At 36.8% G+C, this 72,089-nt stretch overlaps 4 protein-coding genes and 1 pseudogene across 4 annotated transcripts; 4 read left to right on the forward strand and 1 right to left on the reverse strand.

The window, feature by feature from the left end:
- The first annotated feature begins 5,800 nt into the window (after positions 1-5,800).
- LOC113344706 (cellulose synthase A catalytic subunit 1 [UDP-forming]-like) lies at positions 5,801-11,768 on the forward strand. The gene is made up of 14 exons (XM_026588634.1): positions 5,801-6,021; positions 6,630-6,822; positions 6,948-7,099; positions 7,348-7,465; positions 7,566-7,752; positions 7,853-8,119; positions 8,191-8,536; positions 8,636-8,773; positions 8,887-9,012; positions 9,117-9,329; positions 9,416-9,680; positions 10,015-10,211; positions 10,304-10,654; positions 10,771-11,768. The coding sequence occupies exons 1-14, from the start codon at positions 5,932-5,934 to the stop codon at positions 11,359-11,361; spliced, it is 3,234 nt and encodes a 1,077-aa protein (XP_026444419.1). The 5' UTR covers positions 5,801-5,931; the 3' UTR covers positions 11,362-11,768.
- A 5,254-nt stretch (positions 11,769-17,022) lies between these two features.
- Positions 17,023-19,914, forward strand: LOC113344569 (probable LRR receptor-like serine/threonine-protein kinase At4g36180). Its single transcript, XM_026588519.1, has one exon. The coding sequence runs from the start codon at positions 17,023-17,025 to the stop codon at positions 19,912-19,914; it is 2,892 nt and encodes a 963-aa protein (XP_026444304.1).
- Positions 19,915-35,740: 15,826 nt separating this feature from the next.
- LOC113344734 (mitochondrial substrate carrier family protein B-like) lies at positions 35,741-38,891 on the forward strand. Its single transcript, XM_026588668.1, has 7 exons — positions 35,741-36,171; positions 36,383-36,559; positions 36,682-36,831; positions 37,635-37,736; positions 37,816-37,886; positions 37,995-38,062; positions 38,296-38,891. Exons 1-7 carry the CDS (start codon positions 35,896-35,898, stop codon positions 38,535-38,537), a joined length of 1,086 nt encoding a protein of 361 aa, XP_026444453.1. The 5' UTR covers positions 35,741-35,895; the 3' UTR covers positions 38,538-38,891.
- A 940-nt stretch (positions 38,892-39,831) lies between these two features.
- On the reverse strand, positions 39,832-43,412 carry LOC113344747 (protein DA1-related 2-like). Its single transcript, XM_026588682.1, has 11 exons — positions 43,153-43,412; positions 42,741-42,892; positions 42,557-42,629; positions 41,886-42,118; positions 41,710-41,793; positions 41,515-41,634; positions 41,233-41,445; positions 40,939-41,001; positions 40,734-40,849; positions 40,586-40,644; positions 39,832-40,385 (listed from the first exon to the last, which is right to left on the reverse strand). The coding sequence occupies exons 1-11, from the start codon at positions 43,208-43,210 to the stop codon at positions 40,063-40,065; spliced, it is 1,494 nt and encodes a 497-aa protein (XP_026444467.1). The 5' UTR covers positions 43,211-43,412; the 3' UTR covers positions 39,832-40,062.
- An 11,038-nt stretch (positions 43,413-54,450) lies between these two features.
- Positions 54,451-58,363, forward strand: LOC113344705 (annotated as a pseudogene).
- The last annotated feature ends 13,726 nt before the right edge of the window (positions 58,364-72,089 follow it).

Raw genomic sequence — 72,089 nt, forward strand, 5'->3', positions numbered from 1 at the left:
TTACTTACCGAGTTACCTCTGTTTTCTTAGTTATCTCTGTATTATGAGCTGTCTTTGTTTTCTGAGTTAGTTGATTATCATAGATATCTTTTAATTTATCTTATTTGCTTACTTGCCTCGGTATTACAGAGATACCTTTTTTTATTAGCATCTTCTCTTGCTAAGTATCTTTACTTACTTAGTATATGATCTTCTGAGTAGATCTTATTTCGAACATACCTTTTACTTACTTAAAAATATCAGTTTAACTAAGATATCTATGCTACTTAGTATATGATCCTCTGAGCTTCTCATATTACATAGACTATGGGAAAACTAGTAGTCACAAGAGCTTTTGGAGGTGTGATCTTTTTCAAAAAATTTGCATTACATATCGACGACCGACATCGATGGATAATAGTATATGTTGAAAAGAGCTAGCAGCTGGAAAAACCCAGTCTGTATTTTCCGCTCAAAGTCATTGACAAAATGCAAAGAACACCGACATCGATACTCTCTTATGAATAGACCATCAACCAAATAACATCAGGGATTTAATATGTAGGCTTTCAATCATATTATTCAGGAATTTAATATTTTTATGCATGTTTTTAAACACATCTGAATTTCATTGAGATAAATATGAGGATAATACTTTAAGCTTCGAATAGATATTTTGTCAAGGGTAGTGCTGGAGTGAAAATTCCAAGAGTTGGAAACTATCGAAGCTAAGGTTGGATGATAAAAACAAGATCTAATGCATATAAATGGTTTTTTAAATTTTTTTTGTTCTGGATTTGAATCAAGAATGATCGGCGTATGATCAGAACCAACTCTAGGCAGATGACTCACCTTTGTGTCTGTAAAATTTTGCGTCCATTGGAAGGATGTTAAAGCTCTGTCGATTCTTTCACCTATATTGGCATCACCTTCTCTTTTATTAAACCATGTAAATGACGCACCTTCGTACCCCGCATCTTGAAGCCCCAAGAATATACTGTCCGAAGTAAGAAAGATTTGCTACTTGAACTAGTTTTATTTTCACCTTGTTTTCAATTTGGATCTAGGATAACATTTAAGTCACCTATTAGTAACCAAAATTTGTTGACATATTGTCCGAATTTAGTTAAAGTGATTGTATGTTGAATGGATAGGTCGTAAATCGATGTTGTGTCTAGTCCAATCTTGTCAATTTCCGCATAGAGCTGGTTGGAATTTTGGTTTCGTATATGGGGTGTAACGAGTTTCTTGATATTGACGAGGCAATCAATTTGTTTAGAAATTCAGTTTTGTACAATGATCGAGACGAATTTCTTAATCTCTACGGGACAAGATTTGATTGAAAAATTTTCATAGATGGTCGATCTCCCACCGATATATGAGATGGTTTAATGTATGAATATTTAGTGAAAAAAATCAAATTCAACCCCTAAGTGAGATCTGGCCGACATTTCACTAAGCCCTCATTTTCAGCATAATTTGCGTTCAGTCCATCCATTATTTAGCTTTTAGTGCACCTTAAATTAAGCTAGGCCTTCATTATTTAGGAAAAAAAATGTTTTGAGGCATACTCATTTTTCTTTTTGAGGCATAGTGATTCATTATCCCATCTAAGGGGTTTCTAAAGGGTAGTGAAATTACCTACATATCCTTAAACGATTTGAATTACTAAACTTCCTTTACCTTTAAATACTTAAATAACCGTTAAACTTAAACATTTTGGACTCGAATTCAATCAAAGAAGTAACCAAGCAAAGGACGCACAAATCAAAGTGAATGACGTTGTAGTGCGAAATCCAACTCTCGGTTGCTCTTTGATGTATATCAGAAGTTATTTGTAACAAACTCATCTTATTTTTGACTGATTTTGTTTTGTTTGATCAATATAATAGGATTTCAAAGATGAAATTAGGGTTTACATACAGTAGAAGAAAACTTGGCTTTAACCACAATTTAAAGTTTTTTTTTTATTGGTTTTAGTTTGGTCCTACAACATTTTTTAACGACGGATATTGGATGAAGTTTAGCGGCCCTCTCTAGTTTCCACCATTTGATCTTTGTAAGGATCGTACTCGAATTTCAAAAGTACACACTACTTACGGGGAATGCTGATTTTACACCCTACTTACGAAGAAAGATGATTTGTTGTCAAGTAGGATGGCAATAAAATATTATCCAAGTCCCTGATGCACGTTGATTTCTTCTTTTTTTTTTCTTTTCTACCGAATGAACAGGCTACGATCTTTTCAGCCACATGCTCCAAGGATGCCTTTCTTTCCTTTTTTTTACGCTGTTTAGTATCCAACGGATAATTCTATTTCATAGTTGCCTTGAAAATGCTCCAAGCGCCCATAACTACCTTAAAAAAAACTCAAACAGAGTTATCGCAAACAATGTTCCAGAAATATCAAAACTCTAAGAAGGAGTTACATGAATATTCTAAACATTGGTAAATAACTGTTAAAAAAGCCGAAGAAGTGTTATAGGATGATGCAATCAAGAAGCTTGAAGTAATTTATAGGGAAAGTAAGATTATTGAATAGCTTAATTAATGAATACTTTCTCACCATTGAAATATATCTAATTAAAAACTAACGGAACAAGACTTGAAAAAGCAAGATATATGAGGGAAGCTTGAGATTCCTCTCTTGCAAAGTCAAAAGAGCAAATATTTTTGGCTCAATATTGTATTATATTTGCATAATATCTTAATGTATTTTCAGTTTGTGTACAATACTATATTAATTATGAAAATATATGAGTCTTACGCGTTAAAAATACAATCCTGGAAACATATTAAAATGATTTTTATTTTTTTAAATGTGGATAAATATTCATAAGAGGATGAAACTGGAACGATGTTTGGATGAAAAACATACATACCCTTATTGAGTAAACAACTTTGAGAAGTTAATTTAATCTTATATATGTGCATTTTTTTATCCTTAATTGAAAAAGTTGTTGATACACAATACTTCATGATATACAAATAATGATGGCATTAATATCGGTCGAGCTTTACATGTGTTCTTTCTAATATCCGGATGGTGGGTGTTTTTAATTGGGTTGATGGTGTGATAGACTTAGAGTGGATATGAAACTGAAAAAGGGTTTTTTTTTCTGAAACATAAAAATTAAAGGAATATATAGGAAAAATATTCATACGTGATAAGTAAATGTATTAGCTTTTGGATGCGCCTTTTCTTCACACTCTCATATGTTATCAATGTTAAAGATTCTTGTCGTGATACGACTAAAATATTATCTTTTTTGTGTTATAATAAAGATAATGATAATTTTGGATTTGTTATATCTTTGTTTGTTACACTGTTTTTTGTAGCAATGGGTGAATAATATATAGTTATCCAAGCTGGTTCATTATCGGAAGTCAAAAAAGTTGGTTGAGTCTTATGTCGAAGAAGCTTGGTATTACTGTTTGCATCTTCGCTAAGGGTGGTGATGGTTTGACAACCTTCGAATTGAAGCTCAAAAGAATTACATAGTAACAATAATGATATTTTTTAATGCTTTTAACAATAATTATGTTTCAAGAATTTTAACTCCAGACTCCAACCGCCCACCTCTCTCAAGATCATCAATTAACAAATTTTAGATGCAGGAATAAGAATTCGAAATTAAATCTACTAGTAAAACTAAAATCTAAACATCAGCAATCATCTACTTTGCCATGTGATGATGTGGAAAAAAAAGGATCGATGAGTAATCGAAAGTAAAACCCTAAAAAGGAAAAAAACCTACTAGCTATTATGGATATTAATGAAAGAACCCGTGGAGTTTACCAATAATTAACTCTAGTATCCTCTGTAAAATTGGAAATTATTATCCATGGTAATGATGGTAAACCTCTCTGATGTGCCTGGAAAGTTCATCCATGTTCTCCTTTTTTTGTTGTTGATTTTGCTGAATTAACGCCACAAAAACAAAAACATATTCAAAATATTGAACAATTAATATGCTACTTACAAGAATTAAATCACAACATATCTCAAATTAATACCTGTTGGAATTCTCCCCCTTTGCTAGAGGGTGCCAGACTTTGTACAATTTAGATATTAATAAATTATCGCATGCAAAATAAGAAATTTTGTCCCATTCATCAGCAGAAATTTCAGGTCCAACAGATTCGTCGCTGCTCGAAGAGCTTGAGTTCCTATTGGGGTAATCTTTCTTACTCTCATCTAAACAAGTGTATGTTTCGTTGGAAGGTTTGGAATATGCCATTGTTGTTATCTCTCCAAAAAAAAAACAACAACAACAACTAGGTATTCTCTCAATCCCAGAATTGCTTTGATCTCTTAATGATTTTGCTAGCTGTGTTCACCAACCGAATTACTTTAAACTATATATGCATAGTGTTAACTCTGCATGCATAAGTTACTTGAGAAACAAAATGAGAAAGTTTTTTTTTCAACTGAAGTCTTATTCTAACACATTTTTCTTTTTAACTGAAAGAAATAATTTGCTTAACGTCAAGTGAGAAGGTTAACTAAACAAAAGTTTTAATTAGTAATAAAAATATTTTGTAACTATCAAGACGGTCAACTGCATCCTCGAGACTCAAACTGATCTAGTTTCAAAATTTTTGGGATTCAAATGCGACACTGGTTATAAAACTGAGCCCAAGTCTAAATATTCCTATTTTTTCCCCTTTGTTCGCATCAAGTCTTCATAAAAGTAGAACCGTCTTATGAAGTACCCTAAAAATATGACAACAATATGATTCATTTCAATAACAACAGAAATCCTTATCTCAAAACCAAAATAAAGCTAAATTTTCAGATAAAATTAGACCTTCATTTTCAACCTATATTATCAAGCTAGTTGTTATGCTTAGTAGAGTCATCTAGTCTAGGTCGTCAAAAATGGACCCATGCTATAATTGCTTTTGTAAAAGTTTAAACATATATCAAGATTATAGATTTGAGTTTTCTTTATATAAGGATTTAGGTACAATAAAGTGTTCGTATGTAAAAGTATTAGTCAAAAATCTATGTTGTGCTCCAATAAATATAGTTAATTTTGGCCAAAATCTCATCGAGACTACCGAAATTCCACTGAGATGCATGGTGAAAAAATATCAAACTCAAGCCTAAAAAAATGGTATTGTTTCTTTACACGTATAACAGTTTCACATATGTAAAGCGTGCGAAATACTTAGTATGGACGAGTATAAAATTTAAAAATAAAGACTATGAAATCTTACCATGGATGATAAAATTATCTCAATGTCTTGGTCCCAACCATGACTAGCTTCTAGTGTTAACGGATGGCCACAAAGAAAAGTTTAGCAACAGCAGAAAAGCTTCCCTTTGATAGGGATGAAATCAACATACTTGGAGGGCCGGAGGGATTAAACCAACCAAACATTGCTAATTTCTTATTTGACAAAATAGTCAAATACACACATTGATGAATTTTTTCCCCAAATAGATTTTCAACGTTGCTAATTTCTTATCTAATTTAAGATATTCTTTTTTGTTTTATCTCGATATCCTTCCCGGTAAACAAATATGCATTTGAAAGTGTTATTTCGGGATAAAATATGCATCGCCACCAAATGAATTTTCTGATGGATGCCGACAAATAGCTGGTGGAAAAACCAGGTCCGAAAATGCAAAATAGAGCACCGACACTAACACCGACACTCATGAATAATAATAGACCGTCAACCAAATAATTTGAAGAGAGGAGGGTATTTTTGAAAATAGAGAGAGTTGTTAGGGGTAATTTGAAGAGATGAGATCTGATTCGAAGTGAGCACCGACAAGTGACAGCTAGCTGTTTTTATTTTACAAGGAAGAACAAAGGAGGAAGAAGAAGGAAGGAAACTCCAATCTCCATCCATTCCAGCAGTCCAGTGCAGAGAGAAATGATTAGGAAATTGTAGACTCTCTTCTGTCTTGTAATCAGAAGAAGAAGAAGAAGTGAGTTATGGCGGCAAATGCGGGAATGATTGCTGGTTCTCATAACCGGAATGAGTTCGTTGTCATTCCAAATGAAGCCGGAGCCGGAGGAGATCATGTTTGTATTCTTACATTTATTATTATTATTATTATCTTCTTGTCATTTCCGATAGATCCCTGATTCTGTTGTTACTTGGTGATGATGATGGTTGAAATTGAGATATGAAATGAATCACTGACACTAGAATTTTACTTCCAACATATTATTATTATTATTATTATTATTATTATTCAATTCACTGCCAATTACAGGTTTTTGAATTTGATTTTGCATTACTAGGGCATTTTGCCCATATCTATAATTCAATTTTAGTTTACACACTTTCAATACGTTTACTGTCTGTGTTTTCAAGTTTGCTTCAGATTCCAATGATAATTCTATTTTCCTTAGGAATACTAGACTAGACTAGACTAGAAAGTGAAAAAGCCAACAATTTTGACTAGAGTCTCCCATTTCTGACTAAAACTTAATTCTCACTATCCTTCATTTATTCATCAACAAGTATTGCGCTGTCAAATCCATCTCGAGATCTACTACTTGTTAGCTTACCTGGCTCTAGTTTTTGTAAATCTTGATTTTTAGGCTTGTACAAACAGATTACCACTTTGTTTTTGAATAGTTTCTGCATCGTCTTATTGAATCTTTCATGTATGATGTTAACGCAGGAGAAGCCAATGAAGAGTGCTGGTCAAGTGTGTCAGATCTGCGGAGACACCGTCGGGGTTAACGACAAAGGTGATGTCTTTGTGGCTTGTAATGAGTGTGCATTCCCCGTTTGTCGGCCTTGTTATGAGTACGAGAGAAGAGAGGGGAATCGCTCTTGTCCCCAGTGCAAGACTAGATACAAGAGACTCAAAGGTTTGCTGCTATTTTGACTGCTCTGATATGATTAACTATTCGCTTAATGTTTCTTGTGCATATTTGCCATCCAAACTTTTGTTTAGGTTTTTTGTCATTATCCGCCTAATAAATAAACATGTCAGGGAGTCCAAGGGTTGAGGGAGATGATGAAGAGGATGATATCGATGACCTTGAGAATGAGTTCGCAAGGAGGCGGTGGCAACAAGAAGATGTTGACCTTTCTTCATCACATGAGTCACAACTCCCTATCCCACGTCTTACTAATGGTCGCCAGGTAACTCAAAGTTGACGCTTGTATACTTTTAGGAAAGGGCTTTGTTTACTGTCTCAGGTAGTATGTATCTAAAACAATTTTTTCTTGGCTCTTAGTGCACCTATACACAGGGTTTTGTTGTTCTCTTAGTTCCTACTTATATATGATCTTTTTCTACTTGCTTTTGTGCTTCTGCAATTACATTTTGGTTATACATGTTCGAGTCGGATTAGCATTATCATTTACATATCTGAATACAAATATTTCAGGTATCTGGAGAAATGCCTGCAACACCAGATAGCCAGTCAGTGCGAACCACACAATCAGGTCCCCTGGGAGGTGAAAAGCGTGTTCATTCTCTTCCTTATCTAGACCCAAGTAGACCAGGTAATGCTGAATGTTTTGTCTTCTATTGATATTTTTTGAACTAGTTCTGCTTAGAATCAGTAATAACAACAATTTTTATTCGTCATTTGTGCCATACCAGTTCCAGTGAGAATTGTGGACCCCTCAAAGGACTTGAATTCCTATGGACTTGGAAATGTTGATTGGAAAGAAAGAGTTGAGGGATGGAAACTCAAACAGGAGAAAAGTATGACGCAAATGACCAATAGATATCCCGACGGAAAGGGGGACATGGAAGGAACTGGTTCAAATGGAGAAGCTCTACCAATGTATAAGCACTTGCTTGTCCAAGATAATTTGAACTTTGCTTATTCTCATGGTGTCTCAATTCTCAAATATTTATTGCTTTGTTTGTGTTATCTACTGCAGGGCTGGTGATCCTCGTCAACCTATGAGCCGAATTGTGCCTATATCTTCTTCTCACTTGACACCTTACCGCATTGTCATCATACTTCGGCTTATTATCCTGGGTTTCTTCTTGCAATACCGTGTTTCCCACCCTGTTAACGAGGCTTATGGGCTATGGTTAACGTCAGTTATTTGTGAGATCTGGTTTGCCTTGTCTTGGCTTCTTGATCAATTTCCAAAATGGTATCCTATCAACCGTGAGACTTATCTTGACCGACTCGCTATAAGGTTTGCTACCTCCACATTTTCGTTCCTTAGTAGCTTATAGAGTATAGTTTGTAATGCCTTCTTGTAAACAGATTTGATCGACCAGGGGAGCCTTCACAGTTAGCTCCAGTAGATATCTTTGTCAGTACGGTGGATCCTCTCAAAGAGCCTCCTCTAGTGACAGCTAATACAGTGTTATCTATTCTTGCCGTGGATTATCCCGTTGACAAAATATCTTGCTACGTTTCGGATGATGGGTCTGCAATGTTGACCTTTGAATCCCTTTCCGAGACCTCAGAGTTTGCAAGAAAGTGGGTTCCTTTCTGCAAGAAGCACAATATTGAACCTAGGGCTCCTGAATTCTACTTTCAACAGAAGATAGATTATTTGAAGGACAAGATAGTACCTTCTTTTGTAAAAGAGAGGAGAGCAATGAAGGTAATCTAATTGACCTTAGGGTAAAACCAATCATTTCGTTTAGCTGGCGATTAACTACTAATACCAATACTAATATGAAGGAATGGTTTCTTTTTTCAGAGGGAATACGAGGAATTCAAGGTTAGGATAAACGCCCTAGTGGCGAAGGCACAGAAAATGCCAGAAGAAGGTTGGACGATGCAGGATGGAACTCCCTGGCCTGGAAATAACCCTAGGGATCATCCTGGCATGATCCAGGTATCATAACTCTTCTTTATACCCTGATATCAGTACATAAGTTATCTTCAGTTTGCATGTTTCTCCTTTATTCTTCATTGAGCATTTTCCTTTGCTATTTTCTTGGAAATTAGGTGTTCTTAGGACACAGTGGAGGGCTTGATACAGATGGAAACGAGCTACCTCGACTTGTGTATGTTTCTCGTGAAAAACGGCCAGGTTTCCAACATCACAAGAAAGCCGGTGCAATGAATGCTTTGGTTCGTGGTGCTTAAATCTTTTTTCATCATAGGTCTTGTAATCCTATTAATCATATTTATGCAGGATCACTGACATGTTTGTCTCTTTGTCTCCTGTTTAACAGATTCGAGTGTCAGCTGTTCTTACCAACGGTGCCTATCTTCTGAATGTCGATTGTGATCACTACTTCAATAACAGTCAAGCTGTAAGAGAGGCCATGTGTTTCATGATGGACCCTGCATATGGAAAGAGAACCTGTTATATCCAATTCCCACAGAGATTTGACGGCATTGATCTTCACGATCGATATGCCAATCGCAACATTGTCTTCTTTGATGTATGTATCTCATATTCTTCGTTTTTCAAGTCAAAAAGATCTATCCTTTTATGTGCATCAACGCTCATTGTTTTCATTCTGTGAAGATCAATTTGAAAGCGTTGGATGGCGTCCAAGGTCCAGTTTATGTGGGAACAGGATGTTGTTTTAACAGACAAGCTCTATATGGTTATGATCCAGTCCTGAGTGAAGCTGACTTGGAGCCTAATATTATTGTAAAGAGTTGCTGTGGATCAAGAAAGAAGGGGAGAAAAGCGAACAAGAAGTACAGTGATAAAAACCGAGGAATGAAACGAACTGAATCTAATGTTCCTATTTTCAACATGGAAGACATTGACGAAGGTGTGGAAGGTAAGCTTGTCAAAAACGCATGGATGTCTTCTTCCTTTGTAATTAGTATCTATCACAGCAGTTGACTCCTTCCAAATCATAGATAGGGTCCAGTCTCCAGCACCTGAATAATTTTCTGCCAGAGCCATGTCAAATTTTCGGAGGAATTTGTTCTATTCATGAATGCAGATTCTAACATATAAAATTGCTTTTTTTTTTTTTTTCCTTTATAAGCTCTTCATTTATGGGTTTGTTATTAAGCATTCTCTTTATCTGTCCCCTTGCTGTAAATGTATTTTTAGTATGAATCCTTATGGCAAAGCTAACATGTTTTCTTTGCTGTTACTTTGTTCAGGCTACGAAGAGGAAAAGTCACTAATTATGTCTCAGAAGAGGTTAGAGAAGCGATTTGGTCAATCCCCAGTTTTTATTTCATCTACATTCATGGAGCAAGGAGGGTTACCACAGTCAACCAATCCTGCATCTCTTCTGAAGGAAGCCATTCATGTCATTAGCTGTGGGTACGAGGATAAGTCCGAATGGGGTAAAGAGGTGAGCTCAAAAGGGCTATTCAAATGACATCTTTTCTGGGATTTGTATTTTTTGACAAACTTTAACTGGGCTTCTTTCTTTTCTGCAACCAGATTGGTTGGATTTATGGGTCTGTGACAGAAGATATTCTAACAGGATTCAAAATGCATGCTAGAGGATGGATATCTGTTTATTGCATGCCTCCTCGTCCTGCATTTAAAGGATCCGCTCCGATCAATCTTTCAGATCGTCTGAATCAAGTTCTTCGATGGGCCTTGGGTTCCGTTGAAATTCTTCTGAGTAGGCATTGCCCTATTTGGTATGGTTACAGTGGAAGATTGAGGGTGTTAGAAAGACTAGCATACATAAATACCATTGTTTACCCTCTCACCTCACTTCCTCTACTTGCATACTGTATACTGCCTGCCATTTGTCTTCTTACCGGGAAATTTATCATCCCCGAGGTCAGCTAAGTTTCATCATACCCACAGTTTATGCTTTGGTTTTATCATTTCCCAGTTTCCTCTACTGTTTACTTGGATGTGTATATTTATATGGACTTCAATTAAACTATGTGCAGATAAGCAACTACGCTGGTATCTGGTTTATTCTACTCTTTCTTTCCATTGCTGTAACTGGAATCCTGGAGCTTCGGTGGAGTGGGGTCGGGATTGATGACTGGTGGAGAAATGAGCAGTTTTGGGTCATTGGTGGCACATCTGCACATCTTTTTGCCGTCTTCCAAGGTCTGTTGAAGGTTCTTGGCGGTATTGATACCAACTTCACTGTCACGTCCAAGGCAACCGATGACGAAGGGGATTTTGCAGAGCTTTACCTTTTCAAATGGACTGCACTTCTCATCCCTCCAACTACTGTCCTCATTGTGAACATGGTGGGTATAGTTGCAGGTGTTTCGTACGCGATAAACAGCGGGTACCAATCATGGGGTCCACTCTTTGGAAAGCTGTTTTTCGCCATATGGGTCATTCTCCATCTGTATCCTTTCTTGAAAGGTTTGTTAGGTCGGCAGAATCGTACCCCAACCATTGTCATTGTCTGGTCAATTCTTCTGGCTTCCATCTTCTCGTTGCTGTGGGTTCGTATTGATCCTTTCACTTCTGCTGCCACGAAAGCTGCTGAAAGAGGTCAGCAGTGCGGCATCAACTGTTAAATTTCTTGAGGAATCCATTTTTTTGTCTCCCTGTTATATTTTTTCTACTCACCCTTGTGTAAATAATAAAGGTATGTCAAAATCTGCATGTCAGGGTTAAAGTAATTTATGGTACAAATGTTTTGTATCTGAGGGAGAAATGGGGTGAGGATAGTATCGTAGGAAGTCCTGTTTTTCTTTTTATTTCTTTGTTGTGTATTTCTCTACTCCTAGTCTGATGTGGAATCCTTTAGAATTTAGGTAGGGCATCCATTGGAGTAAGAGTTTAGTTTTGTTCTTCTTCTCGTGTTTATAGTTTGTATTTGTTAAAAGTGATTATTATAAACAAAGGAAATGGGTTAGATGATGGGACTATCAAAGGATACTCGATTATTTTAATAAATCTATAATTCAAATCTATTCAGTTAACTTAATACTCCCTCCGTCACCTAGTCCAAGTTTGCACAATTTTAGTCCAAGTTTGCACAATTTTTAAGACAAACAAGTGGAAAAAGTATTTTTAATCACTTTTTACAGTTATATCCTTATAGATAATAAATAGTGAATTTTTGAAATGATTTATTTTTCAAACTACATAACAGACGTTAAAAAATATTTTAAAACACCATATAGTGAATATAAACATGACTATTAAATTATGCATATTTCTTATAATCAATTAAAAGAATAATTTTAGAAATATCTCATTGTTTAGTGATATAGATCACTTAATAGTGGGACAAAATCTAAAAGTAAATATGTCACTTATTAGTGGGACGGAGGGAGTATGTAATTGAGAATCAATTTTTTTTTCCTTGAAAGTGTTTACATAGTGCTCTGTCTGTAGTTGCAGGAAATCCCACAACTACACCCCTATAAGAATCTAGACGATAATCTAAGAAATCATGATGGAAATCACATAATCATTCATTAAGATCTTGAAATTGGGTACAAGATAATAAGAAAATCCTAACTTGCTCTCCAAATAAACTCTCTCTCTTAAATTCCTTGTCCACCACTCTAAAAAGATCTCTCCCTTTACACGGTTGATGTACCCTTTATATAGGGTATTACATAGTGGATGACAACCGATGCATAATGGGATACAACTAATAAATCCCCTATTTTCGGAAATACTGTGCGCCATTATCGCACATTCACATAGATTATTCTCGCACACGCTCTTGACTTCGCACGGTTCTTCACACTTTACTCGTGACTGTGCTGACATCATTTGATACGTCATTTTAGTTTAATCATGAGCGATTCCCTTCGCTCATATTAGATCATCATTATATCACAGAGATAGTAAGTGATATTTCACTCCTACATTTTGCCTCTTCTCATGTCGTTCTTTCTTCAGAACGAGCGATGTGAGAATCTTTCAATCTGTAATGTCGTACATGTTTATCTTTTCATATTTCACTCAACCGATATACTTCCATAATTTCAGCCTTTATTTACACGTGTCGGTTTTATACCCTATTTTTAGCCGGTTATCCCTTTTACCTATTTATTAACTGAATTCTGAGGAGAGGAATTTTTTTTTTTCTCCTGAAAAGTTTCTTTTCTCTCTACTTCTGCGAGATTTTTTCATTTTTTCTGCTACTGTCTCTTCAGAAAATCTCAATTTTGATTTTGCTGCCATTTTGTTGCTGTTATTTCCACGAATTCCAACTCGAAGTTTGTTCATTCTATCGAAATTACTCTTATATTTTCTTCTATTCTTTTGATAATCCTGATTGTTATTAACTTAATTCTCATATTGTCTGCAGCAAAAGCTCTACTTCTGGTAACATGAAGATAACCGTCTCCAACGCTAAACCTTCTTCTAACATGAAGAACAAAGAATCTCAGAAAAGGAAGTCTTCGCATAACAAAGGAGTAAGAAATATCTTATTTTATTAAACAATATTGTTGCCTCTATTTCTTATCTGCACTGTTTTCGCAGGATTCCGATCGTGAGATTGATTGTGGAAAAGGGGCTAAACCCGAGAGACTTCGCAAGCCTTTAACATCTAATCTTAGTCTTTCCATTTCTGAGTTTGATTTCGTAGACAATACCCCTCATATTTCTTCCGAAACTCAAGTTCATACCAAAATTATTCTTACTATTCAAAATCCAACCTTCTCTGTTTCCCCGAATGTTTCTATCCCTCCTAAAGAAACTGTTTTTCCAGAAGAGAAAGTTGTTGATGATCAAGGAACAAAGATTATCTCCACTTCTTCTTATACAATCTTACCTGACATGAATCAAGTTCTTTCCACTTTCCCGAGTACTCCTCTTCTTGCGAACACCGCAATTTCAAAAGATAATAATGATATTCCTGCCTCCATGAATGTCACTATCCCTTCTTCTTCTACTTCTGTTCCATCTTCATCTGCGATTGCTTCCTTTTATTTAGACCCTCTCTCCCTTGACAAGAAAGTTTTGGAAACTGTAGAACTTGCTTCTCAAGCTTTATCTGATATTATCAATGTTGCCCATTAATCCATTACTGATCCCTTTAAACTTCGCATATGCTATGCTTTAAGAAAGTTGTTGTGTGAGTCTCCTCCCAACAAGGCCACTAGGGATGAGATCTTCTCTCAGATTGACACAAGCGTTCATATCGCTCTAGATGTCATAGTAAATATCTTTTACATATATTCTCTTAATTACAACACCGCATATACCTATCCTTACCTTTTTATTCTTCAGGAATCTCATCGTCGAATGATCTTATCCAAAGGATACTTTGAATCTAACTGCTCCAAGTTAGAACTTTCCCTTCAGAACACTTCTTTGGAAAAAGAAGTTAACAAGCTGAAAGGAGAACTCCAAGATGCAGTTCTGGATTTGGATGATATTCGCAACCAAAACCAAAACCTTAAAGGTATTTTTTTCCTTCCCCTATGTACCCCATTATGTATAATTTATTTAAAGAAAGCTTCTCCTCGCTTATCCCTATCTCTTTATCTTCTTCGTACATTTATTAAGAGTTAAAACAGTAAGCGCATTTCGGAGAGATTCAATTTTCAATTTCTGGCTGAAGATACTCGCGCGAATAATGAAAAGTTGCAGATCCAGATTGATCAACTAAATAACCAACACTCATATTCGCTTGACCATATCGACAATCTAACACATGAAAATGTCAACTTAATTCATCAAAATGAAACTCTGAGTAATCAAATCTCACACTTATCGAAATTATTGTATAGTTCTGATTTAAGACTTCAAACACTGTCAGAAGGAAATCAGAATCTTTCATTGGAGAAGCGTTCTTTTCTGAAGAAAAAAGCGATATTTTCGCGTCAATATTTAATCCTTCAAAAGGCTTGTTATGACCAAGAACAAGTTCTTCGCACACTGAAAATTCAGCATGAAGCATTGAATATTCAGAATGAAAAGATTATTCAAAGCAAGATAAACTTGAAAGTGAAGGTGAATCAACTCCAACGATAATATAATCAGTTAAAAGAATCTCATGATTCCCTTAAGAAAAAGAACAACTCTCTTTTTGTTGATGAGAAGAATATCTGATCCCGTCTCAATGGTTTAGTTGGTGATGATTTTGATAGAGTTATGAAGAAGATGAAGAACAATAATTTCGCTTTAGTTGAATTTCTCCTCTCGCAGAAGGAAGGTAGTCACCTAGGGTTGTCTGCCTTAGTTTATTTGTCTCTTTTATTTGCCTTTTGAATATCTTCACCGCGAACCTAATGCTGACTTTTTTTTTTTTTAGAAACCGAGAAGTCGTATCAGTCTACTATTTCCCAACTGAGATCTGATTTGACCAAAGTTCGCAAAGATCGTGCAAATCTGGAAATCACACGTACAAACCTTGAGATTTCGCTTACTGCTTCTCGGGATCGAGCACGAAGGTGATTTTCGTATCTCTAAGATTTCATGGATATTAACACCAGAAATGTTGAAATGTTGAAAGGAATGTTGAAAGGCCTAGACAAATAAAGCTCTGATGTTGAATGGTGAGGAAACCCTCGCTTTCTATTGGCCGAAATAGACTTTTTTTGAGTTTTGTGAAACGAGCGTTTTGGTGAGAACACTTGGCAACGTATGATTGGTTTAAAGAGAATAAGAAAAATAATAAAAAAAGAAACCAAATTCAATTTGGAATTCGCGAGGATCGGAAACATATGATTGGTTTAAAAAGAATAGGAAAAGATAAAAAAAGAAAACCAAATTCAATTTGGAATTCGCGAGGACACTTGGTGGCGTAGGATTGGTTTAAAAATTACAAACTTAAACGGAAACCTAACCTACCGTGTTTGGAATTTTATGGAAGTCCAAATTCAATTTGGAAATCGTGTAACTACCGTATAAGGACTCTTTTTTCCAAATTAATATGTAAAGAGAAAAAAATCCACAAATTTTGTGCGAAAATAAAAATTAACAAAAAAATAAATAATAAATAAATATAATACACATATTCTCCACATATTTAATGTGTTTTTTCGCCACACCAAATCAAAAATACATCGCCACCGTGCATGGCAAACCCCGCGCACACCAAATCAGAAATGCATTTCCATGGGACGGGCGAAATCCTGCGCACACCAAATCAAAAATGCATCTCCAAGGGATGAGGAGAAGCCCCGCGCACACCAAATCAAAAATGCATCTCCACGGGACGGGGAAAAGCCCCGCGCACACCAAATCAAAAATGCTTCCATACGGAGTAGGACGAAGCCCCGCGCACATCAAATCAAAAATGCATCTTCACGGGATGGGACGAAGCCTCGCACATACCAAATCAAAAATGCATCTCCACTTGGACGGACTCAAATAAAAAAAATAAAATGTCGGGTTCGTTGCATGGACACAAGTATTGTTAATCTTGAGAACCTACCTTCCTCTTTAAAAGGTACCGATGACATTAGTCAAACTTATAACACGAAAAGAGGAAGTCATGATGCTCGACTAGCATTTTTGTTGGGAGATGAAAATTGCTTTGAATTTTGTGGATCACGTTTCAAAGCAAACTTGCAGTCTTCAAGTCAAGCTAACTCTAGCCTAGTCAAAAATAAAAAATCAATTTGACTCTGATAATCACATGTCTCATGCATGGGGCTAGATTCATTAATTTTTTACTTTTAGGATTGAACCTGACTTGTCAAAATATGGATTGGATTAGTTGAATAATCAGCCGACTACTTAGAAAAACTTTTCAATGAATTTGCTATCTAAAAGACTGGACTAATAATGGTGACTGATATCTGAGACCCTTATTCGTTGAACCTTCTTTGAAATTTCAAAGAGCATACCATTTCTTGTATTTGTAAAACATCGATCAAACAAAAAAAAGAAAAACAACCCAGATCCTAGATTCAGAAGAGAGATGGAAGATAGTATGTGTAACAGGTGGAGCTGGATACTTGGCATCGTGCCTCATCATGAGATTACTCTTGTCAACAGACTAGACCCAAGTTGGATTAGTCTTTCATCACATGTTCACACGAATTTCAAATCTTATCTCTAAAAGAAAATTCCACAAACAACATCGGCTGGGACACGCACTAAGATTTTCCAAGTCAAGCTCTAGTCGTCGTGAAGGAAAATTCAAACTGATTTGAGATATTTGAACAAGCTGGAGTTCTTACGATTAAAATACAGTCTGTATAAACCAAAGCCATTCTGCACATTCATTGATCCAGCAAACACTTGAGTTAGAGTTAGCTATGAATTCCTTGAGTAAAAGTAATATAATAACTGCACTCTTTCTACATTCCTTGCTCTTTTTATTAATTAACATCCCATTAGCTTGTCATGGATGCCATGAACAGGAAAGAAGAGCACTCCTTGATTTCAAATTCTCATTGGAGGACCCTGCGAATCGTTTATCTTCATGGCTAGATGACAACAAATATAGAAACTGTTGTGATTGGCACGGAGTGGGATGTTCCAGTGATTCTTCTCATGTTATCTCCATAAACCTCCGTAACACAGTCCTTGAAACTTTCTACAATGAGTATCCCATTGATGAATATCACAACGATATGCCACCACAGCCAAATACTGCATTGCGAGGTAAATTCTCTTCCTCGTTTGTCAACATTAGTCATCTCGAGTATGTTGATCTTGCCTTCAACAATTTTGAGCAATCGGAAATCCTCTTTCTATTTTCTGCTCTCACCAAACTCGTGCATCTTGATCTCTCCCACTCTAACTTCTTTGCTCCAGCTTCGACATCATTAACCAACTTATCGTCCTTAAGATACCTCGACTTATCTTGTGGTTCTATATTTAGATCAATATACTTTGTAGGTACTGGTTCTTGCTTAGAATTGTCATCTTTAAAATGGTTAAGAGGGTTGGTAAACCTAAAGGTCTTAAGATTGAGAGGCATTAATTTATATGACGCTGCGTCTTCAGAAAAGAATTTTGCTGAGTCAATTTCCTATCTTTCTAATCTTAGGAATCTTGATCTCAGATATTGTAATCTACCAAGCACAGATTTTCCCACCCATGAGTTTTACAATCTTTCTCGTCTATCTTCTCTCAGGTTGACTGGCAATTCTGATCTAAAATTCCACATACCAGTACAGCTACTCAATTTAACTTCACTTTCTATTCTTGAATTATCTGGTTGTGATTTACAAGGTTCAGTTCCATATCTTCCTCAACTGACACAGCTTGATGTGAGTCATAATTATGATCTTCGTCCTGATCTAACTAGAATGTTTCAACAAAAATGGCCTAAACTTCAAAGACTTTCTATATCAGATACTAATGCAATTGGATCAATCCCGGACTCAATTTCCAATGCGCCATTATTGGTCAGCCTTGATGCTTCGGATTGTCGGTTTGAAGGGTCTTTACCTTCTTCAATCTACAATCTTTCCCAACTGCGATCTCTGGACCTCTCTGAAAACTCAATAACAGGTTCTATCCATTCCTCAATATCCAATATAACATTCTTAAGCACGCTCGGCTTGTCTGGAAATAAGCTCCAAGGTTCCATTCCAGAATCAATATCTAATCTAAAATTCTTAAGGACGCTTGACTTGTCTGGAAATAATCTCCAAGGTTCCATTCCAGAATCAATATCTAATCTGAAAAAGTTACGCTTGTCTAGAAATAATCTCCATGGTTCCATACCCAAATCAATCTGTAAATCGAGTAATCTAATGTATTTGGACTTGTCTCGTAATGACTTAACAGGAGTTATTCCAACTTGTTTCTCCAAACTCAATTTCAGTACATTTGATCTGTCAAAAAACAAACTTCATGGTAGACTGCCTCTTCCACCGCAATCTCTTTATACCGATTTATTTTCATCCTTCGATGTATCATATAATAAAATCACTGGTGAAATCTCAACAGATTATGGAACACGACTTTCTAGTTTTACTTCCATCAATCTAGCTGGCAATGAACTTTCAAGTTCGATCCCGTTTTCGATATGTTCAAGAGATTCAGAGTCTAATCCTGAATATATAAACCTTTCAAACAACAAACTTTTCGGGGTCATACCTACTAGTATAGGGTACTCGCGGAATCTTGTATCTCTAAACCTCGCCAACAATAACCTCACGGGAAATGTTCCAAATGAGATTCAACTTCTAAAATCATTGTTATTTCTTCAACTAAATGACAACAGTCTGGATGGTACTCCTCTTAACCTCATCAGTAAGCTTCAAGAATTGCAAGTTCTCAACTTAGCAAATAACCACTTCGAAGGCAGTATACCCAGTGCATTTGGTTCGGCTATCGGATTGAGCATTCTTTCCTTAAGGTCAAATAAGTTCAATGGGTCAATCCCTGAAGAGTTCACTCGTTTGAAAAAACTCCAAATATTAGACTTATCAGGGAATAATCTAAACGGTTTAATTCCTAGGAAAATAGGAAACTTAATGATGCTAAGAAGCAGACCTAATGATGAATCTTTGGTTACTAGTACAACTTTGCTAGGCAGTTCAATTGACGTGCAATTGCAGATGGTGATCAAAGGGATCAAGTTACAGTTTCGTAAACTGTATGCATATAGTTCTGGGATTGATCTATCGTGTAACAATCTTGAAGGCAATATCCCAGAAGATATTGTTCTACTGAAAGGGCTTTCCACACTTAATTTATCACACAATCACTTATCCAGCGTTATACCACAAAGTATTGGAAGCATGAATGGTTTAGAATCCTTGGATCTCAGTTTCAACAAATTAACCGGACTTATCCCATACTCTTTAGCATCAATAAGTTCTCTTGGGAAATTGAACCTATCTTACAATAACTTGAGTGGTAAGATCCCAAGAGACCCACACTTTGATACATTGAGTGGAGAAGGTTCAGCATATCTCAACAACAGTTTGTTGTGTGGCTTCTACACAAATAATACTTGCGAGGCTGATCAGAGAACTGACGCTACTGATAGTGATTCTACAAATGAAGATGATAAAGATGATGCAAAAGATAAGTTGTTGTTGTATGCTATAGTTGCCTTGGGGTTTGCAGTTGGATTTTGGGGTCTATTCTTTGTTTTGCTTCTCAAGAAACAGAAATGGTGGTTCTCGTATTGGAGATTAGTAGATGTGGTTGCAGTGGGGGTCGCTAATTGTACGTGGAAAAATTAGATATCGTCGTGTGCTAAAATGTTAATAAATGATACTAAATCTATATCTTTCTTTTACTGTAATTTCTGCCATGACAAATATTGTGCAGTTGAGCTTAAATCCAAACACCAGATAATTAAGCAAGCACGACATTCTCATTTTTTGACTGCAAGGATACCGAGTTCATGATTCCGCTTGAGATTGTTAACAACAAGTTTAGCACCAAGAATTCTCTTCCTTTGAGTGAACTTTTGGTCAGGGCAAACAGGTTTGATTCTGTTTCGTTGCACCGTGTATTAAACGGTTTATGTAGCTATGTTCTTAATTTTTGTCATCTCCAGCCACTGGAGAAGAGGATACTGTTTGAAACCTGGCCTTATTTTTTTTTTTTTTTTAACTTGAGGATATTGATTCTGTTCATATTCATGCACTAGAAAGTGATTTTGTACATTTGTTCTTGTACTGCGTGGAAATATATGGCTCTTGGCAAAGTCCCTTTTACGTTAAATAGTGCCTTAAATCAGTACTTTTGTCATCGACTCATCTATGTTAATATCAATCTAATCATACGATTTGGATAACTATAACTATTATCATCAAACATCAGTTTCCTTTTATTGGGTGTTTTAAACTACTACTTAACCTCCTTTGATGATGATTAAACTTCTAGTAGAAATAAAATCAAAACTAAAACCCTTCATGATCCATGTTTTGGATAATGAACTTTTGGGTTGTAAGTGCGGCATGAGAATTGTTGGAGTATAATACCGCACACCTATTAGACATGCGAAATAACGACCATCAGGACAGAGCGAAGACAACCGCATACAGTTATCCAGAATGACGCAACAGATGACGTCAGTTTAGTCACGAGGAAAGTGTGAAGAGTCATACGATGTTGTAGAGAACGTGCGAAAAGAGTCATTGTAAGCGTGCGTCAATGATGCACGCCAGATCCGAAAATAAGGGCTTTATTAGCTGTCATCCACCATGTAAATCCCTATATAAGGAACAAGGGACCTTGTATTGGGAGGGATCTTTTTGGAGAATTTAGAAAAAAGAATTTTGGAGAGAGAAAGTTTGTTTGTTCTCTAAGTTAACGATTTCTTGTTATTTTGTATTCAAATTAAAGATCCAATAGATGTTCTCATGAAGGCTGTGGTTGTAGGATTTCCTGCAGCTACATTTTGGTGCTAGAAATCATCTTGGAACGATATACCCTGTTGGTGGAATTTCTTGAAAACAAATTGGAAGATCTTTATAATCTTGGAAAATTTTGGAGGATTAAGTGATCAACCTTTATTGTTTCAGAAAAACTATCCGAAATCCAAAGTCATTTCCAGTAGCAAGTACCAGGTCGACTAGAGAAAAATCTCCTATGAGTTGAACATGAGTTTTACGCAGGCCTGTCCGAGCCTCACACAACTTGTTTCAGAAAAACTGTCATCGTTGGTAAATTGTTACAGACAGAAAAGATGGTGAGAAAAGCAATTGGATTAGAACAAGCAGTAGCATTTAGAAGGAGTAAGAGAATCATTGGTAGAAGGAGTGAAATCGCAGAATCATCAAGGATGGGAGAAAGAAACAACAGAGGAAATCAAGTCCACACTCAAATTCAAAATGAACCAATACAAAATAGAATTATCGATTACGATAGAGTAAGTGTTCATACTTCACAAACAGACTCGACAGAAGAAGAAGGAGAACGAAGGACTGTAAACGAAGGAAATGAAGAGTACATGATGATTGAGGAACTTCTACAGAGACTGGTTGTGGAAAGAAGGAGAGAAGACGAAGAACGTGCGCATCTAACACGACAGAATAATGAGTTAAGAGAAGAGAATCTAAGATTACAAGAGTAAAGATCAAGAAGCACCACACATTCAAGGTCAAGGTCGAGTAGAAGAGATATTAGACAAGAACCACCTTTGGACAACGTTGTTGAGAACTTTCAGATCAATGAAGATTTATAGGATCCACACGGTGAACATCGCATGTAAGGACAACTGATTGATGATCGATATGTGCAACATGGCGAAGATTACCATATACAAGAGGGTGATAGAGATAATAGACATGAAAAACAAGGCAAGCGGTATCACGCTCTTCATGACCAAGATGATGTGAATGACTTAGAACAAGGAAGGATGATATTACAAGAAAGAGAAAAGCTACAAAATCATTACGAGCGCGAAGATGAAGCTGGGGGATACAACGACGCACAAACCAACTTGAGGCGCAAAAGGGAAAGACAGAGAAGAATAAAAGAAGTTGAAGAACGAGAATTACAAGAGGTTTTGCATCAGAACAATCATGATAATCAAGTGAAAAGACGCGAACGTTATCGCACGCTCCATAACCAGGATGAGGAAGTTGGTAGAGAACAAAAAAACATTATACCACAAGGAATAGAAATAACAAGAATTCTACAAGATCGCACAGAGGAAGATGAAAGGTATAATGACGCACAGACGCACGCAAGAGATGAAATAGACAGGCGTGGGAGAAGGAGAGATGAAGACGAAGAACAAGAACTACAAAAGGTAATACGACAGAACAGACGTGAGAATAGGGAAAGACAAGCAAGGTTGAAAAGGTCAATGCAATAAAACCCAGAGATAAATAGAAAATATTAAGAGAGTTAAAAGAGGTAAGAGAAATTATGACCAACAGAAAAGAATGAGGAATGCGTTAATTGGATGAGGCCATTGAAGAAGCAGGAAAAAAACCATTTTCAAGACAAATACAGATGATGGGAATACCTCCTGAATAAAATTTACCTGTGTTCACTAATATTTTTGATGGGACGACCTGTGTGGTACAACACATAGAAGCTTATGTGAGATCTTTATTATAGTGGGAAGATCATAATGCGGTTCTATGCAAGTATTTCCCATCTAACTTATCAGGCTAAGCTCTGAAGTGGTTTGAGGGATTACCCCCAGGAACGATAAGATCATTCAACCATCTACAGTAAATATTTTTAGGAGCGTATATCAGTAATAATGTATTACGCCCAGGAATAGATGAGGTATTTGGTGTGTGAAGAAGAACAAATGAGAGCTTGCGAAGCTTAATGAGGCAATGGAGGACCATGTGTACTAACATGGATGGTCGAGTAGATGAGAGAAACTTCATACCAGCATTCATCAATGTACTTTTTGCAACAGACTTGCTATACACATAAATATCCAGAATCAAAAATACCATATCAACTGTAGAGTTACGCGAGTATCAGGAGGAGTACATCGCTCTTGAAGAGAAACAGAATGAAATGGAATCTTATCTTGTCGTGAGTACAAGTAAAAAAGCTGGGAATGCTAGTCTTCTCCCAAAAATAACAAACATTGTTGCAAGCACGTCTCAAGGAAGACAGGAAAAGGTGATGGTTGAAGATCAACAGAAACTAGTGGCAATGGGTAGTCAGGATCAAGAAGATTTTGAAAGAGAAAGACAGTTTAATAATCATGGAGGAAATAATAAGATTCAAAGACTCGATAACCAGTCAGAAGGATATGGAGGCCAAAAGAAATATTATAATCAAGGTCAAGGAAATAATAAAATAGTATGGGAGCACATCAAAATGCCGCATCTAAATACTGCAATAGACCAAATCTGGGAAGAAATAATTCTGATGGAAGAGATACCAACACCACCAAATATGGGAAATGAGTACCCACTAGGAAGGATAAATGGACAATTTTGTGCTTACCATCGCTTCCACGGACGCACAACAAATAACTGTAGAAATGTGAAGAAAATCATATTAAGAATGATTGATCAGGAGAAGTTAAATCATTTTCTGGTTCAGCAGCCACATAATTTACCACCTCCACTACCACCAGCATGTCATTCACCAGATGCGGAGAAATGAATGAATACATATTTGATTGAAGTAGGAGAAAAGGCAAAAAATCTATATTGTAATTCCATAATACATTCATTCAAGAGTATAGAGGATCTCCATGATAACGTCTTGAGCCGAGTTTTCGCAAGAGACAGTGATGGAAGAGAAATATTGAATCTTGAAAAGATATCACCCTTGAAGGAATGGAAAAAAAAACTTATTTCTTTTACCGAAAAAGAAGTACCAGGAGGAGGAAAACTGTACGATAACCCACTACTGGTTATGCTATAAATCAATCCAAAGGAAAAAGATGATGAAGCAGAAGAGGATAATGCGGATACATGGGCTATCAATAGGATATTGATTGATCTTGGTAGTTCATTCGATATTTTATTTTATCATACATAAAAAACTATGGGCGGTAGAGATGAAGAACTTATTCCATCAACGTATAAGATTTACGGTTTCAACGGAACAACTATCAAGCCAAAATGAGATCACAATGCAAATTCCCCTAAAGAGCATATCATCTGAAATTGTATTCTGCTTTGTCGACGTATAATCTCCCTATAATGCTTTGATCGGAAGACCATGGTTACATGGTATTCTAGGAGTTGCGTCAACTTTCCATCAATGCATTAAGTTCCCGCTTCCTCAAGGTATTGGAGTAATAAGAGGATACCTAATTGAAATAAAAACCTGCCATGAGATTGATGCTGATAAATGTGAAGAACGCGCAAGCAAGAGAAGGAATTGGAAACAACAGATACGAGAAAATTAGCGAAGTGAAAGATTAATGGTTGATGTTGTCAATAAGGAAAGTGAAATAAGAAAGACTCCCACAAAGGCGATAACAACCGCACAAGAGCACATGCGAGAATTCCATGAAGGAGATCTAATATTGAGCCAGAAACCGCGCTATCAGAAAGGTGGTAAAGGAAAAGTGGAGAACATATGTGAAGGACCATACAGAATCCTAAAGGTAGTTGGAGATGGAAAGTATGAGTTGACATAAGAGAAGAATGGAGCGTCATCTAACGAGCTATGGAATCAAATGTATCTGAAAAGATATGGTCTGTGCGGAAGTCCTGGCACACCAGGAGAAATAGAACTTCTGTGAATCCATGTATTGGATAACATAAGCGAACTTAAGGAAGCACAGAAGGAGAAAGAAACAACCAAGAAATCTCAGATATAAAATTTTCTAGAAGACAATGTCAATGATTGCGAATAAGGAAAGAAAATAGCAGAATTGTATTAATCATACATATGAATGTGATAAACATCTTTTCATTATGATGATATTACACCAGAAAAAGGCAAAAATAAGACCTTATAATAAGACCTTAATAGAAGGCAACAGAAGTAAAGACTCTAATTAGGGAGGCTAGGTATCCAATTGTGGCGCGCACCCTAGTTCGCATACAACAAGAGGAAATAATAAGACCTAACATGCGTTACAATTGCGAAAATATAGTTAACATGCCTCAAGCGAAAGCTACATCGACCCTCGAGCTTGATTCATGGAGATATGGGGTGCAATAAAAGCCAATTCAGGAAAGATGCCTAATTCGAAAGATTAAGGTGATAAGATCTCTCCTAAGAAGTGCAGAAACTCGATCAAGGTTCCGAGGTACACGGTTGAGTCAAGAGTGCCTGGGGCATCTGGAGCGTACCTGGCCGCTCTTGACAAGTCTTCACTATGATTCACTCGGTCCGAATAAACCCCACTTAGGGTGCGGTTTTGTAACCATAAGCCATATCGGCAGAGGGATAAGAGGTCACGAAAACAACTGGTTGTTGCATCACTCGATGGGAGGAGCCCACCCTAACCCGGTAGGGGTAAGCCTCCTTGAATGGGAAATCAGGGGGAATGTAAGGACGACACCCTCCATTAGCGAGCTGAATTGTGTCAAAAGACGCAAATATCATGAGGCTTTTTACTCACGGGAGTATTAAGGATTATCGTATTTGCACGACAATAAAACCTGCAGAGGAAATAATACAAGATGATGATAAGGCGAGATCAATAGGTCGTTGCACGAAAGTGTAAAATAGGATCTCGCCGCACATAAACAAAATGATATACAAGGCAAAATAAGACCTTTAATTAGGAAGGCAAAATAGGACCTCATGAGAAAAACCTCACAACATTAATAATCATTATTTTGCAGGTTATACCAATGAGAGAGCAACTAATCTTATGAATATGAAATCACATATGGAAAGGATATTTCTCACAAGAAGAAATCAACAAATGCTTAGATATGAGGCATTAAAATAGAACGTCGCTGAGGCAACAAAATAAGATGTATTATGATGAGGCAATACAAGGTAATTGAAACAAACAAACACATCTTAGATCACCGCACCAGTTAAATACACACAAACATGATAACAAGTAATATTTTATGATCCAACATTTTCTTAGTTAACTCATCTGGTAGCAACTAACAGAGGAAAGTATGGGAATGCAAGCATATAAAAGGGTGTTATTCGCCCCTATATGATAGACATATGCACAGGTTATTTGTCGTCATAAGTAAATATTATTATACATGTTATTATCATCAATTTATTGTTGGAAAGAACGATTTATTTTTTATAGATGCATGTATATCACAAGAGGAATTTACATTAAGAGATCATGAATACTTAAAGAATTTGCATTGAAGGAGAAATTTAAAAAATTAGAAAATATCCGATGTACAAAGAATGGACAAAGGATTTACAATCACAACAAGATAGAAAGGAATTGCAAGAACAAAGATCTACTTGTCGCCTATGTCATCTTCATCAGTTCCGAAACCATTATCTTCTTCATCATTTTCCTCATAGTCTGTGTATTATCCTTCGCTATCAGAGATACCAGAGCATTCTTCGTTGGGAGGAACACGACAAGACTATAATGAGAAAGAGGAACGTCATTATCAGCACAAACTTTCTTAACATCCGCATCACGAACGCGAATAACATCCTTGCTATTATTGGAAACAGTGAGAACCAATTTCCTCTTAATCCTGCGATATTTGGAATCTCGAGCGGTAAGCTTCGCCTCAAGACCCTCATGTGCCGCAAGCTTCGCTTACAGATCCTTAATTTGTTCACGAAATTCCTTCTCAGCCTCTGCGAAGTAAGATCAGAAGGTTAATGTCATGTAAGAATATTTTTCGAGAAATGACAAATAACAAAGTATAATAAAAAAACCTTCTTTATTAGAAATAATGTCCTTAACCTAGGCAGTATGATCCGATTCAAGGCTAATATTTACAACTAAAGCATTCCTGGAATTATCTAAGACCCTAGCAGCCCATTCAAATTCAGTATCACTCTCTATAAGAAGTCGGGAACGGATCAAATTCCCTCGCTCAACAAGTGCGTCTTTTTCGCCTAAAGCTTGATCCCGCTCTATTTGAACTTCAAGGATGATTTCTTGAAATTTCTTCAAAGCCTTAGCACCATTGAGAGCAACCTGATCCTTTTCATTAATAAAGGTGTTAATCCTTGTTTCTAAAACCTTAATCCTTTCCTTAGATTTCAAGAAGCGACGTTTAAAGCCATTACTTGTAGACAAAGCACTCCTTTGATCATTCCTAAGAAGTTGGAACTTCGCCTTGAGCTATTCCAAGGAAATGGTTTTTATTTGGTCATCAGCAAGGTTATTTAGGGAAGCATTAAGATGCTCAAGGAGAGTGTTATTATCGACATGATGATGAAAGGAGCGAAATAAATAAGATTCCTCATCAGTAAGGCTATAAATCTCCGTAAGAAAATATAATTAATGGGGGACGAAAGATATGAATAAACAGATTGGCAGAAGAAATTAAAATTACGCACCAACTAGCTGATCGTTTCTCTTGTGACAATTGGATATTTCGTTCTTATAAGAAGAAATGTCAATTTCTAATTGATTATTCTTCTTGCGAAGATCAGATGCATCATCCTCATGAGTGGAAATTTGGGCCTTGAGTTTAATATTTTCAGCTTAAAGTCTTCGAAGTCTCCTTTGATAGTCAGATGAAACAACATAAGACATACGAGCCATCTGCGAAGACATAAAGTGAACATTAGACATAATAAAAGACATCAAAGCATCATCTAAGAAAAGATACTTGGTGAAAACAAAGGGATAACCAAAGAACCAAGTGAAAACCGGAAGCTTGGACTTAGTGCCAAGGCAACTCCGCGAAGATATTCATCCTCTAAGGTGGGAGCATCAAATATTTTTGCGACAGTTTCGCATGCGTGCGTTAATGGATCATTTCCAATTGTTGACATGTAGTTAGAAAAGATGTCGGATAACTTCTCCATTGAAGAGTCGACTGAAGGGTCTTCAGTAAGAAGGATATCATCATCGCTAGAATTAGAACTTGAAGAGGAAGGAGAAGGTGATTTTCGCTTCTTTAAAGGATTCTTGGAAGAGGATTTAGAAACAGTCTTTTTGCTGCTAACTACACCCTTACCTTTAACACCTACAGCTTCGTCAGAACCACCAACTTCTCCAGCGTCAACCTTCGCACACAGATGAAGATAAGAAACAGAGGCAACAATATTGTGAAAATATGAGAGAAGGTATTTCTTACTTCATCAGTGATCGAACGTAACGCCTCCAACGTGCTCTGTCTCCCATAAATCCCTAGATCCTTCTTCAACTTGGCGATCTGAAGACCATTAAAGATTCGTAGAGTAGAAAATAGTGCGAAAAAAAGAAAAAAACAAGCGAAATTATGAATAACATACCACAATATTTATCTCTATCCACTTGAATTCCCAAGGATTGTAAGCGGGAAAACCCTCAGGGAGAGGATTAATTGATCCGTTAGCATCAACACCAGAAATATAAGGTCCTCTTAGAATGATGGCGAAAACATTCCAGCGATCATCCTTTGAATGTCGTGTGGAATTGTTGATTTTTTCATAAAAATAATATCTTGCATGATTCTATTCTCTTTTGCAATGTCGTCCTTCCATTGAAAGCGAATGCCCCAACGAAATGACTCATTCTTCACGATAAAAATATCATAGTTATACTCTTCAGGATTTATACCAAAATCCGCATACTTCGCTTTCCTAGCCTTTTGGGGGTAGAGGAATTCTAATCCAGCCGCACGACGAGCGTATTCTACCATAATTCTAATGCAATCACCGGTCAGTTGATAGATTGCACGTAAGAATCTCGCATCAGAAAGAATCCTATAGAATAAAGGTATTTGAGGATTATAAAGAGGAATGGAAAGACCAACGAGGATTTTGTAACGATAGTAAAATATCTCTTAGTTTTGGATCCGAACTCAACCCATTTGAGTGGGAAGTTAGAACTGTACAGTGTGCGCGTACAATCCTAATATAGAGTGCGTATAGCCGTGGTGAGTGCCCCTAAATTTTAGAATGGGTGTTCTTTTCTTTACTCAATAGATAATACCTTAGTAAATTTGAGTGCATGGTTAGAAGAATATACTTGTGGAAAACTCCAGAAAATCTTGAGCATGGATTACACGTGGTTTACCAAAAGAAAATTCTCTTTAAAGACCCAAACTTAACTCTTCTTCTTATTTTTTCTTGTTTTACTGTATCCATTCCAAGCGAAGAAAAGAAAATAGTTCACCTTGAGATTTTGTCGATACATTGGGGAGCACTGGTTTCAACTGAGGTAGGGGTTCTTTCCTTTTCATTTCCTTCTCTTCAAATTTTGCAACTGATAGCTATTTGAATTCGGTGTTTAATCTAACTCAATGTTCTGTTTTTGTAAGCTTATCATTTTATTTAACAAAACGATTCACATGCAATTCTGTAAATGACATATTTGAGGTATTTGTTATCCATGGATTTAACTAATTTTTCTTTTTTTTACATCGTTCCTCCCTTTGTTGTTATGATTTTTGCACAACCAGAAATTTGGTTTGAAAGTTTGAAATCCTGTACTTTTTATATTTAACCCTTTCATGGGATCTGTGGAAAATTCTGAATTATTGTAATTGTTTATCTAACTATCCGAGTTTTGATTTCCACCATTTATGTTAAATCTCGGATCAAGTTTTGTAACCTTGCCTTCTGCATGTTTTTTAAAATGACCCATTGAGAACCATTCTAAAAATTTCATAGGTTGTAAATGGGAACTTAAAAGGAAGTTGAACCCTGATGGTTCAGTAGACAAACACAAAGCTAGGTTGGTAGCTAAAGGATTTATACAAAGAGAAGATATAAATTTCTTTGATACTAATTCTCCTGTTACAAGGTTGACTTCTATTCGTGTTTTGATTGTTGTGGCTGCTGTGCATAATCTTGTTGTTCATCAAATGGATGTTAAAACATCTTTTTTGAATGGTGAATTAGAAGAAGAAATTTACATGGAACAACCTGAAGGTTTTGTTGTTCCTGGTCAAGAACATAAACTATGTAAGTTAGATAATCCACTGTATAGTCTGAAGCAAGCTCCTAAGCAATGGCATGAAAAATTTGATAGTTTGATGATTTTGCATGGTTTCAGAATTAATGAAAGTGACAAATGCATATACTATAAGTTTGAGAACAATGCATGCATCATGATTTATTTGTATGTGGATGATTTGCTGATTTTTGGTTCAAACTTGTCTGTGGTTGAAGAAACTAAGAATATGCTTAAGTCTAACTTTGAAATAAAAGATTTGGGTGAAGCTAGTGTAATTCTGGGAATTAAGATTACTAGAACTAATGATGGTATTTCTTTAGATCAGTCTCATTATATTGAAAAGATTTTAATGAAGTACAACTATTTTGATTGTAAACATGTGAGTACTCCTTTTGATGCTAGTGCTAAACTGTTTAAGAATACTAGTGATAGCATTAGAAAATCTGAATATGCTAGTATAATTGGTAGTCTTCATTATGCAACTGATTGTACCAGACCAGACATTGCATATGCAGTGGGGATTTTATGCAGGTTTACCAGTTGTCCTAGTTTGGAACACTGGAATGCAGTTGAGATGGTAATGCGATATCTTAAAAAGACCGTTAACCTAGGATTACACTATAAGAGGTTTCCTGCAGTCCTTGAAGGATACTACGATGCTGATTGGAACTCTCTTTCATATGACTACAAGGCCACTGGTGGATATTTGTTTAATATTGTTGGTGGCCCTGTATTTTGGAAGTCAAAGAAACAGACAATTATGGCTCAATCTACGATGGATTCTGAATTGATAGCACTAGCAGCAGCTAGTGAAGAAGCAAGATGGTTGAGAAACCTGCTTTCTCAAATTCCTGTATGGGATAGACCGATACCAGCTATTATAATCCATTGTGATAGAACCGCGGCTATTGAAAAAGTACATAACCTTTTTTATAACGGTAAGAATTGACAAATGCGTCGAAAGCACAACACAGTTAGAGAGTTTCTCACAACTAGTGATGTACGTGTGGATCATGTTAGGTCGGAAGAGAACTTAGCTGATCCTTTGACGAAAGGATTAGCTAGAGAAAAGGTATTGTATACCTCTAAAGGCATGGGACTTTTTCCCACTAGAAATTGAGTCATTCTATGATGGATACCCACGTAGAAATAGGTTCAAAGGGAATAACAATTCAAAAATGATATGTAGATTGAATCATGCATCTTTCCCATGGCATGATATCCTGAAGCGGGTTAAGGTTGAGTTCTTTAACTCTTAATAATGTATATGGATCTATATAGAGTGGGGTACCAAGCTACATGAGTACCTTTGATAGACTCACCCATGTGAATGATAAAGTGTGTCCGTTTTCTATGAGAACGTGGGCAGTTCTCTAGAGCATTCATTAAAACTGGGATAAACACAAGGTCTTAATGTGTTGGCATTTAAGACTTTACTCTTATCATAGTTATGTGTGTATTAAGTAATTTGTTGTCTCCATAGAGTTCAAAGACATATGTTCACTCTATGTCAGAGTTCAGAGAATTTAATATTAAGTAAAGCTTTAACATCGAAAGATACCTTTGCTTCTGCACATGACTATACGGATCTTGCTCATTGATTTTAAAAATACAAGTGGGGGATTGTTGAGATATGTATTTTAAAATAATTCTTTTGTAATTTATATCAACAATTTGAGCTTGGCCCAGTGGTTAAGCATTTTGGGTCTCGAGGGTGAGGTCCCAAGATCAAATCCCTCCCCCTACTGATTGGGTATATATATATCATTAGTCCGGGAGCGGGTCCTTGGGGGTCTTGAGAGGTCACTTGAATTTGGAAAGTATTTTTGTTGTTTTCTGAAAATATTTTTGAAAACGTTTTCTTTCCTTAATTACGCTGCTTTTAATTGTGATAATTATGGCGTAATTTATTTGCCCGTTTTCTGACTATTGAGTGGAATTTTTATTGCAGTAATAAATTTAATTTATTCTCTATTAATTTCGTGTTTAATGTTTGGGCTATAAAAGGCAGTTTTTGAGAACAGAAAAGAACAAGTTTTTACTACTGTTTTTCTGAGAACCAAGAGACCAAAAATTGTGAGCAAGATTAGAAAGAGTGAAAGTGTTCAATCTCTCATAGTGTGCATGAGAGATTGAAGGAGAGTTTTCTCGGCTGTTTTATTCTGGGGATGTTGTGACGAAGAAAGAACTGCTTGCACAAAACTCAAGGCAGAGCCACGAAACGTCTTAAAGAGAGCGACCTGGTCGTGACTCAGCCGGTACTTTGTTTTGTGATTAACCTTTCTTTTGCAGGTCTGAAATCGGCAACTGTTCCAACGGTAGTCTAATCTGAGATATAATCCATAAAACTATGGACTTTGATGTATAGGCGGCCTCTAAAGGTCATTTCTGCATATGCTTCAATCGTGGACTTTAATTTTAGATAGGGAGTCTTCTTGATATTTGCAGAGACATATACTCGTGGGAGTGTGGAATATTATCGTAAATAATTCTAATTCCTCTATTGATTTATTTAATTTGGTCGTTTTTTTTTTTAGTATTATGGTTCGAGACTTTCAGTTTAGCTTATATTTTCAAACTAAGTTTATATATCATTTGTTGAAAATAGAATGCAATGCATACAATAAAGACATTTTCCTCTTGTGCGTTAGATAAAAATTCTTTGATGTTGTTGCGGACCTGATCTTTCTTGGACAACAACATAGGGAGAGGAAAAACTAAATCACATCCTTATTTATTTGTTTTGATAATAACAATAATAATAACTAAAAGAATATTATATTCTAGGGTTGTTAGTCCCGGATATAACCTACATGTTCTCCCTATATTGAAGAGATAAAAATATATATAAAAAAATTAAAGTATGAGCTCCAAAAATTATGGAAAAGAGCCGCGGTGCTGCACTTTTAATCAGTTCATGGAGGTGGTTAAGGACTATAGGCTCTGATAATAATTGACTGCGAATCCATAATTTTGCTGCGCTGCACAGAAGTGCTCGCCTACCGAGTTTCCTCCCGTAAAAGATCACGACAAGGGATGGGGTGGTTTATGGAAGCGTACTATGTATTGGATTACCAATGTCTGAAAACGGGACATGCATTGTTTCACGTGGGAATTTAGTCGGGACTAGGGATTCGGTAAACCTAACATTCCTCTGCATTATAATCCCCAAAAAAAATCTATCTCATGAATAATTTTTTTTTTTTTTTTGTTAATATTATTGGATAACGACTAATAATTAACTTTATTTTTACTAATAAAACATCTATCCCATTTTTCACTTGGGAATTTAATCGGGACTGGGGATTCGGTAAACCCAACACTCCTCTACATTATAAAGCCAAAATAAAATCTATCCCATTAATAATTTACTTTTTTTTATTAATATTATTGGATAACGACTAATAATTAACTTTATTTTTGTTAATAAAAAACCTATCCCATTAATAGTTTATTTTGGACAAATTCTAATATGTGATTTAATTAAAAACAAACCCGTGCGTAGCACGGATGAGAAACTAATATTACTAGTGTAGGTCCCATTTCTATGGTGAGTGGTGGACATGCCGCGTGATTCAACCTGCTGTCCACGTAACATTTTTCATATAAAAAGTGATCCAAATTTTATTATCCGCTCAAAATTAAGCACGAGTTTCAAATTAGACATATCGGACCACTTGCTACGTTGATTGCATGCAGTGTACATAAAAAGTGGAAATCGGATTGTACTCCCTCTCCTTCTGTAATTTATCTCTATCAGATTTTTTTTTTTTTTTTGATGCTAAATATGAATTTTATTAATTAGAGGAAAAAGACATGGCTGACAATAGATAAGACTCGATTATTTCAGGGGATTATTTGGCCAAGCCCTGGATAAACTATGTTGTCTGCAATACTTTGCAAGTTTATCAGCTGTTTTATTACAGTTTCTATTAACGAAAGAACAAGACCATCTAGTAAAATACTTAAGTTTATTCCTTGCGTCGAGCAAAATAGCTTCGCTTTCCCAAGATATAACTGGAGCCTCATTGTTAATGTAACTCTCAATTCCTTTGAGATAAGCTTCCACTACAACTTCAGAAATCCTTAGCTCCACGCACCAAGTCACAATATCCAAGAAAGCTAGGCATTCTGCTTGTTCAGAGCTTCTTACTCTTGCATAGCACTTTGAGAGCCCTCATCTCCAATTCCCTGCATCATCACGAAGAATGAGAGAAATTCCGGTTAGACCAGAGTTTAAATCATAAGATGCACCACAGTTAACTTTTATGAAAGGAAAAGATGGTGGTTTCCATGAGTTATCTACATGCATAGAAGGTTGATTTGACAGACTATGGCATTGCCGTCCACTATATAGTTTCCTAGATAAGTGGAAAAATTTATAGCTTTCTTTGCCACTTCTTGCGGAGCAATCTTCAATTTTTGGAACAACACATCGCATCTTGTGTTCCATAACATCCAAGTAACCACCATTGTTGTATTCATCTAGTCAGTAGGCAAGTTCTGCTGCAGGCCATTATGCATCCAGCTTTCAAAGGTTTCTGCTACAGTGTTGTAAGTACCAGAAAGAACTGAAGAGCCACCAGGATTAGCACCAAGCTGCCCTCGAGTAAGGGAAGAAGAATAGAATATGCATCATAGTTTCTTCGAATTGATTGCAGAGGGGACACTGTTTATCAGTATGGTGACCAGATCTAGATAACCTTACTTTTGTAGGCAAGATATCAATAAAGCACTTCCATAAAAAGTGTTTTATTCGCGTCCAAGTTAGAATCTTCCAGAACATCTTCCATTCTATCCCCGTATTTTGTATTATTGGTGAAATCTGAAGGTTTTCTAGACTGCTGATTTCAACGTAAAAACTCCATTATTAGTGAGATTCCAAATCAGTTTATCCTCAACAAAAAAGGGAATTCTCATTCTCATAATTAAGTTTGATGTGTGTTTCTCATTCTCATTCTCTATCAGATTACATGTTTGTGTTTTTCCTTTGTTCTTTTAAGTTGAAAACATTGAGAAAGATAATGACAATTAACAGTTGTGGAATATTAACGACATCTACAGCGCATTTGAATACACATCCAAAAGTAACCTTTTGATTTCTAGAACTCAAAAAGGAAAAAGTTAGTTTGGATGTAAATTTTCAGAACGATTTCTAAAAGCAAAAAAGTCGATTTTTTATGAAGCAAAATTCCCTTGTTTCCAACTTATGTAATTGATATACAAACGACGTACTTAGCTTTTAGTTCCTTTATTCTTTTGATCGACAAAGAATTCGATGCTGCCGAGTTTCAAACTGAAATCACCGATAACGTCATTCCAAGACTATACAACTGTAACATAACTACACATCATAATGATGCTTAGTTCAAAAACGTTTCAACACCGAACAAAACGGGTACACTCGCACACCATTAGCTCTGATTTTTTATTTTTTATAGAAAATGATTGAAAATTTTACGAGCCACTCAAAAATGAACCACCACGCACCAAGCATAGCATAGGGTGCACACAGCCACCCAAAATATGCACGAGTTTCAAATTTGTATATGCGGACGGACCACTTGCAACCACGCGGTGTATATAAAAATCGGAAAATCGGATTATACCCCTTTCCAAAAATATTCTGTTCCTAAATCCTTCTGTACTCTTCTTCTTCTTCAACAAGAACACAGAAAAATTCCACACAGAGAAAAATCCCGGAAAGAAAATCATCTAGGGTTTTTGTTTCTCCTGAGAGGAGATTTCAGGATAAACTAACAAGGGTATGCAAACAGAAGCTCGAGTTGGTGTGGTTGTTGACGGTGGATGTTCTGGCGGTGGAGGAGGAGCCAAAAGAACCTTTAGTAGTTCTGTTCATGGTGGTGCTTCTGCTTCTACCATCGATGGCGGTGCTAGGAATAAATTCCTACCCCAAAAAAAACAACAGCATCAGCAACATCAACATATCAGTACGGTGTCTCAACTGCTTGCTGGTGGAATTGCCGGAGCTGTGGGTAAAACTTGTACTGCTCCTCTTGCTCGCCTCACAATCCTCTTTCAGGTGATAATTCATAATTTCACTGATCATTCCTGTTTCTATTGAATCAAAAAACAATAATTGAACTTCAAATTAGTTGAATTTAGGGTTCAATTGCATGTTTGATTTAGGACAAGGTTTGTTCAGAGAATACAACAAAACCCTTTTCCTCCTTTTGTAAATTAACGGAGGATTGTTCAATTTCAAGATTTTGGTTGACATCTGATCTCTTTAGGTTCAAGGTATGCACATAGATGTTGCGAATTTGAACAAGGCTAGCATATGGAGGGAGGCGTCACGGATTGTACGAGAAGAAGGTTTCAGAGCTTTCTGGAAAGGGAATTTGGTTACTATTGTTCATCGTCTTCCGTATTCTTCGATTAGCTTCTATGCTTACGAACGCTACAAAAATGTTGGTATAGGAGTTCTTTGAATTAGATTCTTTTGAAATGTTAATGTTGATTGAATTTGGTTGGAATTCATGGATGTTGAGGGAATTGTTCTGTAACTGTTATTCTTCTATTGTTTTGGCAGTCACTGCAGTCAATTCCTGGATTAGAGAGGCATAGGGAAAATGTTACTTCCGATCTTTTTGTTCGGCTGGTGGGTGGAGGGCTGGCAGGGATAACAGCTGCATCCCTTACTTATCCACTAGATCTTGTGAGGACGCGGCTTGCGGCACAGGTATGAGACATGAGTTCAGGGGAATATTTGTTACCTTTCCATTATACAGCCCCGTTGTGGCCAAAGTTTGTCATGTGCTTGGTCATTTCTTAAACTTTTTTCATATTTCCTTGTTATCTACATTAGCTATCTTCCAGTGTAGAATTATCAGTTCAACTGGTGGCTTTATACACATTTTTAGGTTCACTTCTTTAGTTCTTTTCCTCAAAATTTTGATATGGTATTGAACTTTATTGGTTGCCTTGGATGGAGAATTCTTTTATTGTTCCATCATGATTCTGGCTGACCAGGAAAGAGACTCCTTGGTGTTCTTTTCTTGCAGTGCTTCTAAATTGTGGGCAACTGTTCTGCAGAATGGAGCCTAGGGAGATGCATTCTGTAACAGTAAAATATGATGTCCCCAAATGAATGTTGGCTAAGGGAAATACAATCATATGAACCTAGTTTCAAGACATGCCTTTTTGAGAGTTCAGCTGGGAACTGCAGCATTTAAGAATTTAATATAAGTTACGTCATCTGAAAGGCTTCCACTCACTGCAATATGTTTGGAAAGTTCCAAAGCCAGTGTTCCTTGATGTGCATTTTCCTTGTTCGCGTTGATTCTATTCTATGGTTTCGGCCTTTCTGTATTCCCTTCAAATTCTATTTGAGTGCTTATTGATCCCTGATTCAATGCTCATTTTTGTATAGACGTTTGAATAGTATGATAACATTATTGTTTTTCGGTTCCCTTGTGATTGACTATAGCCTGGTTGGCTTTACAGATTGGAATTTAATATTTTTTTGCTACTTTAAACTTGCAGACGCATGAAGTTTACTACAGAGGTATTTCACATACTCTTCGTACTATTTGCAAAGAAGAGGGTTGCTTTGGCTTGTATAAGGGTCTTGGAGCAACACTGCTGGTATGCCTTTTAGCCGGTCTTCAGTAATCTTTCTGTTAGTTTGATTGGAGAGTAACATCTCAAAGTTTTTGCTCCGCAGGGAGTTGGACCTAGTATAGCTATCAGTTTTGCGGTTTATGAGACGCTGAGATCTTATTGGCAATCAAAAAGGTGTGGTTCGCTGAGATCTCATTGATTTCACTATTGTTGGTCTTGATATGCTATCCGATACATGCTTTTGTTCATCTTTAAGTTAGCGTTCCATTATTTTGACATCAGGCAACGGGATTCAACTGTTTTGGTAAGCCTGGCATGTGGCAGCCTTTCAGGCATTGCATCATCAACAGGTAAATCGCTAATACTAGGATACCTCATTTAGCTTGTTTCAGAAAATACAATCCCTGTTAACATTTCAAAATCCACACTTAAATTAGATGAAACATTCAAACACTTCTACATTCTGCCAGAATTTTTGTTTGTTCTTTGTAGCATAAGTGGTCCTGTACGTTTCTATGCTGAACCCTAAAAATCATAAGTGGTTCTGTATCCCCCGCTGACAATTGCAATTGAAAATATGCAGCCACATTTCCGCTGGATCTTGTGAGGCGGCGGATGCAGTTAGAAGGGGCAGGTGGTCGATCCCGTGTCTACAAGACGGGCCTTTTTGGGACGTTTGGCCAAATATTCCGAGGTGAAGGTCTACGTGGTCTGTACAGGGGAATACTGCCAGAATACTACAAGGTTGTTCCAAGTGTAGGAATAGTCTTCATGACTTACGAGACAATGAAGATGCTTTTATCTGAGACTCAATCCAGTGACTAGAAGCAATAATCACCGACGGCACCGTCATAATCAGCATTCCTGTAACATGTCTGTTCTCTGGAATCATAAAAAGGCTCGAGTTTGTTGAAGACTTGAAGTCTTAAAAATATGTTGTTACCTTTTAGCAGACACTTTATTTTCTTGTCATGGTGGTAAATTTTGTTGTTGCTGCCGCGAAACCATTGTTTTCCGTGTATAGATAGATAGACAGGTAGGTAGGTAGGTAGATACATAAAAAGTAGATGCATAGACAGAGAACAGTTTTGAATCGAAACAAAGTTGTATCTTATATATGCTAACACTACTCGACGATTTACTTCCTATTCATTCAATCATTCTTCCCATTTGCTGTAACTTGTTTTTGTATTCTGCAACTTGCATGGTGGCTGTCATTTCCATCTTTAACTTTTGTGAGACCATTCCTTAATTTAAAGTTTTGTTTGTCTCCTCTCATTTGAATGCATGGGTTCAAATTATGCACAGGATTCAGGGTTCAGGATTCTTAACAGCAACAGATGGGGGAGCATGAGTTCTCTCCCTGTTCTGTAGCTGATCTTTCTTTGCTGAACAGAGTCGTCTACTATTACAAGAAGATAAACTCCAGCTTCATACTGTAGAATAATGTCGATGGCGATTTGACAACAATAACTCTTAGTGAGAAACAAATTTAGAGCTAATAATAATTAGTGATCATATTTAGTCCATAATGGATTCCACAACTGTAAGCACATTTCATGCCCATGTTCCCATAAATTGAAACCGATAACACTTCAAAATTGGCATGCTGTGGCAGGAGCTTTCATCGACATGTTTAACCCCCAAAAAATTTTGTATTATAAGAACTTAAATCATCCTTCTTCTACAAAAACCATTTTTCGAACTCACTCCACATTGACATCAAATTCGCTGATGAAGCTAGTTGAATTCCTACTAATCGCAGGGAACTTGGTTATGCTAATCAGCAGGGTATCGCCTACGTTTCAACATCAACCGAGGAATGATCAAGTAAAACATGGCCGGGACGCATCTTCCGCGGTGGAAGTAGTGCAACAGAGGCTGCTCCTTGAACAAACAGATGACACAGACGATGACCCGTTGGTGCAACCAGATGCTGGTGGTTATCGTTCATCTGGACATCATCACACAGATCTTAAAGCTTGGGAAAGGCAACATCCGAAGCCACCTTCATGATTATATAAGCTTCCATGGAGCATGCCGAATGCACAATACTCCAGTTTGTCGGCTAAATATCATCCATGTACTGCCATATAGGAACTAGATTGCGTACGCGTAGTTCATTGAAAGATTCAGTATTATGTTTAAGCATCAATATTTATTACATTTTAAAATCTGTATTTAAATAAATTTAGTGCACCCAGAAGGACAACCCTGTAAGAAAAAAAATATCTAGGGGATGGTAATTCAAGCAATTCCATGATTAGCTCAATCCTTATAAGGCGAATAAGTGCATAATTTTCAAAAGAGAAAAGTAAAGAAGAAGCTGATGAACACGATGACTGGTTTGTTACATGGGAAAGTTCCCCGTTAGGCGAATATGGTCTAGCGTTCTTCTAAGCCCATACCGGTTCACTGCTGCATTACCAGCTCTAAAACCTTCTCCGTAGGCCGTGGATGTGTCATGCGCAATTAGATGCATGAAGAATTCGCCTAGTTTCTTTTCAAGGTCGGATTTTCCTCCTTTTTTTGATGATGAAGAGGAGGAAGAAGCTGTAGACGTAGACGTAGATGCCATGTTTATTGAACCTGGCAAGACTTCTGACTCGAGCCACATGTAAGAGAGCACCTGACAGATGCCTTCCTCTACCTCAGGGCTCAAATTCCGGTAACCTGCACGCATGATCAGGTTAGATAAGCAGTTAAGCCACTAGTACTAAGCAAATTCTAACAAAAGAAACAAGGAGCTCGAATAATTGTGAATAGTATTGGCACAGGAGTGGTATTGCAGTGCAGGTTAAGCAATACACTGGTGCAGGATAAGCTTTAAACCTTGTTTAGTTTCCGTAACTCTCATGTGTTATGAGTAGTACCTTTTAGGCGCAACCATCCATGCATTAGTTCGTGCGCAAGAATAGAACCTGTGAGTAACCTGCAAACAGAAATTACACCAAAAGTTTATATGGTTTCACGCTTATTATCTGCGTAATAGGAAGTCTTTGCACTAAAATGTGTCTATACCTTGGTAGGCCATAAAGAACCAGAATGGCTGTAACCTCACATCTCCGTGTAAGCTTTTGTTGCTGCGTTCGCATTCCAGTAAATCTGTTGTTCCCCAGTTTTGGCCTTCTAAATATCTGTTATGTTTCAAAAACAAAACACCATGATATACAGATAAAATTCGATACTTCGCGAGTTGCAAAAGTAAAACACCATGAATACATACACTGCTGACAGTCTGCTCCTCGGAAAGACATAAACCCCTTGTCTCTGGCATATGATGATAACCCTGAAGCAAAAATGCATACGGCTTCCATTAAGAAGAAAAATATCCCATTTTTGATAGGAGAACTAGGCGCACAAGTCATGCAGGGGGGCGCCTAGCTAACAAAAACACCCAAGGCGCAAAAAATTGAGCAATCATATTTTTTTGGCAAGGCGCCTCGCCTCGCCTAGCGCCTCAAACAACGTACTATAAGGACAAGAAGGAAGAAAAATGAACATTTAGAGAACAAATTACATTCTTTTCCCCCTCTATCGCTTCATTGAGTGCGTGTCGCTCAACCAGAAGCATTGGTATCTGCTGATCAAGTTTCATATACATTCCTTCGTAGTAGTCTCTGATTGCATGGTAAAGCGATTGGCAGTCACCGGTATCCATTATAGCAGACTCCATACATTCTAGGCATAGATTTCGTCCGTCTCCCAAAGAAATGTATCTCGTATTCCATGACTTCAGCAGAAAACATACGACATTAGAAAACAGATTAGGCAAATGCAGCGTCATATTAGTAGATTGTACCTCTAACCGTTCACAACTGCAGCAACGAGCAGTGCAATCGTGTTCATGTGAAGGACAATATTTTTGTTTCCAATATGGGTGAGATCTGTACTCGATTAAACCAGCTCCATTTGTTGGGATCTGGAAAGACGGACCAAGTTCAGAAACAATGAACTCTTCAACTCAACAATATGCAAATTCCTTATATTTTCTTACAAATTGATGGCAGACTTCACACTTTGGATGGTGCAACTCTTTGAAACAGGACTTGTGGTATGGGTTCCTCCCTGACAAAGAAAACTTGATTCAACAAAAATGAACCGTGAGAATGAATAGAAGAAAACTGAAATGAGAGCGGGCAGCAAGAACATAATGAGCGAACGACATCTCACCTCATTCTCGGTTATTGGCTGACTACAAGCGCGGCAACAGAAACACTCAGGGTGCCAAAAGGCACCCATGCATCCTAAATAATTAGAAGACCCAATTTCGCGGTTGCAACCACCACAAAATCTATATCCTCCCGGGAAATATTGAGGCTGAGCACGTGGATATGAAGACTTATTTAAACTCTCCTGAAGTTGTCTAGCGAGCTCCCCGTCATGGTCAGTAGACCTTCTGTATCCTGGAGAATGTCCCAAGTGAATAATGCAGTTCCATTACCACACAGTGAAAGTAAAAAATTGATGTTACTTTTTTTTATTTTAGTCTCTCCCTTCCTTTTTAATAGGCCGGTTTCTATAAATAAATATTTCAAAAAAATAAGCTGGTTTCATAATTGGGAAAGTTCAAATGTTACTTTGGACCACTTTTCTCTTAATTTCTTTTGATGATAAGTTTCATGCGAACCATTTCACTTTACTTCTTTTGTTAGCAAGTGTCATGGGGACCATTTCACTTCACTTCTTTTACTAACAAGTGTCATGAGGACCACTTTTAATGATTAATTTTTTTAATTTCCTTAAATTTTTCTAAAAACAAAACCGACCTCATTATCAGGTCTAGAACAAGCTAGATCTGATAATTTTACTAACAAGTAGAAATCTAAGATTAGGCAGCTTACCATTTGGTTTCTTTAAATTTTCATTAAGAGAAAGTGCAGTCCCATCCTCGTTATCAGGTCTAGAACGGTCATCCTGGTAGCAACATGATCATAAAGGATGCAATTAGCATTTCCCATTTAACAAATGTGAACCTCTTAGAATGACAATGAGTCAATACAGCTGAAGTATGAAGCTAGCTATTACCATGGATCTGCTTGGCGCACGCAAGACCGCCCTGTTTTCCTCCCCGAGCCTCCGATTAGTTACCCCATGACGACTGGAACCACCATTGAAAACCTTACCGAGCCATTTCATGAACCGGGATTTTCTTTCTGCATAGGATGGAACAAGCTGCCCTGCGCATTATGGTCAATGGTCGTTGACCAAAGTCAATGTAAAGAAATTATGGTCTTTACCAACATGGCCTCAAAACTTTAACTTCAAATGATTAATCACTAAATCTTCCAGAATCCCGAAGGTAGAACAAACAGTGGAACATGAGAAACAATTTGATGAATTGATCAAAAGAAAGCAAGTACACCAGACAGCGTTACGTTATGCTCGCTTAAGGCTAATCGAAATTCAAATAAAAGAGGAAATGAGTTGAGAGGGTTACCAGAACCATAGATGCAAGGCTGAGAGATATGGTGAACAGCCCCAGAAGAAGAAGACATATGTGTGTGCTAGCTTCTCCAAACCAGTAAATGGCGATGAAGACAACGATGATACGGTGGCGCCGGGAAGGAAATTCGATGACTTGCATAAACAGGGAAAAAATGAAGAAGAAGAAGAAGAAGAAGAAGAAGAAGAAGAAGAAGAAGAAGAAGAAGAAGAAGAAGAAGAAGAAGAAGAAAAGATGAGGGGTATATTGTCCGGTGATAATATGATAATGATGGTGAAGAAAGAAGGCATCTTAAAAAGTGCAAATTTAGAGGAGAAAGAAAAGTAAGTTGAGAATCTGTGACAATGAAGAATCGATTAAGAAGAAGAAGAAGTAAATTAATTAATTAAAAAAAAAAGAAAAAAGACAAAGTGGCGAAGAGATTCTTGTCTTGTGGAAATATATATGGGCCGGTGCAGAGATGAGGCTGACAAAATCATATGTAAAGTTTGTATGATCGTCTATAAAGTTGGTTTTGAGCAGAATCTGCTGATTTGTAAATACATAGTCATGACGCAAAAACACCAATGGAAAGACTGATTAGTACAGATGCTGCGGGATGTGCACGCATGCTTTTTTTTTAGCTCTTCTGCTTCTTCTTCTCCACTTTAACCGATTTTGATGTTGATTTCCTCTTCTTTTTCCTTATATTTTTACTTTTTTCTCACTTTTTTTCTAGGGAGAGGGAGGAAATTAAGAGATTTGTTTGCAAAGTCAAATATATCCGGTGCCTCAGTACTTTCTTTACCTTGTGATGTAATCCTGTGGAGAAAATTTGTTGTCTCGTGAACCAAGTTCAAAATATGTACAATGCGGCAACCAAACTTAACAATGTCAAATTTGGCACAAATATAGCGAAATGTTATAAAGTAAAATGGGGAAATGTTATAAACTAAAATGAGACATAAAAAGTAGAGAGAAAAGAAGAAGAGAATTCTCATTTAGTTGTGTATATTACAAAGAGATTGCCTCTCTATTTTTAAGCTACTCAATAGCTATAGCTAGGTATCGAATATCATTAAGGATGGAGGTTAATGGCATGCACTCGTGCTTTCACTTAGTGTATACAAGTCGCAAAATTATGGTGAGGAGGATGTGTTAGATATTTTCAATATTGTTTACCGCTATCCGGGGGTCCGGGAGGGGCTGCTGTGTTCGACCTGTTGGAGATGAAACGACACCAAGAGATTCCTAACAACACGTCTCTTCCCATAGGGTTTTCTTCACCAAGAGAAACCATAAATGGATGTTCGTTGAAAGCGTCTGTTGGAGATGAAACGACACCTCCAAAAGGCATGAATTCCTCTTTAAATAGCGAAGGCTTTCTCCCATATTAATCAATCAAAATCTCTTTCTCTCTAAGCATCTTCAGAATAAATTACAGTGTGTTCTTGGCTGGATCAAGGGAGTACAACCTTTGAATCCAACAACGTTGTTAGGGCTTCATTGTATCCTGACAACAATATTTCGCTGACCGATTGTACTCGCCAATTTATCGGGAAGGGTCGAAAATATTGACTTTCTGTCAACCATTTTGAAGGAAATCATGAATTTCTTGTTGCTTGCTTCAGAAATCTTGTATTTGTTCTCAATCTTAGTCCATAATTCCTTTGAAAAAGAAGAATGTTTCTCTTTATGAATTATGGTTTAATAGAAAACCAAATTTGAGAAGACTTAAAGTTTGGGGTTGTTTAGCATATGTTAGGAAGCCTGATCCTAAAAGACCCAAGTTAGGAAATAGGGCGTAAAAATGTGCTTTTGTAGGTTATTCACTTAACAGTATTACTTACAGGTTTTTAATCCTTAACACTTTTGAGATTAACTTGAATAGGAATAGTTCCCAAATGCAACCCATAGAAAACCCATTGTTACCTAGTCTAGTATCTGTAGAGACTAATAACAATGATGAACATTCTGCTCCTACTCAAGACATAGAAGATACTTCTGAAATTGTAGAAGATATCGAACCTAGAAAAAGTAAGAGAGCAAGAAAAGCAACAAGCTTTGGTCCATATTGGGTTCAATATCTTGTAGAAGGCAGTAAGAATGAAATTCTTAGTGTTACTAAATATGTTATGCATGTTGATGATGACCCTAAAACTTATGATGAGGCTATGCGTTCCAGATATGCTAGTTTTTGGAAAGAGTCTATCAATGATGAAAAGAATTCACTTTTGACTAACGGTACTTGGATATATTCAGATTTACCTCCAGGCGTAAAGCCTATTGGATGTAAATGGATATTCAAACGAAAGTTGAATGCCGATGGTTCCATTGATAAGTTTAAAGCCAGATTAGTTGCTAAGGGTTATAAGCAAATACATGGAATTGATTACTTTGATACATATGCTCCCGTTGCTCGCATCTCTTCAATTCGTTGTTTAATTGCACTTGCCTCCGTTCATAAGTTAATTATTCATGAAATGGATGTCAAAACTGCTTTTCTAAATGGTGATTTAGAAGAATAAATATATATGGAATAACCTGAAGGTTTCATATTTCCAGGCCAAGAAAAGAAGGTTTGCAAGTTGGTTAAATCTCTCTATGGCTTGAAGCAAGCTCCCATGCAATGGCATGCGAAGTTTGACAAAGTAGCTTTGACATATGGTTTTGTTGTTAATGATGCGGATAAATGTATCTATAATAAGCATGATAGTTCTAGATGTGTAATTCTATGCTTGTATGTTGATGATATGCTTATTTTTGGATCTGACATATCTCGTATTGAAGAAACAAAGAAGTTTCTTGGTTCTAACTTTGACATGAAGGATTTAGGAAAGGCTGATGTGATCTTAGGAATAAAAATTCTAAGAAAGGGGAATGAGTTGGTTTTAACCCAATCTCATTATATTGAGAAATTTCTCAAGAAGTATGGTCATTTTGATGACATCCCAGCCGTCACTCCTATGGATCCAAATGTAAAGTTAATGAAGAATATTGGACGTGCTCATAAGCAACTTGAGTATTCCAGTGTTATTGGAAGTCTTATGTATGCTATGCATTGCACAAGTGATGTGATTTTTTTTAGTTGTTGTAAAAGTGGTAAAACGAAGTTCGATTCTCAGACTTGCGAAGAATTTTTTAGACTTATAATAATAAAAATAGAAAATAAATATACAAAAAGTTATCACGATATTGAGACGTACTGAGACTCAGGATTCCACCAAATTCCATTCATGTGACTCAAATAATAATTCCAATCAATTATAGCTCAAATACTAAAAATATAGACTCTTATTCTTTGCTAAAAATAGGTTTTTGAAAAGCAATAGTTGTAAATCAAAAGTATGATGTATCAAAAATACGTAGACCAAGCATACATCATCAAACGAAATCATACCCATTCAATAAAAACCATAAATCAATTGAAAATTAATGCAAATAGTCATAAAAAGAATTAATAAAATTACCACATGTGTGAAATAAGGCTTCCTCCGTCATCCCAGAGTTGGGATTTAACTCTTCATATTAATCACTTGCTCAAAATACATGTTTGTTGCTCAAAAGTTGATTAAAAGAATGAAAAGTGTAAAGCAGCTAATTTGCAACAGTCTATAAGTGTTACAGATTTTTGTTACAAAGAAGAATAGTGTAAACAGCTTCTGTGAGACCCTTCTCTGACGCTCCTTTTCGACAGTTAAACAACGACAGTTCCCTATGGGTGGTTGTTCTTCAGCTCCACCGGAAACAGCAGCAGCAGAAAACGAATTGAGAAATCTCTGTTTTCTTCTTTTCTATCCCTCCTTTGCTCCCCTAACTCTCGAAACCACTTCTATATGACCCAAGCAATCTATTTATACTAAAATACCGATTAAATCTCTCCCAAATCTTCCAAAATATCTTCCTTTCTCTTCACGGCAAAGTTGCGGCAATTTCTTTTTTTTTAGGATTTCTATGCGTTTTTTAGAAGTCCCATTCGTTCCAAACTATTTAATAGGTATATACCTATCTTAGGGAATCTATATCAGCCCTTGAATCGCACTCAATTTCCAAAAATATCTCCCTAGGTTACCCGTAAGTCTATGGACTCTGTTTTGAATTATCTCGAGTTCTAGACACATTCATCCCATGAAATCACCCATGATAGCATTGTATATCCATATCACGTCTAACCCATGAGAACCAGTGATTGAATCTCATTAAAACTCGTCCAAATCCATCCCACAAAAACTGCAGTGCAAATAGTTATTTTCCCGCCAGAAAATTTCTTTTGAACGAAGAAGAAAAGGGTAGCCCCCAACCAGTTCTGATGTCCCTTTAGCATCTGCCTGAAAATGGGTGCTGTGGATAAATTTTTGGGTGCTGAGGATGAATTTGGGATATACATAGCCTGGGTGCTCCATAGCAATTTCTGGGGTCCGTTTAGCAACTGTCCTCCGGGGTGTCCCGAGTAACTTTTCGAGCCGATTTTTCCAAAAATGTTTATTTCTCCAAAAACACCTACAGAGACACAAAAACCCATAATAAATACAAAATCGAGTGCGAACAATATATAGTATTGAGATCAAATTAGACATAAAAATGTGTCTATCAACAAGACCGGACATAGCCCAAGCCATGGGAGTGCTATGTCGTTTCTCAAGTAACCCAGGAGTTGAACACTGGAGAGCAGTTTCAAGAGTGTTGACTTACTTGAAGGGAACCATTGATTATGGTGTGCATTATCAAGGCTATCACGCTGTATTAGAATGATACATTGATGCTAATTGGATTAATGTAGAATCAAAATCCAAGTCGACTAGTGGATGGATATTTACATTAGGAGGTGCTGCTGTGTCTTGGAGTTCCAAGAAGCAAACCTGTATTTCTGATTCAACAATGTTGTCAGAATTGATAACATTTACGGATGCATGTAAGGAGGCAAAATGACTTAGAAACTTATTTGAGGAGATCCCATTTTGGAAGAAGCCAACTCTAGCAGTCTAGATAAATTGTGATAATCATGCTACGATTTATAATGTCTGTAACAAGACTTATAATGGGAAGTCAAGACATGCAAATCATAGACATCACATTGTGACACAACTACTCAAGAGAGGAGTAGTTTCGGTTAACTTTATTGAATCAAAGAAGAACTTGGCAGACCCATTCACAAAGAGTCTACCAAAAGCAATGTTTTCAATAAAATGTGTGGAAATGGAACTAAGGTATGCGAAGGAAAGTTAGTCTCCCATAGCAGAAACCTAACCTATGTTTTGAAAAATATAAACAAGGTTCAATGTGGTACCAACAAGTTATGGAAGAGATTATGGAGCACTAATATAAAACTTCTCATTTCAAATTAGTGCAAAAATTCTGCAAGAAAATAGGATGGATGAAAATCCTTAATAAGTATGTAGATGTTCACAGGTGTATCGCATAAGCACCTTAGAGACTTACCTATATGAGTATGGAAATCAGGCCTTTTCCTGAGAGAAAAATACCGCTCTCTGAGTGACTCATGGATTCAGGATAAGCACAGGGCCATTAATGTATTGGCTACATAACACACTATCTCAGAAATTAGTATGTGTGGAGATTTCGGTTTTATCACATGAGGTACTTGGTTCAAGACTAGTTTCACCACTGAACCCCGATAAGGCTTTGAATTTCTTACACTAAGTGAAGGTTCAAATCCAATAGATACCTATCATTTATGTATATATTTCTACGAAGATGCTTATTTCCCAACTAAGCGTGAACTACGCTGACTTGATCCCACTCGGGTACGTAGGAAGTCACTTTGGTGATGCACCCACTCTGATTTAAAAAATTTTACTTTGTTTTTTGTGTTTTTTCAATTTTGAAAATAGGGGGAGATTGTTAGATATTTTTAATATTGTTTGCCGCTATTCGGGGGGTCCGGGAGGGCGTAGCCCCTCCCGGATGTGTTCGACCTGTTGGAGATGAAACGACACCAAGAGATTCCTAATGACACGTCTCTTCCCATGGGGTTTTTTTCACCAAGAGAAACCATTAACGGATTCCCGTTGAAAGCGTCTATTGGAGATGAAACGACACCTCTAAAAGGCATGAATTCCTCTTTAAATATCGAAGGCTTTCTCCCATATTAATCAATCAAAATCTCTTTCTCTCTAAGCATCTTCAGAATCAATTACAGTGTGTTCTTGGTTGGGTCAAGGGAGTACAACCTTTGAATCCAACAACGTTGTTAGGGATTCATTTTATCCTGATAGCAATATTTCGCTGACCGATTGTACTCGCCAATTTATTGGGAATGCTCGAAATAATTGCTGAAAACAATCGCAAGGCCTTGAATCTCCAGTGATACAACATTATTTTGTCCTTTGTTTTCATCCTCTATTACCCTGATTTTCCAACATGATGGAATACCAAGAATTTGATGGTGATGTAAGGGTATTGTACATTTATTTATAACACGAAAATGTTATTTGCCTACCTATTCTCCACCTCCCTAATTCACCTCCCTACCATTAAAGCCTATGGGAGGTAAATATCACTGCACTAAACATAGTGATGAATAAATAATAATAATAATAATAATGCTACCGATAGTACAGGTAAATCCAGATATTAACTATACTAGGCCGAATTCCCAGGCCCTGTACTCGTATGTGGATTGTTGACTTCCACGCATTTCTGTCTGAAGATAGTTCTTTTGTACACATTCTATTCTTTTAAGTACCAATTGTTTTTTCTGATGTTAGTCTTGGTCGTCCTCTGTCTCTTTTCGTGTTTACGACACGACCAATGATTTCAGTACGCACTGGTGCCTCCAGGGGCCAGCGTTGAAGATGCTTAAACCATCTGAGACAGTATTGAATAAGCTTTTCCTCCACTTGATCGGTGCCACTCCAATCTATCAGGTATATCATGATTACTAGTTCAGTCCTATGTTATATGGCCATAACTCTGTCGTATCATACGTATGCTACACTTATTTTCTTGGTGTGTTGTTTTTTAACAACCTAGCATTCAACAATATACAACACTGTTGATCATCGTCCTATAAAACTTATCTTTGAAGTAACAGAAAATTTTCGGGACCTAGTCAAGTTTTGAATATTCTCAGATTAAAGTCGTTACGTAAGTGGAATACAGTAACTTCGTATAGTTGAGACCAAGTAAACACTCCTTCATTACTCATTTTCTTTAGTATCCCTATGCCCACAACCAATTTGGCCTACGCATGTGATTCTAAAGGTGGAATACACTATATCTTGAGTTTCTTCACCTCTTGTACAACTTCTTTGGACTGTAGCGGGAAATAACAAAGCGCAAACCAATTTTTAGATCAAACATAAAGTTGAGTAAAATATTTTCCGTTGAATCAACATAATTTTTTTTTATCAAATATCAAACCAAGTCAAAGATTATTGAAATAATCAATATCAGCGAACAAGTTACCTCTATTAAGTGATATGGGATAAGAATACAATAAATTACTAATAATCAATAGTTTATTAAGATTTATTCTAATAAATTGGTTTAGTAGTTTAGTTATTGTAAGGCATTAAATAAAAATTATAGTTATAATATAATTTTCTTATGCATAATTACTTTCAAGTAGATAGCTTGTATTGTTTGAAGATGGGATAGAGATTTTCGACGAAGGAGCGAATATTTGAAGATATTGAAAACATTAATTTAATTTGAGATGGGTGTCCTATGATTTAGTGTTTTAAAGGAGTGGAGATTTGCATATAATAGTGGATTTAGTATTGGTCTCCACTCTACAAATATATACTTGGAGACATTTGAAGTGATAGGGCGCACGTTTTGTCACGTCAAGGACTTGGAGACCCTCGGGTTAATCCTGTTGAACAAAGAAAAGGGCAGTGAGCAAGAGGACAAATTGCAAGGCGTGCAATGATGATAAAGAAGAGAATTGATTGATGGATTGTGTCATGTGTTGTAGAAGAACATAATCATAAACTTGTTTCTCCAATAAATAGGCACAATCTTTGATCTTTGAGAATCCTAAGTAATAGCCAAAACAATTCATCGCGAACTATCGATTAACACGAGTCAAAACAAATTAGATGATAAACTTGTATATAATAATAACTAATTAGGAAAAAAACGGAAAAACAAACACCAAGCGCCGAAATTCCATCATTTTTCTTTTAATGATCATCTTACCTTTTAATGGTGTTTACTCTTTCGTAGTCCGTATATCGTCTTCTCACAATTATGATTTTCTGTGGAGATGAAAAGATGAAAGAAGAAAGAAAAGATGAAAGAAGAAAGAAAAGGAAAAACATAATACAACTACCGAGGAGAAGTTGAGAAACAACTTCCCAGAAAGGTCAGAAGCTTGAAAATTTTGCTCCAAAAAGAAGTAACTTATTAACTTCCGGAAATTGTTTTATAAAGATACATCCAAACAGACTTTCGACTTGTTAACTTAAATAAGCAAACAAGTCACTTCTATTTGCCTATCCAAACAATCTATAAACCATAAAACAAAATTAATCGAACAGGTTGTCGGGAATATACTTAGTACAATTATATGCAATTAAAAAAAAACTACCACGAAATTCGCATACATATAATTAAATTTATTGAATCTTTGCAAATCCTTAATTTGAAATCGGTTTAAATTTTTTGAAAATATGGCTATGTGATGTGATCTACTTCAACCTGTTTATAATCTTTCGTTCTACATACCAACACGTGGTATTGTCCTCAAATATCGCGATTTATAAGCTAGCGCCAGTCGCTGGGTATGCTAAGATCTATATTGTATGTTTCCTTTTTATAAAATAAAAACCGGAAACAACTATGTAAAACGTATATATAATTTTCATTTGATCCTCAAAATGGTATATTATATCAACGTGTATTATATGTAGGATAAAAGTAAACAACGTCTACAACACAGTAATAATCAATCCTTGACTTAGCATCCACCCAAAAGAAGTTAGTCATTTGACCTCGTGAATCAACCTGAATTGAGATGGATTTTCTATTTTTTGGCTCTCAAAATAGTCTAGTACAATTTAAGCATCCCCAATGTATTATCTCCAACTGTCGTTTTGTATTTAAATAATTTCTTTCATCCTCCGGAAGAGATCCCAACGTTCGTAACTCTATCAATCTCAAGTATAATCTAGCTAGCCCAATTTGAAAAGATGTTGAAATTAGCTTTGTACTAGTCTCTTTGTATAAGATTTGGTAGAGATTGATGCATTTTATTGTCCCGTATATGTGCCTTGAGGTATGTCTTACATTAGCTTATCACAGTTTGACCATTTTTCTTTGCTAATTGTGGTGTTGGTTGTTTTACTTTGCTTTTCGCATCACTGACACTACCATAAGGTCATAGTGTATACGGGAAGTTTATCTAAGATGGTTGTGTATATAATTTGGAAATTTAAAACGATTTGTTGAAATGTTGTATGCATGTCCTGTATTAGGAAGTGTTGATGATTTTTTTCTCAAGATAATGGCTTCAAATTTAAGCCAAGCTTCATTACCATTGTCTGGAGATGCTAATGAAGTTCATGCCAAGTGGTCTCAAGCACATGAGCCATATTTGCATAGAGCTGATGTTACGTAAGTCCCAAGCTCCCTTACCTTTGTCTGAAGATGCTAATGAAGTTCCTTCAATGTGGTCTCAAGTACAAGATTCATGTTATATGGATGCGATGTCAGATAAGGTCCAAGCTCCATTGCCCTTTGTTTGAAGTTCCAGCGTATTGGTCTCAAGTACACGACATGATTATACCTGCTGAAGGGCAAAGCTTCGAGATGGGAACATCACCGTCTGCCTTTTGTTTTTTTTTTTTTTATATAACAAAAGAGAACCAGAATTACATTACAGTATTGCCCTCCCTCAAATCCCGCAATGGGCAGGGAGAAGCCAAACTGGTGGGACTGACCAGACCATGTGGGTAGGATTAGTCTTACCCCAGTGAGCTAGGTCATGCGCAGCCCTGTTGCCAGTTCGGTTAACAAATCTGAAAACTATTGATTGAAAAATATGGCATCACCGTCTGCTTATGTAAAATATTTTTGTAAATTTTTGTAGCCTTAATTATCAGATTTCGTGAACATCGTGCTCAGTAGTTATACATGGATCTTGATCCTTTTTTTCCACAACAAGATGCATGTTTTTGACAAAATTAACAATTTTCAATACTAATAAATATATAAATATTACCATAACAATGATATTTTGACTTCTCATTTTGTTAATTTGCCAAACTTGCTTATTGACTTTTCAACTTATAAGCTAGGTAGTTGCCGAACTAACTTTTTTACTTTTCAACTTCTCAGAAGTAACTTTTAGAAGTTCAGAAGCAGAAGGTATCCAAACGCGCTATTAATTTTATGCCTGTTGTACATTTTGTGGCTTAAAATATCGATATATATATTAGAACATTTGAAAAAACCTAATTAAAATAATTTAATGAAATATTAGACTTCAACTCATTGTAATAGTTCGGCTGATAACTTTTCAGTCGAGCCTCCGTTTTTTGAAAATACTTTTCAGCCAAACCAAGGTATATTTTAAAAAAAAAACTGAAGTTCGACTGAAAAGTTGTCAGCCGAACTTCACCATGAAATTGACGAATTTAGGTTCGGATAATTCGAACAAAATTTAGCAAAGTCGCATTAGCCGAACATAGTGTTTTATTAAATCATACACTAGGTTCGGCTGAAAATTGATACTCAAAGATCAGCCGAATTGATCTGAATACCCTAATTTCATCGTTGAAATCATATTCTATCGATCAAACAAAATAAAATCAATCAAAAACAAGATTGGTTTGTTACACATACATTCTAAAATACATTTAAGAGCAATTGAAATTTGGATTTCGCACTCCAATATCGCTCACTCCGATTAGTGTTTGCTTGATCAATTTCTTAATTGAATTGGAGTCCAAGATATTTAAGTTTAAAATTTATTTTAATTTTTGAGGATAAATGCATTATAGTAAATTAAATTGTTTAAGGATATACAAGTAATTGCACAACCTTTAAATATAATGAATGCCTCAAAAAAAAAAAGTTGAGTATGCCTCAAAACAGGTTTGTTATACAGACTCAGCCGCTAATAAGGCGGACCATGTGGTCTTACTTGTCTACTCCCGGGTTGCCCAGTCCATGAACAGGCCCAACAGTCCAGACAAGAAAACCCGACCGAGGATGAGGTCACAGCTGGCTCAATCTAGTTGGCGGCAGCACCGCCCTATGTCATTATTTCCTTTTTAAAAACATTTATAAATAATTATTTTCATTTATTATAAAAAGTACTCCTTCGCCTCGTAACCTCCTCACTGAGTTCACTCTATCTCTTCTCTTTTCCCAGTAAGTTCCTCCGCGCGTCGAAGCCAAGGTTGGTGGTTGACGCCGCAGATCGATCAGGACCACCACCCAATTGATATACAAAAGCAAAAGCAAAGACAGTTCTAAAGCCTACAAAACAGATTAAAAGTTTCCTTTTAGGGATTCCAATCCAGACTGGAATTGATATCATCTTATTCTATTCCAAATCAAAGGGTTAGGGTTTCAGCTACTTAACCTCCGAATCAGAATCAGAATCAGAATCAACAAACAGTTGAAGAAGAAAGAAAGGAATAATCAATGGCTTCTAGTAATAATAGTGGTCAAGTGGGAATCGATAGTGGTGTACTTGATGATATCATAAGTCGGTTACTCGAAGTCAGATCGTCTAAACCAGGTAAACAAGTTCAGTTATCCGAGTCTGAGATTCGTCAGCTCTGTATTGCTTCCAGAGAGATTTTCCTTCAACAACCTAATCTACTCGAACTCGAAGCTCCCATCAAGATCTGCGGTCAGTACATATTCCACAATTGAAAATCTCTCGTTTTTTTTCTTTTCAAATTCATTGTATTATTAGTGAAATTGATTAATGTTGATGATGATTCAGGTGACATTCATGGACAATACGGTGATCTATTGAGGTTATTCGAGTACGGCGGCTTACCGCCGCAATCCAATTACTTGTTCCTAGGGGATTATGTGGACCGTGGGAGGCAGAGTTTGGAAACGATATGTTTATTTCTTGCTTACAAAATTAAATACCCTGAGAACTTCTTTTTACTGAGAGGAAATCATGAATGTTCTTCGATTAATATTGTGTATGCATGGTGGTATTTCGCCTGATTTGAATAATTTGGATCAGATTAGGAACTTGCCTAGGCCGACAGATGTTCCCGATACTGGGTTGTTGTGTGATTTGTTGTGGTCTGATCCTGGTAGAGATGTTAAAGGGTAGGGGATGAATGATAGGGGTGTTTCGTATACGTTTGGTCCTGATAAGTGTGCGGAGTTTTTGACTAAACAGGATTTGGACCTTGTCTGTCGTGCCCATCAGGTTCGTATTTTTGCAGTTTTGCTTTACGGGTTCTATTTTTTCACTTGTTATGTGTGAGTTGCTGCTTATTGAGACGGCATTACGGTGCAGGTTGTGGAGGATGGTTATGAGTTCTTTGCCGACAGGCAGCTTGTTACGATATTCTCTGCACCCAACTACTGCGGGGAATTTGACAATGCTGGTGCCATGATGAGTGCTGATGAAAACTTAATGTGCTCGTTTCAAATTCTCAAGCCTGCAGAAAGAAGGACAAGGCCCATGATGTCTACGAGTATATTATGACCGCAGCAGTTGATGCTTCATAAAGTTGCAGTGGTATGTCATATGATTCTTGAGATGTGTTATCTTGGTAATGTAGACTATTAATGCTGATCCTTTTATTGATTACTTAATTGGTAAGGTGGACAAATAGGTTGTAATTGTTTAATCTTCTAAGGCATATTATCTTGCTATAACACAATCCATACATCAGTTAGTCAAGACAATTTCTACAAGTATCGCGGAACAGGACATTCAATTTGTTTATGCTTTATACATTGTTGTTATCTAATGAAGGAAACATTATCTTCCATGATGGACAAAACCATTTATGTTGGATTGTCTTTCAGCTCATATCCGTATATACTTAGAATGCTTGATTTTTTAGTCTTACTTGAAAAATTAGACATCTACAGAGTATCTGATCCATTGTTACTAGGATACGGCTTCACTTGTTCTTTTTTCATGTGTTTGGTATTCTTGAGATGATGAGATTTTTGATAATCGTGTCTACCATCTACTTTTCTTGTTTTTAACTTTCTTGGCGGAGCATACAATTGTTAAATAAACAGAATTACCAGCAGTGGCGGAGCTAGGATTGGCCGTTGGAGTCAATTGCCTCTTCTCCACGACCTATGCTAGCTCTGCCATTGCTTGTGATTTTGTCGAATTCACACCTGTGCATTTGGTAGATTGCTATAACTCAATCTATACATCAGTTAGTCAGGACAATTCATGCAAGTATCGAGGAACCGGTTTATCAATTTTCTGTTTTATATTATATACATTGTTGTGGTCTAACGAAGGAGATATTATCTTCCATGATGGGCAATATCATTTTTGTCGGACTGTCTTTCATCTTGTATCTGTATTTGCTTAGTATGCAAGAATTTTAGTTTTACTTGAAAAATTAGACATCTGTAGAATAATCGATACATTGTTAATACAATACTGCTTTACTTGTTCCTTTTCATGTGTTTGGTATTCTTAAGATGATGACATTTTTGATAATTGTGTCGACAGTCTACTTTGCATGTTTTTAACTCTTGTGCGGGATCATACAAGTGTTAATTAAACAGAATTGCCAGCAGTGGCGGAGCTAGGATTGGCCATTAGAGGCAATTGCCTCTTTTCCGTGACCAGTTCTAGCTCTGCTATTGCTTGTGATTTTGTAGAATTCACATTTATGGTAGATATTCACTTATTCTGTTTAATAGAAATGGATGTTACTTGTTTTGTTACAGACAGGCTTTAGGTCATTAGAAATCACAGCAGATATAATTCACTATATTGCAAAGACATAGAAATGAAAGTGTTGATTGTTTTCGTATTGAAATTCTTGGTTATAAAACTGTGATTGACATTCGAGACTTGCGTTTTTGCTTCCTGTAAGACTGAGGATGAATTAGTAAACCAGCACTCTAATGAAGAATATGATCCATAACATTCATGTTCCCGAAACTGTCTTATATTGTTGCTTATGGTGAGTTTTCTGGGAAAATCCCACAATTCAGTGTGACTGTCAGGATTTAGTAAGTAGTGAACATAGTACCGTAGGAGGGGTAGACTCGATTTCATTACAAATAGGCTGGTCTTCCAGCATTAAGTGTTCATTAGAAGGAATTACCGACAGTGGCGGGTCTACTGTAGGCTATTGGGGGGGGTGGGGTGGGGGTGGAATTGCACCTCTCTAATAGCCCACCTAGGTCCGTCGCTGTTGGTAATGTCGTCTAATCAACCCTTAACAATTGGTTGGATATTTCGCATTATTAAGTTATTATGAGCAGCGGCACTGAAAAGGGTAAAATGTTCCTTAGTGTTGGTGCTAGCACTCGAACCTGGCGCCCACACGAGGCCCTAATCGCTGAGATAGTACTGTGCATTTTCCGAACTTCTGCAGTAGGATTTGATCTTTTTTGACTTACGAGTAATGAACAAATTGTAGTTTTTTCTTTCTTAACCGAACTACCTTCTGTTTCATGTTTAAAAACCCGTGTCCTTCAGCTGAGTTTATGAATCTCATTCTCTCTCTGTGTTTTGTCGTAGTCTTATTCGTTGCAGCCATGGGAAAGAATCCACTGAAAATAAGCTATTTCAGGGAGAGATGATAGTGGTGCTTCTTCTGGTGTTCACCATCTTATGGATTTCATTTATTATGGGACATGTATATTTGCAGCTGGTCAACAGTGTGGGGGCAAGTTTCATTTTGCTGGTGCTAATGTTCCTGGATCTTTTTTTTTCTTGTTTATTTTGGGATGGGACCGACTGGTTTCTTAATTTTCTCTTTGAAATTGTACCCAAAGGTGGTGATTTGGGGGTCTTGTGGTGCTCATGTACATACATTCTGGTCTTGTGAAAGGCCATACGTTTGTAGTAGGTTCTGAACTCAAGAAGCAGATTCTTTTTTCCATACCTTGCCAGTGTCAGAATCAATGGCGCATCAGAGAGTCTGTTTTTTGCATTACTTTAAAACGGGTTTGTGTTTCTGGTGCAAACAAATGTTAGAATGTGATGTGTTTTGTCTCGCAGATCAATGCGGTTGGCATGGTGTAGAACTTACACACTTGATACTACAATGTAAATTTTCAAGTTCTTAGACGTCAGGATTAACAACCGGTGTTGGTGTATATTATTTTTTAAGGATGACTCTTGGCAGATCGCCAAAACAAAAAAAACACGAAAAAAACAGCAGACTCAGTTTTTTTTGGAGAGCTTTTTGCTCGGTTTTTTCTTTCACGGCGGTCCGTGAAACATTTTTGTACTTTTAAAGATTAAATAATTTAGCCTGCAGGTTCCGCCCCCTTTGTTTGACAGCCTGTTGTTTTTCGCGGTCACCAAAATCGGCAGGTAACCAAAATAAAACTTGTGGCTGTGACTCGATATTTCTGCACTCAAGTCTAACCGACCCACCAACATAGTAACCCAAAGCATGACCAGCGCCCAAAGTCTCCTTTGTCCCCTAAAGTAGTCCACACAAATCAGACACGACGTCTCATAAAATTATTGGTGAAACCCAAAATCTTGACCGGGTAAAATCTGCTCGTGACAAACAATTTTACTGCCGTACCAAGTTAGTGGTGTGGTGGACAATTTGACAACACAAATAGCAAAGTTGAAATTTGAAATGTGAAAACTACGGCTACATCCATTCTTACATTTTTTTTGAAACCTACACGCGTGATATATCACGTGCGCACCCAAAATTAGGGGGAGAATTATTCCGTCATCCAGAGTTTTAGAAGTTACGTTTTTTTTTTATTTTCCAATTTAACCTCACCACCAAACAAAACCTCAGTTGTTCACAGTTTTAGTTCCATTTTTGAGAAATTCAATTTCAAGAGAGAGATTTATAGCTGAGCGATTGAGAAGGAGAAGAAGATAGAATATCGAGAGCTGAGAGATTGAATTATCGAGCGCTGAAGAAGGAGATGATTTGGGAGATTGAATTTACTCAGCGAAGATAATTCAAGCTTTAGCCTCACTTTCAGTTTCGAGAGATTGATAGTTTAGATATTGAGAAGGAGCTGATTGAGAGATTTTTATTTTACTCTGAAATTCAAGCTTCAGGTTCTTTCGAGCTACATTCCAATCTTGATTCTGATTTTTGTTTAATATTGATTCGATTCTAGGTTTTAGTTTCTGTAAGCTCTTCTAGGTTTCCGAAGCTTAATTTAGGTTTTCGAATCAGTTTATAGATCTTTTAAGCTTATTTTTGATTTTTTAGGTTATGAAATTGTTACGATTAATGTAAATATTTTCGATTCAATCTTTTTATTTCGATTTCATGTTCAAATGTTGATACACCAATTTTTTATGTTTTACTTCTGTTCTATTCGATTTTTCATTTGATTTGTTTTTCCACTCCTATTTTTGATCTGTTTTCTGTTACGTTAATGGAGATTTTATTGATTTTGGTATCTTGTTGATTTCTGATCTGATTATGGTTAATGTAGATTATCTTTGCTTTTGTTGATTAGATATTTTAATTTTGAGTAAGAATTCTTTTGAAAGCAATACATGGGATAAATATGTTTGATTTTTTCTCTTTTGTGTTTTTGCGGGTTGAAATGCCTGCTGCTAGTGCACTAGCTGTATTTCACTACTTTAGTGAATTCTTAGCACATCCTGTTGATGTCAACACAACTCTGGAGACTTTGAAGACAACCGTTTTCCATAAGTGGACTCGTTTACTACCTCATCATGTCAGATTTTCTTTTAATGATGGAAGCAAGTTTGTGCGAGTTGATTCCGATGTTCTGCTTCAGTGTTTTGTATCTCTTTGCCACTGCAAAGGTCAGAAGAGCTTTGATTTACTTGTTGAAGTTGTCTCCAATTCTTCCAACAGTCGTAGTAGAGCTTCATCAAGTAGACGTGTAATAGAACCTGAACCAAAAGAAGCTATGGTGAATTTCCTTGAAGATTTATGTGCCATTTAACAAGGTTCTTAGGGCTGAGGGCTGGGATATATTAATTGGTGATTTTGATAAAGTTTTTTTTGAGGTGTAGCAGAGGTACGTATTGCAGTAAAGAAATACGAGGTAAAAACTGGGTGTGTTCTTATATATACTAAGAATGAACCTAGTAGGTTCTATGCAAAATGCTCTAACAAAAAATGCCCTTGGGAGTATAAGGTTTGTGCTGTTGATGTTGAAAAAAGGATGCTTAAGGTTAAAAAGTATGTTAGCAGTCATACCTGTGGTGTTGGATGTGAAAGGATTTTCCAAAGGCTCAGCAATAAATTTGTTGTTAGTCTTATCAAGGATGAAGCTAGAAATGATCCGAGTTTCAAAGCTTCTGATTTGAAAAAGTTTTTTAAAACTAGCTACGAGATCAATGTGAAATATTACCAAGCTTACAATGGAAGAGAGAAAGTATATGAAGATATATTTGGTGATGAGGCCATTTCATATTCGCATCTGGTATGGTATGTAGATAACATTCACAACACAAATCCTGGTAGTTGGATTAATTTTCAATTTCAAATGGATGAACCTGAATCGAACGAGGATAGTTCAATTGAATTAGAAGATGAGACACCTTCAAATAAGTTTGTGCGTCTTTTTATTTCTTTCGAAGCATGCATCCATGGTTACCGTTACCTTCGTCCCATGGTTTATGTCGATGCCACCTTTCTTACAGGGAGATATAGAGGATGCCTCATGGCTGCAACCGCTATCAATGCTGAAAATGGTAATTTTTCTGATAATGCATCATATTTATATATGTGCATAATGTCTCATGCATTATTTATGTTGGCTTGATAATGTATTATGCATTATTGTTTTCACTTTTCTGGTTATGCATCATTTCTGCTTAGATGCATAAGACATTCTACATTTTTTTTTAGCTGTTTAATGTCTTATGCATTATTGTTTTCACTTTTCTGATTTTAAGCATCCTTTTTATGCAAGTGCATAATGTCTTATGCATCATTTGGTTTAGTTGCGTAATAAATTATGCATTTATTGTTTTCACTTTCATGGTTATGCATCATTTATGTATAGATGCATAAGACATTATACATTATTTGTTTTTAGCTGCATAATGTCTTATGCATTATTGTTTTCACTTCTCTGATTTTTATGCATCCTTTTTATGCAAGTGCATAATGTTTTATGCATCCTTTTTATGCAAGTGCATAATGTTTTATGCATCATTTAGTTTAGATGCATAAGCCATCATGCTTTTTTTAGCTGCACAAACTTCATGTAGACGTTGGCTTGATTTTATATTTGTTGCCGTGTAGGGGGCCATGGTACCTGGTGAAGATAATGATAACTGGGAATGGTCCATGAGGAATTTGAGTAATGTTCTTGATCATGATCAAAGGCCAATCACATTTTTATCTGATCGTGCAGAAGGATTAAAGAGAGAGATTCCATTTTACTTTCCTGGAGCCTTCCATAGTTTCTGCTATTATCACCTTAATATGAACTTACTTATTAATGCATTTGATGAAAGGTATGGTGCCGTTATTGATTTATTTCAAGTTGATGCATATGCTCTTAGTCCCGAAGGTTTCCAAACTTCCATCGCTACGATTAGGGGTCTTGGTTGTGGTTAGGTTGCAGACTATATATTAGATATCCCTCCAGAGAAGTGGTCAAATGCCCTTTTTCAGGGTTGTAGGTATGGTATGTCATCTTCTACTCTTGCTGAATCCTTAAATAGTTGGATGAAGGTATACAAGAAGCTCCCTGCAAATGCTCTTCTGGATCAGATAAGGAAGGATGTGATGAGTATGATGTCAGAAGGGCGGAATACTGGTAAAAGTTTGGAGGTATAACTTGTCCCTGATCATGCATGAGCCAAGCATAGCAAGAACTAACAGAAAAAGTACCTTTTGGATTATAAGTTCACTCCTGTTTGTCGTTGTCTGCAGTAAGCTCTCCTTGTTCCTCTAAGATTCTCGAAAACTCCATTGCCTCTTGAATTTCCTGATCCTTAAGCCTTGTACAGGGATCAATGTTCCAACACTGCTTATTTTCATTGTTCATGTCTTTAACCGAAGCTTCTTTCCTCCTACTAACTTTCCACAATTTTGGAAATAGCTCTTTAAGAGTTTTTTCATGACACCAGACATCATTTCAAAAATTTGTTTTTGTTAAAGTCTGCGGGCATCCAACTCAAAACCAATTGTCAATGAGTGGAGCGGAACTTTCATATTATATTTAAGTTAATTAAGCGGATTATAGCGATGTGGGACTGTTTGTCCTTCCACACGCCCCCTCACGTGTAAGGCCAGTCACTAGGGCCTCACACATGGACCTACGTACGATTTTACCAGTCCATCGGTAAACAGGTGTACACAGGTGAGTGACTAAATCAGGGGTTAACACCTCGGCCAGTATCGGCACTGGCCTACACCCCGGGTGTACATTAAACACTTCGGCCAGTAACTCGGCCTATACCCAGCGTACGCAGGTCGGGATCTGGGGCTTAGATCTGATACCATGTTAAATTACGCGGGCATCCAACTCAAAACCAATTTACAATGAATGGAGCGACCCTTCCATATTATATTTAAGTTAATTAAGCGGATTATAGCGATGTGGGACTATTTGTCCTTCCACAGTTTTGTTACCTCGTCCCACTGAAATTTTTGTTTCCTTCCTAAGGAGCGTAGATTAATTAAGAATACCATGCCATAACCCTAATCCATAAGTTCTCTTTGAGTCCTTAGGTAACCAAACCTCTTCAACACCGCCAAATTTCTCAAATACTCTTCTTTAAAATAATAGCTTATCTTCTCCTCTGTTCATCTTAATTTTTCAACTATGTGAAAATAATAGCTTATCTTCTCCTCGTTTATGGAATCAGAAATACGTGAAGATTATAAAGAAATGAAAGGAGGTGGGATTAAATGTTCAGCGTTGAAGTCTTTCCTTACCCAAAAGATGTAGATGACTATCCTGAACTCGAAAGGGTGTTTATCTTATGGGTACTAGGAAAGACACTCTTTCCAAACTCTACTTTTGTTGCTCGTGTTGGTTGGCTTCAAGTGTTAGAAGATCTTGACAAAGCATCAGATTGTGACTGGGGATCTACAATTTTAGCATAATTGTAATGTGTGCTGGATCAAGCGTCCATGGGTATGCCTACTTTGACTGGTTTCTGGGGCATCATAGAGGTAAATATCAAAAATATTATTTTTAAATTTAAATAATTTTTATGAACAAATGTAGGTTAAGTCAAAGTACTAAAATCATGGTGTAATTTGAAGTATTGGTGGTATACCTACTTCAGTGTTGGTAAACCAATCCTTTAAGAAGATACCCGTAGATTTCCAATCTTTGACATGTACGTCTCGAGCAACTGGGCGAAGGACACTGGCAACGACGTTTCAGCTTCCAGTTTTGTTCAGAGGTTTTAACAGATGACTCTAAGCCATAAGAATGTTGGTGTTCACCCTTACATTGATGTTCCTCGGTATTTTGAAAATGATACATAACGCACATGTTCTTGATTATTCTGTCCGTAGAGTTGTTTTACACTCCATTAAGAAAGAGGGGTTTGGTAACTGGGTAAAATACCGCAATACCAAATACAAGGTATATATGCAATTGCAATAATCCGCCACAACAGATGCAAACCTCTGGATCATATTTTCATCGGCTGAGAAGAACCAATTGGGAGAGATATGAACTAAACACAAAGAGGGACACACAACATACACATCTATAGATGGGTTTGATTTCCTAGGGTTATTAAGCCTATCCCATGATGAAAATATCGTTCCTATCCAACCACGTCAAAAGAGTCATGCTTTATGACTTACCCCACCACGGGTGCTAGTTTTTCATCATCTTCGTCAAATATGCCCGAAATTCGTTGGGAGATGACAAGTATTACTTCACAAGGTGACCCAACCACGATCCCCAATGTATCCCAAGCTATGGAACATGATTATCCTTATTACAATGTGACTGCCAGTAATGAAGAGTTGCAGAACTGAACCATTTGTATTGAGTTAATTGGCAAGTGGAGGCTATACACTTGAATGTGTGTTGGGAATTGCATGAGGACAAAATGTTTGGATTGAGTCCAACTGTAAAAGATGATGGGAGTTCACCGTCTACCGATTCCACCAGGAGCAACAGATCATTGCACGGTAGTGATAATACAGTGGTGGGAGAAACACAAGTATGACAGAGTTCTTCACCACATGTACGACAAAATATTTTCTTCTTCATTATGTAGTCGGGTAATGCGATTCTTATAGCGTCTCGTAAGCTGACATGCAAAAACTGGTTTTCACACAGTGATAACATAGGATGTAACTCGTTTTCATCCAGTGATATCGTAGGATTTAAATGGTTTTCATCTAGCTTTAATACATGATATAAGTGGTTTTTATATAACTTTAAAAAAGAAGGTAACTAGTTTTATATAAATTGTTACAGATTGCAATAACAAGAAGAATGTTGAAGTAAGATCCAAGAATATGCATGATGTGAACGTGGGTGGCGAATCAAGCACAAGGAATATGCATGATGTGAAACTGGTTGGCGAAATAGATGAATACAAGTCGGAGAAAAAGTAAAATAAATGAAGTCTATACATTTACAGTCGCTTGAAGTTGAACGACAACTAAAAAAGTAAATGTTGTTAGTTTGTTTAGCAAATAAGTCGCTACAAAAGGTTATTGATGTAGTTAAAACTTAAATTTTCTGTTTGTAAAACTCTCTTTGTATACATTTATGAAATCAAGATTTGTCATGTATCTTAATTACAAGTGAATGAAAAATGAAATGTTTTTACTTAAACTAGCTTATACTTCGAGTCGTGAACATTTTCAAATAATCTTCAATCAGATTATGCAGGATGAAACTGGTTTCATCCGAGTCTAATATTTAATATATGCATGATAAAACTGGTTTCATCTAGACGACAACATTTTTATTTTTTTCAAAATATGGAATATGAAACTGGTTTCATCCCGGCAAAAACAAATTTAATCGTATAAATCAGATATCATATACAATTGAAAAGAACAATACATTAAGGATATACAAAAAGTACAATGTTCAACATCCCCAAAATATGATGACAATGAGGCTTAACAATCGTAACCAAAAAATTAAATCCAAAATGCAACACAAGAACTATGCAAAATAATGGAAAATGAAGATGATCACGTGGTGACGATCAGTACATTTGGAACTTAGTATTTTTCTTCTCAAAGATATGTTCTGCCACCATATGCATCAGTTATCCTTACTCTTAAGATGTTTTTTTTCAGCGACAACATCATACTTAATCTCCATAGTTGGTGTGAAAATGGGGAGCACACAAAACACTTGCAAGTATACAAGGCCAAGATTTGTAATAAAAGGATGAGTAGGGGTTTGTCCACAGGGAGAGGAGCATACAAGAAGTCTTCCTAGCTAAACTGTGTAGTGAGCTAAGGGCAGTGAAGGGTGACAGTGACAAGTTTCTAGAATAGAAGTGAAACAAAGGCAGCAGCCTAAGGCAAGGGTATTGAGCAATAGTGACTGACAAAGAGAAAAATGCAGAATTGTGTGAAGTAACTAAGGCAATTGAATCCACCTTGTGCCCTAATCAAGCAATGCAATCTAGGTTTAGTTGGAGTTCCTAAGCATACATCTAGAATGAGATGAAAATCAGCTTGCTCACTGATATGCCCCTAGAATTGATTGTCTTTTGACAGCACAATCAATCACAGGCATGCCAGAGCACTGAGTACTTCTCATTGCTCAAGCAAACAGGCAATAAGAACACTATCCTAACCATGCATCATCCAACGGTGCACTAGGCTTCATCAGAGCCCTAGTTGCAGTGAATTAGCTCATGCTAGACATGAGTATAACCAAAGCATTCATACAACAAACTAAATTCAAATGCAACAGATAAACAGGATACACACATACACACTGTTGCTAAACAGAAATTGGAAAATTGAGAATTGATTCAATAAATTGTTCACTGGCTAGCCCAGAGAGCTTTTCTACCACACCCATATCATCAATTTATAGTTTTTTACAACACCCTAAATTTCTACAAACCCTAATTGGAAAATCCCCAAATTTGAAAACCCTAATTTTTTTAAATTACAAATTAACTCACTGATTTTCTGAATTGGTCTCCCCAACGCTCGACCCATGCCCTGTTGATGTTCCATCTGCTCCTCCTCAGCTCTACAGCTCCCAATTGCGTCTACTGATGCCCTAGCGTTTCTCTTTCTTATTTGTAGCACCTAGGGTTGATGCTAAGAACAAGAAAGGGACATACTAGGGAGCTGGATGATGGTGAAGCTCGAGGTGGTGATGGAAGAGATGGTGGTGGCAGTGAAGTTGCAGGCGGTATGGTGGTTCTGCAACTGATTTTGGGAGAAGGGGAGGGTGCTCGACTGTTTTGGGAGAAAGGGAGTGTTTGTTTGGGTATAGGGTATCGGGTTCTACGGTGTGAAGCGGGGATAGCGCGGTTTGATGATCTGCGACAAGGAGCGATGGATGGGAAGATGGTAGGTGGATCCAACGGCGATACGGAGGTAAGCGTGGAGCGACCGTCGGATGAAGGGATACAACGAAACGAACGGTGCTAGATTAGGTTAGGTGCTGTAGTGTAAGGCGGAGATATCAAACTTTGATGAACAGCAAGGGAGCAACCGTTGGATTCAACTACCATCTAATCTGAAGGCTTGGAATTTCAGCGCTGTGGTGCTTGGCAGAGACTTCAGATTTTGATGCTCTATGAAGGAGCGACCATCGGATGCTTCTGAGAACTGATCTGATGGCTGAGAACGGAGGCGTTTTTGTGTGTAGAAAATGAGGTTGTGCGCACCATTCTTCGCGACTTCCTTGCGTGATTTCTCCCGGCTTTTCACTACTTTTCTGCTCTTTTCCGCTCCGCAAGTCATCCAGACTTTATTTATTACCTAAAAATGCAAAATTAAGTAAGAAAAATATTTATTCTTGAAAACAATGAAAATACAGAATATGGGATAAAATGTAGAATTAATGATCAAAAGATGAGTTAAATGCCAACAAAAAGGGATAAATATATACAATATTTGGCACTCATCAAATACCCCCAAACCTGAATTTTACTTGTCCTCAAGTAAAACAAAACTAAGGAAATCCTACCTATACCACTGCCGCTGGTCTCTCGAATGCATTTAGCGTATGCACTAAGCCTTTTAAACCACTAAGTGTCCCTAGTGGACGAGTTGAAGTCTCGTGAAGGTTTGCTTAGAACGTACCTACAAAGTTCTAGGTCAAAATATAAGCTCAGATTCCATCAAATGTGACATGTGCAAAACAGTTAAGCTCACAGCAAAATGGAGATGTCAATCTAGCTATCGAAGGCACAATCCTAGCACTGATAACAAAAAAAAAGACATGTGATAAGAGTGTAAAGTGTATCTACACATGTGTAAAGAAAGATCTGAAGTTATGACTACTAATCACCAAGAGATAGTTTCTCAGGCTAAGAACTGAGGTCGAAATCTAGCTAGCTGTCCGGACTTTACAAGAATTGTGAATGAGTTGGAGATATTTCACAATTACTCGCGTTGTACATCAATGGCATACACCCCTCCTTGCTTATTACAAAAAACAACAAAATGACTATTTACATGACTCTTATTTACATTGACTATTCTCTTTTATTTTTGGAACAAGAGATGATGGAATTGATAAATACTTGATTTTTTTTGTATTTTTCTGATATTTTTTTTTTCTCTTTTTTTTTTTTCTGAATATATACATCGTTTTTTTTTTTTTTTTTTTTTTTGGAATAAGGAAACACTTTTGATACAAACAAAAGGAAACAAAAATTACATGACACTTTGCAAGAGGTAGCCCTTTTTGATGCACCCAGTTAAATTCGATGGTTGTCTTTCTTAATGTAACCTCCACCTTCTATCCCAACCAACCAAAGAACAAGCTAGTCAAGTTTCGTTCAGTATTCTAAAGTGATTGGCAATCGTAACTTCCTATCAAACACCTTGAAGATCGAGGCCATACATGTATTGGTAGATCGTGCGCGTGCAAATTTCTTATCACTATGTGAATTGTGCTAGAATCAGGGTGCCTAAATATCTAGACTAAGACTCCTAATAAAAATACATATTTGCACAAGAGTCAACATTTCAAGGTAAATGAGCTCCATTTTTTATGATTTTTCATTTTTTAATTTTTTATTGAATTTTTATTTTTTATTTTTTTTTGGAATTTTTCAATTTTTTCAAAAAGAAGAAGGAGTTCGTTTTCAATTATGGCAAATTATCATGGTATCTACTCTATACCCCCAAACCTAAACTAAACATTGTCCTCAATGTTTCAAAGTATGGAAAGAATTATAAAACAATATATGAAGAAGAACATGTGGCAGGCCTCGAAAAGGTCCTAAAAATTATCCCCGGCCAAAAACTTGGTGGGCCCGGAAAGTGTATATAAAATTATGCGCAGAGAAAAACGGAGGCCTACAGTAATACCGCAAGTGCACGGTCGTCGGTTGTAGCTCGTGCAAGTACGGGTCGATCCACAGAGATCGGGTGTGTTTTGGAAGTGTTTTAGCTAATTGGGTTTCTAGTTTGCTTTGGGCTTAGAATACCCCTTTGGAAATATTGGGCTTAATGTACTAATGGGTTTGTTCAAAATAAAAAGAACTGAGCTTGGGCTCAGTTTGGTCTTTGAAGTGCAAATGGGCTTTGGCCTTACAATGAGTTCAGGTTTTTGGGTTAAGCCCACAATTAATTGAATTGGGCTTTAGCTCTAACCTATCAATACACTAGGCTTTGGCCTTAATGAAATTGGGCTTTGGTTTTGGTCTTCTGATGAGCTCAAATTGTGCTCTGGGCTTTTGGTTAACTATGGAATGGGCCTTAGTGAACTGTGGCTGGGCTTAGTGAACTGTGGCTGCAACAGCAGCAGTAGCAGGACTGCACAGCAGAAGGGCAGCAGCACAAGTGAAGCAAACAATGCAAAGCAGCAGAAGCAAGAGCTGCACAGCAGAAGAAGTGGCAGCAGAAGAGAACAATGCAGCAAAGGAGTTGCAGCAGACAACAGCAGCAACACTGCAGCTACACAGCAAGGGTAGCAGGTGCAGGAGAAATAGCTGCACAGCAAGGCCAAAAAGAAGTAGCAATGCAGCAGTGGTAGCAGTAGAAGTGCAGCAGCAAAAGTGACAGAATGCACAAGGAATAGCAAGAACAGCAACAACAGGGTGAACAGCAACAAAATGAACCAACGGGTGAATAGCAAAATGAACAGCAACAAATGAATAGCAAATGAATAACAAAATGAATAGCAAAATGAACAGCAAAATGAACAGCAAAATGCACAAGGAATAGCAAGAACAGCAACAACAGGGTGAATAGCAAAAACTAAACAGCAACAACAGGGTGAACAAAAGCAAAACAAAACAAGAGCAACAGAAAACAACACAAGAATGAACCAAGGCCTAAGGCCAAGGGCAGGGTTGTGGTGAAGAAACTGAAATGAGGCAATACTAAGGCAGCATACAGGCAAAAAGGAGGTATACTAAAAGAATGGAAGAGAACTAGCTTGCTATAAGCACTAGTTTCTCCCAATGCACAATCAACACTACAACCTAAGCATACACAAGAATGGCAAGAAAATCAGCTTGCTTTAAGCACTGATTTCTTGCCATTGCACAATCAGCACATTGCTTCACAGATACCTAGCCTAGCATTCCATCAATTGACAGTGAATTTAAACATGACAGTGAATTGATACTAACAGTGAACAATAACAGTGAGTAGAATTAACAGTGAACATCAAGCATTAACAGTGCATGAGACCAAGTATTAACAGGAACATTAACACAACTAACATGAACATAACTGAAACTAACAATAAACAATTAACAATGAACATGACTGAATTTTAACTGAAACATGGATATGAAAATTAGCAGCAAATTGAACTGAAAAAGTGAACTGAAAATTAACAAAACATTTAACAGAACTTTGAGAGTTCTGGATGTTGGCTACTCCAAACATAGTTTCTACAACACACCCACAGTCTATTTATAGCTCACAAACACAATTTCCCTAAATTACAAAATTAGGGTTCTTCCCCAAAAGTCAGTTGAATTAGGTTTTTCAAATTACCTAATTTTATGGCACAATTTCTCCATTGTGATGTCGACCCATCCTTTCTCTGACTCTCCTGTATCACTCCATGCCTTCAATTTCACTCTAGCTCAACCTAATTTACCAATTTTGCACGCCTAGGGTTGCTGATAGAGAACGTGCAAAAATTGAGAAAATAGGTGGCTAAGGAGAAGGGAACAGATGGTATTGGTTGCTTTGATGGATAGGGTGATGATGGTGGAGGAGTGGTGGCAGTGGAGTTGGTGGTGATGATGGTGGGCGGCAGTTGCAGGGTGATGGCTCTGCAGGGGGGGTGGTGGAGAATGGCTCGACTGTTTGGGAGAAGGGGGGTGTTTGGGTAGGTGGTATAGGTTCGGTTGCTAGAGTGTGAGGCGGCTTCATCAAATTTGATGTTCTGCGACGCTGAGTCATTGGATGCGAAGCTGGTAGGTAGATCGGACGGTGATGCGGAGGCAAGCGATGATCGACCGTTGGATTATATGATACAACAAAATGAACGGTACTTGATGGGGTTAGGTACTGTAGTGTAAGTCGGAGATATCAAACGTTAATGAACAGCAAGGGAGCGACCGTTGGATTCAACTACCATCTAATCTGAAGGCTTGGAATTTCAGAGCTGTGGTGCTCGGCATAGACTTCAGATTTTGATGATCCATGAAGGAGCGACCGTCGGATGCTTCTGAGAAATGATCTGATGGCTGAGAACGGAGGCGCTTTTGTGTGTAGAAAATGAGGTTGTGCGCACCATTCTTCGCGGCTTCCTTGCGTAATTTCTCCCGGCTTTTCACTACTTTTCTGCTCTTTTCGCTCCGCGACTCATCCGAACTTTATTTATTACCTAAAAATGCAAAATTAATTAATAAAAATATTTATTCTTGAAAACAATGAAAATACAGAATATGGGATAAAATGTAGAATTAATGCATAAAATGAGTTAAAATGCCAACAAAAAGGGATAAATATATACAATATTTGGCACTCATCAAATACCCCCAAACCTGAATTTTACTTGTCCTCAAGTAAAACAAAACTAAGGAAATCCTAACTATACCACTGTCGCTGGTCTCTCGAATGCATTTAGCGTATGCACTAAGCCTTTTAAACCACTAAGTGTCCCTAGTGGACGAGTTGAAGTCTCGTGAAGGTTTGCTTAGAGTACCTACAAAACTAGGACAAAATATAAGCTCAGATTCCATCAAACGTGACATGTGCAAAACAGTTAAGCTCACAGCAAAATGGAGATGTCAATCTAGCTATCGAAGGCACAATCCTAGCACTGATAACAAAAAAAGACATGTGATAAGAGTGTAAAGTGTATCTACACATGTGTAAAGAAAGATCTGAAGTCATGACTACTAATCACCAAGAGATAGTTTCTCAGGCTAAGAACTGAGGTCGAAATCTAGCTAGCTGTCCGGACTTTACGAGAATTGTGAATGAGTTGGAGGTATTTCACAATTTCTCGCGTTGTACATCAATGGCATACACCCTCCTTGCTTATTACAACGAAACAACAAAAGATAACTCTTTACATGACTCTTATTTACATTGACTACTCTTTTATTTTGGAACAAGAGAGATGGAATTGAAAATACTTGATTTTTTTTTTTTTTTTTTTTTTTTTTTTGATATTTTTTTTTTTTTTTTTCTGAATATATACATCGTTTTTTTTTTTTTTTTTTTTTTTTTTTTTTTAAATAAAGGAAACACTTTTGATACAAA

The sequence above is a fragment of the Papaver somniferum genome, unplaced genomic scaffold (genome assembly GCF_003573695.1).
Source record: "Papaver somniferum cultivar HN1 unplaced genomic scaffold, ASM357369v1 unplaced-scaffold_79, whole genome shotgun sequence".
NCBI classification, from domain to species: domain Eukaryota; kingdom Viridiplantae; phylum Streptophyta; class Magnoliopsida; order Ranunculales; family Papaveraceae; genus Papaver; species Papaver somniferum.

Excerpts from the sequence above, each read along its gene's own strand:
- LOC113344569 (XM_026588519.1), top strand. The coding sequence starts at position 17,023 with ATGAATTCCTTGAGTAAAAGTAATATAATAACTGCACTCTTTCTACAT.
- LOC113344734 (XM_026588668.1), top strand. The coding sequence starts at position 35,896 with ATGCAAACAGAAGCTCGAGTTGGTGTGGTTGTTGACGGTGGATGTTCT. Across the intron at positions 36,172-36,382 it reads GCCTCACAATCCTCTTTCAG|GTTCAAGGTATGCACATAGA; the intron begins GTGATAATTCAT and ends TGATCTCTTTAG. Across the intron at positions 38,063-38,295 it reads AGGCATTGCATCATCAACAG|CCACATTTCCGCTGGATCTT; the intron begins GTAAATCGCTAA and ends GAAAATATGCAG.
- LOC113344706 (XM_026588634.1), top strand. The coding sequence starts at position 5,932 with ATGGCGGCAAATGCGGGAATGATTGCTGGTTCTCATAACCGGAATGAG. Across the intron at positions 9,681-10,014 it reads CATTGACGAAGGTGTGGAAG|GCTACGAAGAGGAAAAGTCA; the intron begins GTAAGCTTGTCA and ends TACTTTGTTCAG. Across the intron at positions 10,212-10,303 it reads AGTCCGAATGGGGTAAAGAG|ATTGGTTGGATTTATGGGTC; the intron begins GTGAGCTCAAAA and ends TTCTGCAACCAG.
- LOC113344747 (XM_026588682.1), bottom strand. The coding sequence starts at position 43,210 with ATGTCTTCTTCTTCTGGGGCTGTTCACCATATCTCTCAGCCTTGCATC. Across the intron at positions 42,893-43,152 it reads GCCTTGCATCTATGGTTCTG|GGCAGCTTGTTCCATCCTAT; the intron begins GTAACCCTCTCA and ends CATAATGCGCAG. Across the intron at positions 42,119-42,556 it reads AAATTTAAAGAAACCAAATG|GATACAGAAGGTCTACTGAC; the intron begins GTAAGCTGCCTA and ends GACATTCTCCAG.